Raw genomic sequence first — 70,308 nt, 5'->3', positions numbered from 1 at the left:
TGCCAGCAGCTAGCTAACTTAGCTTAGCACAAAGACTAGAAACAGGAGAAGACTTCTAGGAAACGCCATCACCAATGTAACATTTCTTCTCTTAGTCTCCCCATTATAAAGTGTTTCCTCCTTTCAGCTAAGCTGTGCAGGTCTCCTACCAGCTTACAGTATGTAAGTGTGATTTGCGACTGGTCTACATTATCTGGCAGCAGACTGCAATTTCAGAATCATGTGTTAAAGCGGCTTGGACAGATGTGCTGTATGGATTAGACCACCTTTGATCCAAACATAAGTACACTCAATCATGACAGTACTTTATAAGTTTTCTGGATTATTATCAAACCTATTCTCTTTGTTAGACACTGACAACGACTTCAGATAGGCTTTAACAACTGTAAATTGTATTCCCTGGCTGTCACAACACCTCTACAGAAAACTGCTAATTGGGAAGACTCAGCCTATTCTCAGTAGCCAAGGAAAGGAAAAAGGAAAGAAAAAGAAAAGAAGAAAAGTGCGACGTCCCAGGCTCGACTGTCATAGCATAACGTACAGCTGCTCCTCTGAGATTTGCCTCTGTGAAAAGCAAACACAAAGGCTTGCAGACTCCTCAGTTGAGTTTTATCTGAGGTGTGAGAGAAGAGAGAGAGTTGTCAGAAATGTATTCACAAACCGTATGTAGGTTCAAATTAATCTGTGCGAGTTGTGCTGTGACGTCAATAGAGTATTTACGGAAGCATCAGTATTCAGTGTCAGGGTGATGACACTGATACTTTTTTTACCTGCATGACCTCCTCATTATCTAGAAAGACTGAAATAAGAAACATGTCACAAATGAGGTACAAGCATCTCCCATGGGAGACTATCAGAGTTCAGTAGCTTCTCAGAACATTTTTGATGTGAGAGCATTGGAAATATTGCTGGCATCAAAGCTAAAGATTTTGGGGCAAACTTCCTAATGATAAATTTCAGTGAAAAAGTGTTTCCACAAATTGAATGGTCCATACATTAGACATGGACACTAAATAACACATAAAGATGCATCCATTTCCATCTGGTTGTTAATTCAAAGAATTCTAATCTTTTCTAAAAATCCACCTGGAAGATGGAAGGTCTAAAAGGGGTTACCCTCAGAATGCACCCAGAAATATTCCCATTTTTGGATATGGAGTGAATGTTTTTTAAGATTTTCATGTGAAATAAAATAATTAAAGACATGTCTAAACTCTCCCTTCTGAAAGGAGCTGAAACTTTTATGAGCACCATCCAGTTTTTCGATGCCTGATGTAGGATGCCAAGCCTTCTCTGTGGCACACTTTTCAGACGTTATAAATAAAATATGACGTTCACATGGATGTGCTAAAGCAACAAAAAGAAACGCTGTCTGGGTTGTTCTACAATGATTTCAAAAAGATCTTTTGTGAAGGAAAAAAAAGACACAAATAGTCACAAAGTCATTGCCACTTTTAAAGTATGTCTTTTCACAATCATAGCATCTGTGATTATTTTGCGCAGTATTAAAGAAATTAATCAAAAGTGAGGTTTCTTAAGGTTCTGAACTCATTATTTTTGTGAATTAGAGCCCTAATGATGGTTAATTGCATTGTGATGCAGTCCAAATTGATTTATTTGTTTGCCCATGGTGGCTTTGATAGTCACTTAAAGATGAGTAACCCATTAATAATGCTCATAAAGGTATCAGTCATAGCAGCTGTCACACATTGTAAGTCATGACAGACAATAATGCGGCTAACACAATGTTGATTCAGTGCCGTTTTACAGACCAAATTACAAAGTCAAGGTGAGTTTGCTTTTGTGTGTCACTTCTGCATGGGTAACATTGATAAGACTGCTTCATCTTTATAATTTCCTACATTGCATGTGTTAGTGATTGGTCTGTTAAATTAAAATATAAAAACAACAGGCCATCTCATCCTGCATTGTTAGGGGGATATGTGGTTCCTTTCATGCTAATAGAGTTCAAAATGGAAAATGTATGCATAGATAAAAAACGTCTAAAACACTCTGGCTAGAAATTATTCCTGTACTACTAATTTGCAACAGCAAATATGTTTTTAATGGTAAATGCAACTATATAGCGCTTTATCATTCACACACACAAACACACAAACACACACACACATACATTGGATTGACATTTAATTAGTACACATATTCATGTCCCCCTTAAGGATGAATTGTAATAGCTTTGCTGACCTCTGACCTTTCCTCTAGTGCCATCATCAGGTCAACATTTTAATTTGAAGCATGAGACAGAACAACTTAACTGTTTTAACATTTAACCAAAACCATTGATCTTTGCCTAACATTAACCAAAGTGCTTTTGTTGCCTAAACCTAACCACACACAGGATGTGACCCCAATCTCTGTTGTCAAGGTCCTGCTCATTCTATGCCCCCCATCCACCCAACCCCTTCCCTGGGACTTTCATGGGGTACAAAGTACTTACTTCCTACACTGGAAATATATTGCTTGTGAACATAATCCATGCAGCATTATGTTTCTTACCAAATTCTATTATATGCAAAACAATGTACATTTGGAGACAGTGTGGATTTTTAAATGGAGGCCAACTTTTAGGCTGTGCTGAGTTCATGTAGCCTGTTTACGACTTCACATAGGATGACTATCTCCATTAGGAACAGAACATTGTGTTGGTGATACTTGACTACATTGTGAGAAGTGCACCGTTTTCCTTTTGGCTTATTTCAAGGGATTTTTTCCACCTATTAACCTATAGAGCTGCACAGTGTTTGAGCACCACTGGGGATCCTACTGTATGTGTGTCACTTTTTTAATGCCTCTGAGGACCAACGAGGAGACCTGGCTCATTAAAAATAAATGTATCAGAGGGAAAAAAATCAATGGCTACAACAATGGAATACATTTAGTGTGGACCCTGCAGTGACATCAGGGACATCTCAGTCAGCAGCGATATCATGAACTCATTAAAATGATTGAAGTTGGTCTTCAAAAAGCTGCAGTTCAAATCCCAGGGCAGCTGGCTTACATGAATCACAGCCAAGATACTGAAGTCATGACCTTAATTCTTTCATTTAACTGTGTTGCTCTTTGATAATGACAATGACGACCAAGAGCACCAGGTACAGCACCCAACCCTCAGCTATATTTCATGAACCAAAAGGGCTTTCATTTCCATCTACTGCATTCATTATTGTGAATTATAGGTTAAGATCCCTTCAGGTTTCTATAGAACCTTTTTACACCTTTCCTTTTCCCGGTTTTCACAAAGAATAGTGCAGTATGTACTGTATGCGACTATGTGTGTAAGGTGAGGTCAAGTTAAGGTTTAACTCATTTCTATAAAACCTTCTAGAGTGCATTATGAGTCAATGAAAAGAAAAGGCAGACACACTACACGAAGAGCAGCACGCCAATAACGCCCCAGTGTGTTAAAATAGACCTACAGATGTCGATTAAAAACTATTCACATTGCTGAACAACTAAAAATCTATTTAAAAGATCGTGAATTTTCAGTTTTTCAACTTCAATTTTCAATCATTATTGTTCTGAAGAAAGTTTGGTCTGCAGCCAGGTATTAAAAACATTAGATGATAGAAATGTGCCAATCATCACAAATCAACAATCAATAAAATCCAATCTATAAAATGTAAACATATGCAAATATAAAATGTGACTGAGGAATAGCAAGTGAACCTTGATTATGATGTAAGAGACTAATAAGGTGAGAGGTCAAACATGAGCAAATATATTAACAATTATACATACACCAAGGCAGAGGAATAAAAGAACGGACTGTAATATGTTTTAGATCACTACAAACTTGCAAAAAAAGACGAGCAAAGCTTCCTGCTCTTTGACACAGAGACAGTCAGTTTTTTAAATAAATACATAAATGTTCATTCATAAAGCATCTTTCAAAAACAAGACCTTGGATCTTGAATATATGTAGCAGATTTCATGGCAATCTATGAAATACATGTAGTTATCAAGAAATTTCACTCTGAACCACAAACAAGGTAAAGTCACTGAAATCAGTAGGATTTCTCCTCTCGGGACCATGAATGGCTATACAAAATGTCATGGCAATCTATCTTATAGTTGTTGAGATATTTCAGTCTGGACCAAAGTGGTGGACTGACTAAAGGATATTGCCATCCCTGGGTGGCTTTCCCTAGAAAGGCAACAGCAAACAAAAACGTATTGAGCTTTGATTTAAAAGAACTGCGAGTTGGAACAGACCTCAAGATATGTGAGGATGAATGCTACTAAATACTGAATGCTGCCTCTCCATGTCTGGGGACAGAAAGTGAACCTGCCCCAGACAACCTGAGAGGTCTAGACGGTTAATAACAGCAGTGGATGAGATATGTATTTTGGCCCTAAACCATCCAGTGCTTGAAAAAATCAATAGCAGTATTTTCAAATCAATTTTTTTGACAAACAGAAAGCCAGTGCAAAGTCGCCTTTTGAGGACTCCAGCAGCAGTTATTTAGAGAGAGCTGTTGCCCTTGTACAAGACTACAGTGTATGCTTTTGCATTTGAAAAACTATCAGATGTAGTTTTTATCAACTGCATGAATACTGTACATTGATCAATTGAAGGTAGAATGAACAGCCATACGTATCTGTAGGGATTGTCAGAACTGTCACAATACAGATAAATATCTATGACATTCATGCACACAAGGCCCGACTCTGCTAGCAGTGCATACTGCTGTGACAGGATTTCAGTATATTTTGAAATGCTGAAAAATGATAGCATATAAAAAATCTTATTTTGCTGTTGCTGTTTGTCTATCCTGCGCTACTGTCCCAGGGGGCAGGAAGAGTTTTCTGAAAGATGATTGAGCATTGTCTGATAACGGATCTGACAAATCTATTTACAATGTGGTTTAACTCACGCTTTGTGTTAACTTAAGATACCCCAGAATACATGTTTGTCACTGTAATAATAACCTCATGTCCAATTCTTTATCCTCTATCAAAAACAGTTCTTCAACATTGTGGACAATTCAGATGCATCAACAATTGCTTCGTGAATAATAAAAACCTCTTGTATATTGATATTAAATGGTTTCACACTTCCTTTAACAATCCTTTCAACATAAGAAAAAAAATCATTAAACTATTCTCTCATTTCCTCTTGAGTGTGTGCAGCACTGTGTTGCCAGAGATGAATTGTATCGGGGAATCTTAACTGTCAGCTGTGGCCAAAGTTAAGTGAAGTTTCAACTCAGGAGACTGTTTGCTGCATTCTGCATTGATGGTCCTATTCTCCATCCTAAAAAGTATGTGGCTCCCTCTCTGCTTTCATCTTTAATGTTGCATATGGCAATAGCAGTACAAAAGTCAGACTCAATTCAATTACAGAGCACCTCCTGTACACCAGTGGAGCTCTTGTAGGTCAGAACATAAGAGGGTACAACAGCAACTCATCCTAAAATTACTCACATTTTCGTCTAGTGTTGCAACCAGATATCAGATCACACTCCAATTTGATTGAGGATCCACACAGAAAGTAATCATGACTTAGAAATGTTAACAGCATCTCTGTCAGTCAGTCCAGCAGGTCACAATTTGAGGTTTTTCAGTAAAATATCTAATTTTACAGGCATACAATTTGTACAGACATTCATGGTCCTCAGAGGATGAATCCTAATGACTGTGGTTGACATTTTTGGTTTTTACTCAAATGTCTCAACAAGTATTGTATGGATTAACATGAAATTAGGTCCAGACATTCATGTCCCACTCAGGATAAATTGTAACGGTGTTGGTGATCCCTTAACTTTTCATCTACTGCCATCATCATGTCCAAAGTTGCCCATTTCTTTGGTTTATAGCTAAATACCTGCAAAACTAAAGATAGTGCCATCAGCCTCAGCTTTACTTTGAGTTTAGTGCATATAAGCAGATGTTAGCATGCTAACACACTAATCTAAGTGTGTACTATGAACCTGGTAAATATTATACCTGCTAAAATGTTAGCATTGTCGTTGTAAGTGTGCTGACATTAGCATTTAGGCCAGAGTAGGCCTACCTCTGTGCCTAAGTAGCCTCATGGAGCTGCTAGCATGATTGTAGAATCCTCGTCCTGTTAAATCAGAAACAGAAAGAAGATGTAAAAAACATAAAGTCAGGTCTAAGAGACTTACTATTTTTTTAACGGTTGTCCTTCCTGGACACCGAACAATGAAAAGTTTTGCCATAATCAGGGCTCCTTGAACAAGTACCAGACTGATGAGGGGCAACAAAACACAGCATTGAATTAAGGTTAGAGAAGCCGAATGGTTCTGCTACAGTAACATAATGTCTGCTTGCACAGTGAAAACCCTCAAGATTTCAATGATAATCACATCAAGAGCAACCCAAGCATCACGTTCAGGTGCAAGTTGGACATGTGGCATTGTGGCTGAATTGTCTGAACACTCTCCTCAAGGATCTAGGAGAGAAAAAAAACAGAGGACAAATGTGCTTACAGTATGTTTTTTTGGGAAATTGCCTCCACAGGAACACCTAATCTAAGAAGGGGACACGTTTAATCAAAATGTGGGTGTTGGGAGGACGCTGTGCTGCTGCAAGTCTAAAATATTATTTTTATTTCAGCTGAAACAACGTCGAAAACGATCTCCCAGATATGAATCCAAATGATCAGGTGTGTTATGTGAAAAACTCAGCATGGTATTTCAGATCACAAATACTTTTGTGCCTTTGAAAAAGCCCAAGAAGATCAAACAAATAATTAAGCACTTTGGGGACAATAAAAAGGTAACAAATTGTGCTGTCTGTGAGAAAACCTGCTTCACACATCTGAACATTAAATTCCTTTGTGACATAGTTTTACATTTGAAAGTTCTTGCATCACTCTTACAGCTAACTTATAGAGCATATCAAAATATTAAAGCCCTCAGAGGAGTGATCATCCACATCATCATCTTAGTCATTAAAAGTCAGTGAAAGTAACTTTTAATGACATGTTCCGTTGTTATTCTACTAGAAAATAATTATGTTTTAAAACCCAATGTTAGAAACCATTCACTGACCTAGAAAATATAGAAAGATTCTCAGCATGTGTTAAATATTTATCTCAAACTAGCTCTCTTATTACCTAGGCTAACAAGGTTATGTCTTTGCCTCTTAGTTATTTTGTTCTACCAAATATCTCAAAATGTATGATTGGATTTACATGATATTATCTGGACAGGTAGGCCTTGTGCCAAAGAACAATTGATTTCATTTTGGTAGTGCTCCAGATAGGATTTCCACCATTAGACAGTTATAGTTTTTAATCCATAAGTATGAATTTAAGGCAGATAGATGCTTGATTCCAAATGCTGAGGGTGAGTTTGTAGGGCTGAGGAATCAATTTAACTTACAAATGACACAACAGGAATTATGTCTTTAAATGTAGTTGTTGTGCTGGCAGGTTTTTCCGAAGCTTTGCAGTCTTAAAGTCCCTCTCAGTTTGATACTAAGTCTGATGCCTCTATGAGTCTGGGCTTCGGCCAGGTTTAGAGAATTGCAGGACAAGAAAATGATGATCACAGGAGGGGATATGCTTTTAATGTTTTCATTTGAATGAAGTTTGCTTTCTTTTCTTTACCTGTGCCTCTTGATTCTTTGCCGAAGCAGAAGTAGTAATTGCCTTACATGGATTCTGAGGCAGCAGTGTACTCGGCGAGACGCTGTCTTAGATATCCATCTATGCCTCTGTTCCTAGGGTAATTAAGGTTCGGAGTCACCCAAGGAGATATTGTGGCTCCTTAAACTAGCTGGCTTTAGCAATCTGTGTCGCAGTGTAGAGGGGAATTCAACAACAGACGAAGCCAGAGTAGGAAAAGTGCCTCATGTCCTCCTGAGTGAACCTGTCTAAGTCCATTGGTATTGTTTGGGATGACTTAGATATCATTGTTTAAAGAAAAGGGGCTATTTTTGATTTTATTATGGTGCTGCAGAAGGATATTTCACTATATCTGCAACAGCCATTAGGCTACCCAAGGTCATTTTAGGAGTGAGTCCTCTACTATTCAAACATTAATGCTATAGTGCTGTCTGTTGTCAAGCAAATTATCTGAGGCACACAGCTAATGAATCCTATTATAGAAGTGAATAGTTTTTTTTTTTCAATTTCCCAGATATTGTGAGGCTAAACATAATACACACAGCAAAAAATTATAGAAAATGAAAGCTGAGAATTATACTATCAGTTATAAAAAATATCAATAAAGGACCAAATCTATCTATAATTAAGGCAGCAGTGCATCCCAGTTAGTTTCATCACAACCACAACAACAGTTAATTGCTTTGTGCCCGAGACAGCCTCTTCAAGTACTTGGGAATATGGTCTGACAGCACCCTGTCTTTCTTCCAGCATAAAAGTGTGACCCCAGTTGGGGCTTTGCCTTTTACATCACAGCCATTCCTCTTTCGCTCTGTGACGAGTAGGGCAGGCACAGAGCTCTGGTTAGAGGGTGAAAGGAGCCAAGAGCGGTCCAGCCAGGCAGTGAGGGGAGTCTGATTAACATTTTCATCCTATCTGTATGTCTCCGTCGAAGGAGCCTGCGGTGTAAATGACCATAGCAAACATCACGGCGAGTGCTTAAATGACAAGAGCACAACACAAGAATGGCACGCTGCAAAGACTCTTGAATACAAAGACCATAGCCCTGTAGCCCCAAGGGAGAAGCTTTGATTTATTTACAAAACTGTTGGGCTCTGTGATATGTAACAGCAGCGGAGTCAAACAATGGTGGTGCACGCTCATGTTGTTGCCTACATGAAAGCAGCTCAAGAAAGAACCAGAAGTCTCATCTCCAGCGTGGCTTCTTGACAAGAGGCAGCTCATTTGTCTCAGACTATCTCTGCCACTGCCATCAGATGATCATCCTTCCACAGATAGATTAAGGTGATGCGCTACACATATCAGCCTTTCAAAGGTGTGTGTGATCGGTTACATGTTTTGAGGTGATGCTTAGGTGTGATGCCAGTGCTTTTCACAAGTCAGTCACTAGTACAAACGCCTTCCTCTGTAAAATATCTGCTGAAAAATCTCTTAACCTGTGCCGCTCCTTGATTTCAGTCACGAATACCTCATTGAAACACACGCAATATTCTCCTGTCTTCTGAAGAAGGCAAAATCAGATTTTACTTATTGCTTTGTAGGATTCAGATCTGTGAAATAGACGCACACCTTAACCGGAAATGTATTTAACCAATCTTGATAACTCCTTAAGAAGTTGAGCTTGTCGCTGCTAATTAGTTTCATTCATGCATTTCAAAGTCATTCGCAGAGCTTGCATAACAAGCTGTCATATGAAACCGAGTTATTTTTGCCATTTTTGTCACATCTGTTACATCAACATACCTGACATGTTCCCTCATATGGTGCGTGATGTCCTGCTGTAGCCAATTTTTGTGATCATGTCACCACTTTTTTCTGTGAACGGAAGAAGATCCTACAGAAACCATGTCTATGCTTAAATACTATTCAGTTAAAGGTTGCTGGGGGAAAAAAACTATTTGCTACAAACAAGTTGCTATTAAAACAATTCTTTGGCATTTTGCTGCAAGGAATTACTTCTTTGACCTCTGATATGTATGATTTATTGTCTATATTTGAATAACTACACATAGCAATCTAACAGATTCCTGTCATATTTAAAAAATAGACCATTGCTAGGGATTTCTTGTCATTTCTGGTCTTGTTTTCTCATTAAACTAATAGTTTTCTATTTAAATAACTTAAAATAAAAAATGACACACTTGCAGTTGTAGTTCTACTCTCCCCAGCATATCAACAACACAAAGTATCTGACTGACACTCCTCACAGAAACAAACTGAAGTATTTTTTGCCCAAATCTAAAGCACGGGACATCACAGCCCAAAGCTACCAGCCACAGAGTGACGTTCCCTGCCTCCACTGCCCCGAGTTTCTTATTTTCTTGATTTTCCAGATAACTGGTTCAGCCTGTCCAAAAACCAAATGAGAGAGAGAAAGCACAAGTGTTTGTGACAGGAGGGCACATGGGGAGAAGTGACATCTTTTACTGTCATTATGTTTGCAGAATCCTCACTAGATGGCAGTGTCGTGTAGGAATATCGTTTGACAAGTTTCACCAGACATGGCATACTTTTAGAAACTTTCTTTGAGTGTGTGTGTTGGTATAACAGAAATGCAATAACTGCTCAAAGTTATGGCTGTATGGAGGAAGTGTCTGAGCCTTACCATTTGGATGTTTATTTTAATAATTCTTCATCTGAGTGTGACCTTTGACCTCGCTGGGTGCTCTCTTTGGCAGGGGGCCGTCCTGTGGGTGTGGTTCAGTGGTTGCAGAAAGCTCAGGAAATGAATGTTTTATCAGCCTGTGCAAAGACAACAACAACAGCATAGTGGGGAGGAAAAGAGAAATCTCTAAATTTAACTCATCAGCTGCTGCCAACTCAAATAAAATCATCAGAGGACAGTTTCCTGTTGGTTTCTCTTCCAAAACATCTGGATTTTCATTAGATGGATAATATCCATGTTTATTGAGAACATAAATATTAAAGATGTATCATAGATATCACGGCAGAGCCTTGTTGAGCTGGAATCTGCACAAAAAGTTAACATATTTCACTCTCTTGGTGTTTCTTGATGGGGTTTTAAGTACTAACTGCACCCAGACGGACCTATCATGGGCATGCATCCCACATATACTGTTTGATCATTTATCATCATTGTGCATTTGTTACTATAGTCGAATTTGTAGCTTATTGCCTATAGAATGTATTTCTATATCTCCACAGCAATAGCATGCACTCTTCTCTTCAGATGCCTGATGTATTCAGGAGCTGCAGAAAGAGGGAGAGCAGCACATCCTACTCACTCACTGTTAGAGAGTATGTGGGAGGAGGTGATAGCGGGCAAGCATTCACTGTGTGCAATGTCCTCCTTGACAGCGAAATTTAGAAACATGAAGCATGTTCAATTTGCAGAGGAAAAATACGCCTGACAGGAGACTGCTGCAGTTTTAGATACAGATTTGCAAGTAATTCCTGCTTATTAAAACATGTAGTATTACCTTCAATACTAAGCTTGTCCCTCCCATTTTTTCCCCATCCAGTCCAGTCCCATCTTAAAGCTTAGTATCCAGAACCTCCTCTGACAAGTTTCCTTGCTTTCCTGTGAGAATAGGCAGCCGCCGTCACAGAAGAGCCGAGGGAGTTCAGGAGATCAGAGGCAAAGCAGCAGTTGCCTTTCTTCTGGGAAACCAGATGACCCTCTTCAAAGTGATAATGTAAACAGCTAGTAACTGCTGGAACCGTGGGAGTTTGAAGAAAACCTGAAGAATTATCCTGCAGGATAAAAACTACCAACACCGTAAGTTGTATTCTTTTTACATTTTTACCCATTGTAGCTGGCGTTCGCTGGAGCTAAGAACAAAGCACATTTTGTGATCTGTGGGCTTTGAAGCTTTGGGAGAGTAAGAGGTTATTTTCAATGCGCTGATAGCAGATAAAGGACAGTTTATGTGATACATGTTTTTGTGAAACAATTTACAAAACATCAAGACATGGTGTATATGGTTTCTGTGCGTTAACTTTTTTGCATTAAGATTTGATTACTTTTACAGCATTCTATAGCTTTAACATTGTTGTAGATCTTCATTGCTAAACAGGCCTGTCTGCATCTGCAATGTCAACTCCAGCTGCAGAGGCTTCAAACAGCTGCTTTCAATTAATGTCACCCTGTAGAAACATTACTCTGAACAAGCATTTGTTGACTTTAGATGTGGGGCTGAGGCAGAAACAGGATTTCATAATATGTGTGCCTGGTGATGTGAGTTATAGACAGCCATAAAACTGAAAAGGCAGGTCGTGACCCAAACCCTTTCACCCATGCAATGGATTGTTCCTGTTCACATTTTTACACAGTTTTCATTTTATGAATATTACCTTAGATTAAGTTTTTTATCAGCTTCTTGCCCAGTGAATTTCATAATAAATGGCATTCTGTTACTCCACTAAATATGGGCATTTTTTGGTTTGTAGTAAATGTCAGGTTTTTGCATAAATGTTAGTGGTTTACAGAAATTTTATAGAATTACTAAATTGAAAATCAACCCTTCATTTTCCCAGAGTGTTGGTTGTGACAACATACGAGGGATCTGTTAGCCAGACCGCTACTACAGCCCTGAGTTAAAGTGAGCCACACACTAACCACTAGATCTCCAACATGGAGGCCATCCAAAGACAACCACAGTAGGGACTACAGCCACCTCATCCACTTAGATAAACAAAGTCTGCAATGTGTGGGTGTGTGTGTGTGTGTGTGTGTGTGTGTGTGTGTGTGTGTGTGTGTGTGTGTGTGTGTGTGTGTGTGTGTGTGTGTGTGTGTGTGATTACGTGCATGACGTGTGTGCCGATGCGGTTCTACACCCAAAAGCTGTGAAGGCACCGATCCAACTGTAACAATGTAAATTGTTTCAAGTTAAAAGTGTGCTCTGTTGTTGCCACCCACCCTGCTATGGGAGTGTAGCAGGACCATTTTTAGCAAGTTGTGCAGAGATATATTCTGTGTGAAGTTATGAAGTAACAATGGTATTGTTTTGTAGCAGGAATAAAAAACTCTTCTCTCTCCAAACTTACTCGCAAGGTTGATGCAAGAGCTTTGTGTGCAAGTCTGGCTTAATGCAAATGTGCATTTTAATGTACAGTATTCCAAGAAAACTACTGTAGGGAAGTTCTTGTTTCCAGTCAAAGACATGCATCTACATCCCTTTCAGTAACCTTTGATTGTGATTTGGAAATAGACCATTCCCAGGAGTTTGACTTTATGGACGTTTACATAATGCTCTGATCTGTTATTTAAATCCAAATGTCCATTAAGTTAGACAGTGCCACCAAGAGACAGATATATACACAGGTAGATCAAAAACATTTACTCTCTGTGAGCATTTAGAGAGAATGGTAGGCATGTCAAATGTGGTGTAAAACTCTTTGTGGTCCATGATCCCATTCAGGTATTGAGGGTGGACAATGTGCAGTGTTGGGAAGACATGGTGAAATGATTCAAAATCATTTAAATATTTGGATCTGGAAACAAAATCTAAGCTTCCTAGATCGGTATTATTTTGCTTGCACTCAGGGGAAGGGTCAGATTGAGTTGATAAAAAACGTCCCCAGCAATGGCCAAAGTATAACTACCACAAATGGTTATCAGGAAGATGGGTGGCAAAACTCTGAACGGTTATGGCCAATATTTCAAAGATGTCGGTAGTTGGAAGGGAAACAGTTGTAAATTCAATCTTCTAGGAGATCAATACATAATGGCTTTGGTTAATGAGGGAATACAATGACTCTTTCCCTTGTGCTCTAATTACAAGGAAGAACAATCAGTCAAGGAGGCAGAATAACTAGTGTTATATTTGCTTCTCCTCATTGTATTTCCATGAACTGGTAGAGGGCTCCTTCTTTTTTTTAATGCATTTTGCAGATAACAGCCTCTTGTCTGTAAACCATTCACTCTTCACCTAATTCAGCCTCAGGCAAGAGACAGCATAAGCATCAGTTACCATGGCAACCATGCTGGGAACAGGCCTGAGACAAAGATGTCATTTTTTCCCCCCTCCACATCAATCGTGATAAAAATGTACATCTGCTGCTCTGAATGTTGCTGTACTTTCTGAGTGGTCCCAATAAACCTTGATGATGATTTTGTCTGCCTATTCATATATTATTCCCAATAACAAAGATCCACTGAAAGCAGGCTCTGGTACATTATTCTTGTCCTGCAGTACTTTGGTGTCATCTGTGGTACCTGCTGAGAGTACAATCCGAATTTAGACCATCATCCGTCAGCTTGAAGATGAGACTGCAGATTCCAAAGAAAGAGACAAGCTGTTTCTTTTCATTCCTCAGAATTTAACAGCTGTACAAGATTTAACTGAGCTGTTTGAGTTGATTTGAATAAGTCAATGTAATAATATCCACTGAACCAAACACTGTCACCTAAACTCTGCTTTGATATAGTCCAGTATTAATAATACAAATCATCAGTTATAATGGGTTGGCATTATTATTAATGACCTGAGAATAAAACAGCCCAAAGCTATCAAAGGATCATGGGAAAAAATGAGGCATGAAAAATAATGAAATGCTGTTTGAGTTTTGCATAGAGCTTGCAATGTTTTCTGTGCCAACATCACAATTATTGTGGATCAACTGGTAGATTAAAACAAGTATATAGAAAAGTAAATAAAGTAACACATTTAAAGAGAAAATTCAACAGTTTGACACAAAGATTAGTTTAGTTTGTGAAAACTGAAGGAGCTTTTGTCAAATGAACCCAGATGATATCATTGTGATGCCATCAGGATGATCTCACATTGGGCAGGGAGACGACTAATTTATAACCTCTACAAAGTCAGCTTTTCAAACTGGGGGGAGTTTGAAAGACATGCATGTTTAGTGTCCCCAGGCTGGGAGGGTCTAATTAAACACGCCGTCGAGTTGCATTATGGGAAGTGTAGGATCCAGCATTTTTGGAGCCTAAAAGTCTAAAACCCTAAAAGTCTAAAAGTCAAGGAGCCTGACTGGATCTCTCACAAGTCCACCAACTTTACAGAAGTGCAATACTAAATCACTGGAGTAAAATGTATATTCAATGACACAATTAATGATATTTAAAAATCATATTTTAAAGTTAGTTTTCCACTGTTGAATAATTTCAGAACTTTCTACTTATTTGCCATTTACAATTCACGCACACCCATACATAAATAATGTTACTCTACCAATTTGAAACGTTGCCGACCGTATCTTGAGCCATCAGCTCAGTGGCCTCCTCTACATTCTCCCTATTCTGAACAGTCCATAGGCTATATCATGTATCTGCCAAACGACAAATATCAGAGATTCGGAGAAACTACACACAAGCACAAGCCTCGGTGCCGTTATAAACCTTATCTCAAACCCATGAGCAGTAGAGATGAGACCAATTTATGAGAGAGAATTTGTAGGTCAAATGTGGCTTTATGCATCCCTACTTTCTCAGTACATGCTCTGCCTGCCACAGTGCCAGACTTCTTTCTTAAGCTCAACCAAAGTTCAACCACAACATGGTACTGGTTATTATTCTTTGTACTGATGTCTTTCTCACAGGTTTGGCTGTGGATCCAGGCAACATTTGTGTGTCTGCATGTGGAGGTTATTTGATAAGTTATTTGGGAGGTTATAGTTGGTTTGTGACAAGACAAAGGTGTGCTTTTATCTGTGGACATCATTAACCTGAGCAGTAATCTGTATGAATGAGACGTTGACTAATAACATCTGACATTTGGTCAATGCTTCCAAGATAGACTGCCATCGCTGAAAAGTTCAAATAGTCAGCAAGAATGCGGGGGCTGGCGGGTGGGAGGATGTGGTGTGTGTGTTTAGTGCCTATGTGTGTGCAGACATTTAAGCTTGTATGTGGTTTTGTTGGGAGCTCTGCCAGAAAACAGGGAGGCAGGGTTTCAGGGTTTGAGGGTTCACACAGCTCTGGAGTGAGAAAGTTCTGTTTTTCATTACATCAACCAATATGTCCACATATCTGCTCCGCCTCCCAGACTCCACTCTGTTTCCTGGCATTGTTATGTCAGTCAGTGATCCAATCCTTCTCTCTCTTACTTCTTAAATCTTGATATTTGTGTGGGTGTGTCTGATTGTGTGCGATTAAAGGGGTAATAACTCTGAGAGCTGGTGCTGAGAAAATGAGAGATTCCAGAGTTGCCTTCACTATTTGAATTTTGCTACAATACTCTCTGGAGAGACTGGCCAGCACAGCAGAAAATAGTTGAGAGGTGTAAAGAAGAGAGAAGGGATCCCTGCTCTCTTAGCGGGATAACTCTGCACAGTTTCACATTTGCTTTAATATTATTTCCTGTGCACAGTAAGAGAGCCAAATTAATTCACTTGAAGAAAAGCAGCATGAAAGTATTTTCTCAAACCTAGCATGAGGCTCCATTAGCAGACCTGTGCTATTATCGCTATATTATCATTAGATGATGTGCTATATGACTTCCATGAAAGCATAGACAGCAGATTCAGTGATGATCATTTTACTGTTCTAAGCGACCAAGTGGTGGATAAATATATGTCACCTAGTGAATTAATTCAAATAACAAATATTAATGCATGTGGCACATGAAAGTGATCAGAATACATTAAGGTTGCAGATGTGGGATTGTGAAGTGTAATTTGAATAAAATCATCAGAAATGGTATAGTCTTTCCTCCTAGAGAGAACATATGTGTTCCATTGCTTTCTGAGAGCAAACATCCTATATTTTGGAAAACCTTTTTTTTCTAGTGGAGGCACTCGCTTTTGAGGGAAGCACTTGTTCTGGCTTTGAAGTGCTATGTTTTGTTATGGCTAGGCCATATAGAGCTATGATAAAATCTCTACTCAGGGGCTGTGGTAACACACGAGCCTGTCAGTTATTTATGAAATGAAGTGGTAAGCTACGACTTAATGAATCACACATACAGAGACACAGAAAGACGAAAAATCCCAAACTCTGCTTTAAACTGTAGCAACTTATATTAAGGTTCCTTGTGGGATATTAAGAATACCACAATAGTTAAATAAAGTCGCTAAACTAGAGCGACGGTGTGGTTGTAAAGAAGAGCCTGAAAAGCTGAACTGATCCTGTGTGGCCATCCCTTTGTCCCGCTGCATACATAAGGCCTATAGTGGGTGGATAAGTGAAGTCACATGGTCACTTTTCCTTTTTCCCACACAAACACACCCACATCCTCCTCCATGCAGCCCCACTCTTCACTCTTCTTCATCTCACTACTCACCCGCAGCAGGCAGTCTGCTCCGTCTGGTTACTGTAGCTGCACCAAGTTGCGCTCTTTCCCACAATGTAGCTATCCGAATCGGGAATAACATCCGTCTGGTTTATTCACATTTCTGCAGCCTCTGTCGGAGAAGTTCAACATCACATCGCCCGGAGTCAGTTACTTTACGAACTGAGCACTTTGTTACAGGTAATTTTCAACTTACAGTAACAGTTTTGTCCTCGTGGGTTTGTGTTCGCTTTGTTTTCATTGAGCTTGTACAAGTCTCAAAGTGTAGCTTCGGCTAATATATCCCCCTCCCGCGTTACTTTTCGTAGTATAAATTGTTTAAAGTTGTAATGTGACGCCATGCATCGCGTGCTCTGGATAACAGGCTGCTACTAAACCCGCAGTCAAAGTTTACATTCGGTTTGGTTTAGTGCAACGGTTTAATTTGCAGGCCTAAAGTAATGTAGCCCTGGCTGAATCTCCTGTATCCCTCCACCCCCACATCCAGGTACCACAGCAGCACTAAAGGTGCTAACTGCTATTCAAGATGGCCAATTTACATGAGGCCTACCTTTGTTTACTATTGACAATGCTTTATAGCTGCTGGCTGAACGATAGAAGTGTCTGCTTTCATCTCACTTAATTGGCCTCCATGTGTGTAGAGAAAAAAGAGAGAGAGAGAGAGAGATACAGTGAACTTTTCCGACCCACAAAGTAATAGAAAATAAGTTCTTGTGAGAATAAGAGGTGTTGGGTCTTTGAGTGTAAGACGTTCACATTTATTGTTGTGTTATTGAACTGTACTTCTCTAAAAGTACCTTCATTATGTTCACAGCAGCATCCTTTTTGAACATCAACAGCTTTGTACTCACAAAGCGGCATCCATCATATAACAATGTCCTCATCACTTTTGTCTCCATCTCTGTAATTACATGAGTCACCACAGCACCCATACAGTATCTTTTCTGTTAGAACAACACCCATTGCCTTGACAGCCTGGATGTAAAGTAAGCTGTGATGTTTCATCCTCTCTTACAGATTACAGAGGAAGAGCAGGAGGTTGTTTAGCAAAGACATGAGTCTGGTGGAGCTGAGGCAGACGGCGGGGTCTCTCACCCTGTCCCTGTCCAGCAACGACCCCAAGGAGCGCTACTTCGACCGCGTGGACGAGAGTGACCCAGAGTACCTCCGCGGCAGGAATATGTCGCCAGACCTGAGGCAGGACTTCAACATGATGGAGCAGAAGAAGAGGGTCACCCAGATCCTGCAGAGTCCGGTATGTAGCCCGCAGCAAAAGTGCCCTCCTACACACAAGCATTCAGCGTGTATGAGTAATAAACAGTCCTTTTAATGCTGGAGAGGCATTCCGTACCTTCACTCAAAACTGACTGAAATGCATTGTTTTTTCTTGTTTATGTAAAGATCAATTCATACACTCTGCTTGGCTCAAATATGAGATTAGCTGTGTGTTTATGCTGCAGCTATAATTAAATCTGGTACTGTGGCAGATAAACTTCCATCTGTATGTGTGTTTACATATTGACATATCAGTTTCATCTCGTTGCTGTTTTACCAGTGTTATTACATGTTTACTAACCAATTATTTCTATAGTTAGACTAGGCTGCATATTCTAATACATTTCTTACATACTTAATATAGACAATATCTGTAGTGTAAGCTAGAGCTGATGGTCAGGCAAAACAAGCAATTTAAATGGGCATTTTCACTATTTTCAGACACTTAATAGCTTAAACCATGAACCGTTAATGAAAATATGTTGTTGTAGCAATGTTGTAGCTCGAATTGTAGCATTTCAGTCTTCACCCATATACAGTAGCAGCTATTTTATCAGAAACAGAGCAGTGCAGTCTGGTTCAATGAAGTATAAGGATGCTCCTTGTATCATAGAAGTGCAGAGAAATAAGACGAGCCCACACTCATCTGTGATTGCATAACAAGCCCAACAAGTGGAGCTCATCTCATCACCATGGGAACCGTGGTGGGATGAAGCAGAATGCTGGAGCTTAGCTGCAGCACAGAGGAAAAAAAGTGCTGTTTCAAGACTCACAGATTGATTGTGAGGTTTAATGCGATCCCCCTGCTTCTAGTCGAGGCCTTTTCACAGACATACAAAGAGGTTTCTAGTGGTCTTTGGTGATTTGATTTGTGTACAGAATGTAATAAGCATGCTGTGCTCCCTGGCATCCTGAGGTGTTGGCATAAGGTTAAGGTTAGGTTGTGTATAAAGTGTTGCTAGGTTAATGGAGCTTTACCATAAAAAGTCTTTTTCTATTTTTTTTTGTCTACAGGTGTTTAAAGATGAGTTGGAAGGCCTGATTCATGACCAGATGACAAAGGGCAACAACCCTACAGGTCTCCTGGCTCTGAGACAGATTGCTGACCTGGTCATGGCCAACACCTTGGGAGGGGCTGGCCCCCTGACTTCGCCAATCAGTGAGTAGCAGTGTGTCTCATTGTTGTGTGTGTGTGTGTGTGTGTGTGTGTGTGTGTGTGTGTGTGTGTGTGTGTGTGTGTGAGCGTCTCCATCTATTTCCCTTTGGGCCTGATTATCATTCACTGTGTTTACTCTGTGTGCATTGTGCAGGCTGAATATCTTTATTGTCAGAGGCTGAATTGTCAGACTCTTGTGACACTGAACAACCCTGAAACAGCAGAAAAGGCAGAAAGCTGTTGACAGCATTCTTCATTGTCAGTTTTCTATTAAGTAGCCCTCATGACCAGTCTTGGTCATGAATTACAGCAGTTTGCGATGCTAATTATGTTAGCCTTTCCTCTTGGCTTTAAGTTTCTGTGGAGGTCACAGAAAACCGTAAGTTTGGGAAACATCTATGTCGCTGTAGGAAATGGCTATGAGGTCGCATAGGCAGATCTGCTCTTTTAAAAAGCTAAAGTGGCTGTAAAAGTTAGGGTCCTGTATCATTAAATGCCCTTATATGGCGTTACAGCCCGAAATAAACTTTGGTTGGTCGGAATTCTGAGAAAGGCCTTTTTTAAGCTTCAGCTGTAGAGACTCTCTGGCATGTTTTTACTTTATGTGGAAGCAAACCGTGTAAACAACCTTGTAGATGTTTGAAAAATTGCAAATTTATGTTGTTAATGCATCACCAAGTTACTGATGATGTTATGTCTTGTGGCAGGTGTTGGGATGGTGACTCCAGTCAATGACTTGTATAGCATCGAGTCTCCCTCCTTTGCCAAAGGGGAGAAACAGAGTCGCTGCAGGCTGGCCAGCCTCTACAGGCTTATTGACATCTTCAGCTGGGCTCGTTTTACAAGCTCCTACATTACTGTGAGTACAACTTCACAACTTCTTGCTGCTCCAGTGCACCTCTGTTTATGTATGCTGCACAAGGTTTGTGTATCTTTATGTGTGCCTCATGTTCTTTGGCTACTGAGAGGATTAACGGGGAATACCTCATTATTTTCAGAGCCCGTATATTATTTATGGTTTGGAAAAGTCAGATTTGTGAATATTTGCAGCTCCCCAACAGCAAGAACTCATAGTGAAATATGTGATGAACACCTGCGATGTTGAGATATAAAGCTCAAATTTTCCCCAAAGACAAGGCCTAGAAAGTACTTCTTATCAACCCACACAATGATTTGAGTTTTTCAGAATGACGAGAGTTTTCCTTTGTGGTTCAGAGTTTCCTGTACCCTTGACTCTGTGAAAAGGGTTTCCCTGCTCTGAGTAGCTGTTAACCCCACTTAAAGAGTAGAGATTTGGTTTCCTGTGACACTGACAATAATTAATTTATAGGGAGAAAAATAGCAAACACTGTTTATACACCGTCGTAACATCACAGACAATTCAGAATGTCTGTCTCGTGTTATTGATTACATTGTAACCTAGATAACTGTTGGATTTTAATAACGTGTTAATTTTGTTTCAGGTGCGTGTCAATAAAGAGCAAGATCATGTTCTTATTAGTCCACAAGGTCTGTCTTTCGCTGAGGTGACGGCAGCTAATTTGGTAAGCATAATGGCTTTGTTGCTATTTTTCAATCATGAGTGCAGACTGCTTTGTCATGGAAGTTCATCATGCATTGGGCAAAATTTGGAACACAATTTCCATATTTTGGTGAAATCAAAATGTATGCCATTGACAATTCATTGAATGAATACCCTCCTATTTTAAAATTTAAGGAATATGTAGTGTAAATGCAGTAAGAATTTTTAAAAATGTTTTAATTTGAATGGGAATGGTCAGATCCCTCTGATGGTTAATACTGGATGTGTGTGTTCAACATATTATATGTTACGTCTGCCAGACCAACCACCTGTAGGAACCAGAGTTCCTACAGGTTTCTAGTTGTATCCAACAGTAAACTACAGTGCTCAAATACCATTAGTCTCTCTCTCGATTCAAAATACGTAATAATAGCGTGTGTTGTCATTCGTCTCCAAAAAATAAGTCTTTAGTCCTACCAAAGAAAAAAATAACTTTGTATGGAAGAACAGCATCTGCTCAGATCCCAACTTGACTCTTGCTTTATTAAATGTAAGCACCACTGAAAGGTAAATCAACTTCAGCCTATACAGAATATGGTAATTATACAAAAACGGTGTTAGCAACATCAACTGTAAAACATTTACTTGTATACAGTATGTAGTTTGATTTTGAATTAGGTCATTTACAATGAACTAGAAAGTGATTTATATTTATAAAAAATTTAGGATATTCAAAATTAATTTATGTCTTGATTGTCTTGATATTTGCTGTTTGGAGTATCAGTGTTTGCTGTGTTAACAACTGCATCCACATAGATGCTAGTGCAGTGTCATGTTTATAGAAGGTAGATGACGAAGAAGTAATTTTGCCTTAAATGCACTCTGTGGAGTATTTGACTACTAGTAGTGCTATGGAGCAATGTTTTACGAGTGGATCCCTGCTTTACTAGTATGTCATGCATTCCCACAAGGACACACATGCACACACACAAGCATGTGGATGTCGCGATACACATATACATAGTAATGCACCAGCAAAAGGCCGGGAAGTAGGAGAATGCTAGCTAACTAGCAAACATGGGTGTAAACGATGGAGGTTCCAAAACATGAAAAAATGGCTTTGCAAATGTTTTACAAAAGAAATACATTCAACACTGTTTTAGGCCTCAAGAATAGATACAATGCGTTTTTGTTAGTAATTAATGAATGCACACCAAAGCTTTGTATGTTTACAAGAAAACTCCACCGGGTACCAGCCTTTAATGGTTAAATCATACTGAATGTAATTACCTACATGTTTAGTATTTAAAAATATTATTCTGGCATCTTCTGAAATAACAATGAGTCAAAGATGGTTCTTCTTTTTCTCTGCCACGTGTAGGTGAAAGTGAACATAATTGGTGAGGTGGTGGACCAGGGTTCTACGGACCTGGGCATCGACCACTTTGGGTTTGCTCCTCATTCCGCCATTTACTCAATGCGCCCTGATGTGAGATGTATCATCCACATACATACCCCCGCTACAGCTGCTGTAAGTACGCTCCAGGCCGATATTAAATGAGCTTCATCTTAGTCAAAGCATAAAAGCTGTTGCTAAATACTTATTTTGCACCAGCAAAAAAGACTGAATTCAAAGCAGCCCCCTGCTACTTAATTTAGATGCCTGTAACACGCTTTTACCATTTCCTTTGAAGTGTGGCTTTAAAATGCACAGCACATGCTGAACATCGCTGTGTAAAGTTTTATTTGTGCCTGACAGCAAAAAAAAAAAAGGGCCTCTATTTATATGTTGGTGCGTCACAGTCTTACTTGCTTTTATACCATGTTAACAGGTGTCCTCGATGAAATGTGGAATCCTGCCCATATCCCAGGAGGCTTTGCTTCTGGGAGACGTGAGCTCCTTTGGTTACCATGGAAGCCTGGGTAATAAAGAGGAGAAGGTGGAGTTTCAGAAAGCTCTGGGCCCTACTGCCAAGGTACTGTCAAACCAAGGGACTCCATTAGTGACTCACTCACTTTCTCATGGGTTAGAGCAGGCTTTCAACTACAGGCTAGAAGTCATGAGTTATTACATTATACTGTGTGCACCACTGGTTGTATGTGAGGTTATTTGTACCTTGGTTAGTAAATGTAAATTAATTAACTGAAGTATGTTACACAAATGTACTAAAATGTAAAATGTAACACCTTTTTGTTTTGCTTACCAACTTCAACCAGAAGCATTTTGTCTAAAACTGATCATTTTCTTCAGCGTTTTAGCACTAACAAATGAAGGGAACAGAATATTAGAAACACCTTTTAATAGAATAGTTGAAAATGTATTTAAGCTTATACGCTTTAATTGCTGAAGATTGATCTTATAGCTGTCGTGTTTTTTATATTTAATTTACTTTTATATATATATATATATATATATATATATATATATATCATTTGATTGGTATGTTGTTGTTTTTTTTTACACACTGGAATATTTAATTGTAGGATAATAATTTCCATGACCTGCTGAATGTCTGTGTGTTCACATTAAGAATAGAAAAAAACACCTGTTTAGAACAGTGATATCTGAGCTTCTCTGGAAAAGAAATCTGGATTTCTTTTAAACGCGTTGACCTTTTTCTCAAATGAAGCTTTGGCCATATTCAATATGATCAGCCGACACTGAAACATTTTAGAAAATATGGAAAAGGATAATAGGTCTCCTTTAATGTAATTAATGTACATTAGCACATCTGGATATGCTATTGTATTAGCTCAGCTGGATTTGTTTAGGGTTTCATGGTGATAATGGTGGGCCATCAGGCAGCTCAAATCTTTCCTGTGTTTTTCAGATGATGATCCTCAGGAACCATGGGCTGCTTGCTTTGGGTGAAACAGTAGAAGAGGCTTTTCACTACGTGTACCACTCACAGCAAGCTTGTGAAATCCAGGTATAAAAAGCTCAATTTCTATTCTTGATACTACCACTTCCTGGTAATGACATGTAAATGCACCATTCAGGTCAGAGCAGTTTGTAAGCTTCAGTGAGTATGTTTACATGCACACCAATATTTCACCATTATTCTGAATATGACAATATTCCGAATTTGATTCAGGTCATGTAAACAGCATATTATGAATAAGGCCTTTAGCATTTTTCGATAAAGACATGTGGGATACGCAGGTATTATTTGGGTTTTAGAGGCATTCTTTAGACATATATACAGTGTATTCAGATATGCGTCTCTATCGTGGGTTTTACCGCAGTTTGCAGCCACAGTTTACGGCCTGTTTACAGCCTGTTTACGGCTTACGGTCAGCTCTGTGTGTTGCTATGATTGTTGTACACAAACCAATCGGCCAACAGTTCAATAGTCCAGCTGCAGTAGAGATGCATGCTCAAAAGAAAAGAAACACAGTTACTTTTAAACATTATGAAAGACAAATATCAGCAGGTTTTTAGATATGTGCAAACATCGCAACGCCGACCTTTTCAAGGAGGTTGAAGGAATGAAAGAGGATCGCTGTGCTCCAACAAGTCCACCACCAAACTTTAAAAAAAAATCTTTTTATGTATATAATCTTTCAAGATCTTTTTTTTTTTTTTTTTTGAAAAAAACAAAATTTCTTTCCAAAAAACAAAGTATTACTGCAGTGCCTGAAATGGAAGCACAGCAAATGTCTAAAATACAGAATGTTTGAACAAAGCTAAGTCAAATATGTGCTAGAGAGCACTGTGCACAGTGGAGGCAGTTGGGATTGTTTTTTCATCATCCTGCTGTGTCTGGACTGTATTTGTTTTTCTATTGTTTTTGCCGCATGTTGACAGCCCAGCATATAATCACAATTATTTTGAAATGTACATCCTACTGTATCTTGGAAGAGAAAAAAACTTCAGTCTGAAACTAATGTTCCCTCTCTAAGTACGTTTTGACAGTGCAGCATTTTAATTAATGCATTAGGGAAAACCGTTAGTAAATTTGCACAGAATCAAGATTTGGAGACTCCAAAAGTGGCTCCAAAAGTAAAAATTGTGTATACCAGAATAATTGAGTTGCCTTTGTTTAGGTGAATGCTTTGAGGTGTTCAGGCGGCGTGGACAGCCTCGTGCTGCTGGACAGGGAGAAGTTTAAACCCCTGACCCAGGGAGTGGCCGCGGCCGGGTGGGTGATGGACAACGAGGTTAAGTGGAAAGTGGGCGAGGCCGAGCTCGAGTCCCTAATGAGGATGCTGGACAACCTGGTAAGTGAACCCTGACCTGTGCCTTTTACCCATGATGCTTTGAGTTTCCTGTCTCAGCCGCTTCCTTCGGGAAGTGTCTGATTAGAGAACACAATGAAACTAGACAGGTTTTTTGTTAATCTAATCTGAAAAAAAGATTTGTGTAATTGGATCATAGTGTTTTATGATAGCTGTCAATGTGGGAACATTTGTTCACTACAATTACAGATACTCATGTAATTATTGTCAGACCATGTTTTTTTTTTTTTGGTCTGTAGCTAACATGCTGTCTGCTGGTCTTGTTTCATTTAAACCCCGCTCTTCTAACCACACTGCTAATGACCAGCCCCTGACATGTTCTATCTGTTTGAGTGTCAGTCTCGCCAACAACTGTGGCTGGAGTGGGCTGCAGCTGTGTTAGCTCTGTGTGATCATAGCCCGCCCACCCCTCTCGATCATAGCTTCCAGATGGTGAGGCGTGCTGTGGGCAGTGGCGGCCACACACACCACACAATAGTGTAAGGTCTCCAGTGTACTCAATTTGGAAATCGGATTTGGCGTTTTCTCCAAGACTGTTGAATATGGCGCTGGGGGCAAATGCCAGTACATTCACTGCAGCAACAACAACAACAACAACAGGAGTGCCAACAGAGTGCGGTGAACGCGATGAATATCTCTGTGCATGTTTAACTTGGATTAGTAGTATGTCTTCCCTAACTGAAAGGAGGTAACAGATACAGGTTCTTTCTACTATTGTTCATAACAATGTATATGTTAATCATGCCTATACCTAAAAAAAGTGCTACTAATCATTCCAACATTTGGAAACTGTGCTTTGGGTGGCAGTGAACAATACTGTGAATAAATAATGGTCTGCTCGCACTGTGGTGATCAAAGCTCAAAGCAGGGATCATTTCCAGTGGCAAACTTGCCATATTGCCTACGAGAAAATGCCAGTTTTGATTGTAGTGTTGTACTGCCCGCTTCAGACTGCACTCTGAGTGTTCCCATCGTTTTTTTAGTTGTCTCGTCTTTGATGTATTGTTAACAACATGCTGCTTTAAAGATAAAAGTTTTATCTTTTCCCTCTGAAACTGGGCAGATCTACAAAAACGCTGTTTGTATATACATCGCACTTAAATATTTAGAAGCATTGTGTAAGTGGATCTTGGGTGGCCTGTGCATCCTTTGAATTTTGTATCTTTAGCGGTCTCTTATTTAATGGGTCTGGCAAAATAAAAATAAAAACTGTTCAGTAAGTATGTTAGAATAATGTTTCCTCTTCGTGTGATCTTCTAGGGATACAGAACAGGCTACTCTTATAGGAACCCCATCGTCCGTGAAAAACCCCGCTCTAAGAACGACGTAGAGATCCCTGCCACGGTGTCAGCGGTGCCACCGGAGGACAGTGAGCTGGGTCTGCGTAGCCCCTTCAAGTTTATGGCGCAGAAACAGCAGAGAGAAAGGACTCGGTGGCTCAACTCACCCAACAGCTACTTGAGGGTCAATGTTCCTGAACATTCGCCCAGCGGGGATGTCAGCCCCAGGACCAAGACCATGGTGCGTTGATTTTCATGTCAAACTGTAACAAGAAATGCAATAATCTTGCTCTTACTGTTTTGGCCTCTGAAGGAAATAGTGATGTGGTTAGCTGCCATTCCTTTGTATTAGCCTGCCCTCTTGTGGCCAGTTTGATAAATACAAGTTTTAAATCTTTGAGTTCTTTCCCCAATTTTTTTTACTTTTTCTTTTTCTCAGTGGATGAAGTCTTCACAGCCAGGCAATAGCATCGGCACACCAATAAAGATCGAGGACCCCAACCAGTTTGTCCCACTCAACACTGATCCCACAGAAGTTTTGGATAAGAGGAACCGGGTCAGTTGAAACCAAATTCAGTTGAATTCTCAACACCAAAGACTTAATTTCATTTATTCTTATTGCCTGTATTAAATCATGATTAGAGCTGTTATTTTAAAAACACACCTTTTTTTAAGATCAAATGTACTGTTTAAAGAGACTTGATGCTGACCAATATGTTCTGACAAGTAGGACTACAACTAACATTTTCTTTATGGATTAATCTGCTATTTATTTTCTCGATTAATTGTTTTGCCTCCATTATAATTATATTATATAATTATAATTTTCCACAGCCCGCTGTTGTATTCAACCAAATGTTGAAAACCCCTATATCATTTTGTTTACTGTCATATATGACAAAGAAAAGCAACAAATCCTTAAGTTTGAGGCGCTGGAACCGGCGAATGTTTAGCTTCTAGTTGATTTTCAAAATTGTTGCCAATAATTGTTTTGGCGACCAACTAAACTTGTAATTGCAGGTGTGGTATGGCATTAAGATACTGTATGTAATGTCAAAGATTCGCGAACCAAGTGTAATATGATTTTGTTGGATAAATGTGTTCAGATAAAAGAACAGCACAGAGGTGACCTGATGACTTCTGGACCAAAATCTCAGTTACTAGCAGGCATTGTTGTGGACACCATAAAAGGCCCAGTAAGTATATTTACCATTTGTAAAAGTTATAGTCACAGGTGCAACCACACTGCATGATATAGAATGTGTCACTGTATTTATTTTTCTCAATTGCTTAAGCACATTTTCAAAACACCAGTGGTTGATGTGACAAAGGAGCAAAAACTTCTGTTCACTGAAAAATGCATTACACCAGGTGTCTTTTGTCTTTTAACGTCTTTCTATTCTCTTCTGTCAATCAGGCTTTCATCATTGAGGACGAGGAGCAGACTCGCTCTCTGCCCCCCAACCCTTTCAATGAGCTCACAGAGACGGTGCTTGAGGAATACAAGAGCATGGTAGAAAGAAAGCAACAAGGCCAAGAAGGTAGTCAAACTGTTTCTTTACCATTACAAAGCCTTACAGTGCACCATTGCTCATTAGAGGCACAGAAAACCTCTACTTAATTTAATCCTACTTGGGTTTACACAAGCTCATATCTGACATCATCTCATGTAGATTATAAGTGTATGATGTTTTGAAGTTAATCCTATGCGGTCACAGAGGTCATGAATGAAATTGAGATGGAGAGACAAAGCTAATCTCGCAGTTTAGCAGCAATCTCTGATGTCACCAAGCAAGGCCAACACGAAATAGTTCAAATGAAAAGTTAAGGACCCATTAAATGCAGAGTTCTGAGGAATTATGAAATCAAACTGAACTTGTTTGACTTTGAAATTAAGAAAGACGCATTAGACTTTATTGCATGAATTTGATTACTTGATGTCTTGATGATTATTTGAGTGTGATGCTAATATTGTAGTTATATATGTTGCAACATTTGGCTGTACTCATTTCAGCCACATGAAAGCAGTCTAATTAGTGCTTAGTTCAGGCAGTTAATTAGTCCAGTCAGAGTGCTTGGTTCCTGCCTGGAGGAAATGTTGGAACTACATTCACTGAAATGAGGATATTCCTGCAAAAATGCTTGCAGGAGAAAAATGGCAGTCTATGGCTTCACTCTTCCCTGAGTTGTGAAGTCAGCTCACAGGGATGGTGAGAGATGAGCTGCAAAGACATCGGTCTTGTCACACTACTCATGTCCTGGTTATGACTCCAGACAGGGAAGAAATGTGTGTGCAGGAGGGAAACATATCTACAGCTGCTTTGTAATAGAGTAGCACCTTTATTTTTCTTTGTCTTGGAACACGTCAGTTAATAGAGATTTATAAAATGTAGCAACCTTGTGTAAACCAGCCTAGTGTTCAATGTGCTTTGTTCTAGATCCATACTAGTGGCATGGATCTTACACCTTTTCCCTAGCGCCTCAGCTTCACTTTGTGTTTAGTGCTGATTGGCAAATGTTATAATGCAAACACTAAACTAAGAAGAACATGTTAGCATGCTGAAAAAAATACAATTCTGAGCGATATTAATTTGTTCATCTAGAACGCCTCACTCACATGAACATACCGGCTATAATGAATGACTACCTCCTGATGACTTTAATTATTTCACAGAAGATGATGATGCCACTGATGCAGATGAGATGACAACATTTGATGGCTCTACTATCTCCCTCTCCCTCTCTCCCATAATGACGCCAGCTAAAGGTAATCACCAGCTAGTCAATAGGCATTAAACTGATTATTATTTGAAATTGTTAGCAGTGGCTGCTTGTTTGTTTCTGTTTTATTTCCATCTTGTGTCACATGTAAAAAGCACTGCAATGCATTTCTTATCCACATCCTTCCTCACTGACTTGGTTTCATCTTTTGACAGACAAAATACCCAATGGGAAAGACTACTTGGAAGAGACAGATGAGGATCTGAGCATGGAGGTATCCAAGCTGAGCGTGAGCACTTCGGAAACGGTGGAAATCTCCATTACATCTAAGACGGGGGAGGCTCAGACCCCGGAGAGCCAAACCAAGTCCCCTAAGAAAAAGAAAAAGAAGTTCCGCACACCGTCATTCTTGAGAAAGAGCAAGAAACACAAGGATGAGAAAGTAAAAACAGAAGCCTGAGGGCATTTACTGTAAATAACAATTAGTGTTTTGCGAGGAAAAAACCCATCTGAATTGCCTTTTTAATTTTCGGCTTGTTGAAGGGAGGTGAAATGAGAGAAAAGACTATCTTTTAGTCAGTCTCCCAGGACTGTGTTGTTTTTACACATCTTCCTTCCCTCATTCACAGCTATTATTTCATGTGAAGGTTTTTCCAAGATGTGCCAGAAGATGGTAATATGGATGTTTTTTCCCCCATGAGAATTTGTGATTGACCGCTCCTGAAGGGCTCAGTGAAATGAAATCAAATGAAAAGTAAACGCAAAACTGCATATCCGTGGTTGTTATTACCCATATTGTTAATGGGGTTTAAAAATATCAAAGGTTATGAAAACATCAGATTACAGTTACGTATTTGTGATTTTTTTTCTTCTTTTCTTTTTGCACAAGTTCATTGTTGAATGTATACTGAAAGCTAAGAAAATTGTTTTAACAATTTAAAAATTTCACAATCACACTAGTAGTGTAACAGTGGCTGAACATATTCAGATGATACGACGTTCAGCCTAAGGAGTACGATTTGTATCTGAATGTATTCATAGGGATACTATCTTGTAATATATGTTGGTTCATATTATAGGTATGACAATATAGTGTTTGATAGTTACATAAATGATTTGATAGTCTTTAATATTCAATTTGCATACTAACTCTTATACTAAACATGCTGTGATTGATAATTCAGAAATAATTCATATTGTTTTTACATTTATGTCAGAGGTATTTTTCCCATGGTTGCTGCTTTATTGTAATTGTAACAATGAATTGACTGTGACTAACAGAAAGAGCCCAGCAAAGTGATGGTTCTTCCATATTGATGTTTATGAGTTTGACTTTTACAGAATTGACAGAAAATCACTGCTTGTTTGGACGTCGACAATGAAAGTGCCAAGCCTGAATCACAGAAAGTTTAAAGTGATGGATGTTTTGATTCATTTTGTCAGTTGATGGCAATATGCTGTGGTAAAGCTTGTCTTCATAGCCACTGTTAGAGTTTGATATAAAGTATATTAGAGGATCATATATTTACATCCCAGTCAATAATGTGAATGATTTGTTGTGACCCAAAGGGAGTGAACTCTTTGCCTTTGTAAATAGTCTGTTTTTGTGAAGTTCCTTTGTTACGCTAAACCAAATGTTAAACAATGAAACTTAGAAATGTGACAGTACAATCTAATAACACCATTTTAACACTTCTTTTATCCTATTTTTTATTCACCTTAATTAAGCTCCTTATTTAGTGAACATGCACAGCGCATTGTGTTTACAAATTGTATTACTTATGTAATTTGTGTGCCTAGTGCTTGTATTTCCCCACATTGTTTACATTGGTATTTTGTGTCACCTGTTTCCTTCATGGTGCTTTACATTACAGTCACCTTCCCTCAAAGTCAGTCCTTTTAAAATTGCCTTCCACCTGAAGTAATAAAAGCTTGGACATGTTTCCATAACTGTTTTATTGCTCTCTTGCCTATTGGCTGAAAGGTATGTGACGTTATCATTTCTTATCTTTACTCAAATACTGTTTCAAACATGAAGGGATCTTTATGTTGTTTGATAATTATGCATTTATTTCAGTATGGTGTGGTGTGAAACTCCAGCTAACTACAACACCTCAAGTATGAAATAAGGCTTTCTAGAAAACTTTACACAACCTACCCTTTTAAAAAAAACAGCGTCCCCCTAAAACAATGCACTCTGTTCAGTAATAATTGACCGTGTGGAGCTGTATAATCAGTCTTCAGCCATTATATGAATGGCCGTTGTCATGGTAATCCACTGAGAGGGGGCTGTGGAGACAAAGAGGGGATTTGTTGTCTCCAACAGGTGTTCATGTTGGGGGAGTGACAGGTTCTATACCTACACCACCCCCAACCTACACACACCTCTCCTAGGAGATGACATACAGACAAGAAGATGAGGTCAAAAGCTAGTGCATTTAATTGAACATAAAAAACAACCAAATAAAAAAAAATATATATATATTTTGAAGTGAGACGCTTATGAATCTTATGCTAACAAAAAAAGATTGCTAGTTAATAATAATAAATTGAACTGGAATTAGTTTTATCTAATCAATGGGAATGATGAACAGGCTTTTTCTTGACTTTTGTCTTTTTTCTTACATAAAATGCATGACCACTGCCAGGCTCCAAACTAGTTATCTGAACAATCCCTTACAATGTATGGATGACAAGGCTTAGCACTGAGCTCTTCCGTGTCCTGATAGTGCTGCGGAGAGGACGGAGCAGGTGACACACGTCTGGCTGCTTGAGTGTCCTTCTGCTGTGACCTCAGGGCAAAGTGCACCTATTGTTTTAGAACAACAGGGGACTGCTGCACTGCTGCACAATGCTTCATCTGAGACTATAGACCACCAGCATACAGGATGATGGCATCAGATCGATAAATAGATAGATAGCTCCTGATAAAAGATATATTTTCCCTTTCAACAACATCCCATTTACCTTTTACTCCCTGCTGTGGGAGACCAGTGTTGGATATTTGGCACATTCTTTCATAAACACACATGCACGCACACACACACACACACACGCCACACACACACACACACACACACACACACACACACACACACACACACACACACACACACACCGGTACCGTGTGACTTTGCCTCCTCTGTGACAGCCGAGCCACTGGTGTAATCCTCTGGCTTTTCAGATTACTCCAGTTGGGGTTACATTCTACACCAACCTACAGCCTATCAGTGTGCAGCTCGCACAGTTGGTCAGCCTGCACACAAGCCTAACAGCACAGATGAGCCTTTTCCTGGTGTGAGCCTTTCCATGTCAGTTTTCCACCCCCCTCCCACATTTGCATTGGTGTTATGTGGAATATGCTCTGGTAACAAGACCCTTAATCAAATGGGGAAAAAGCATATAGCAGATAAAGTATTCCTAAAACAGGGCTGTATTTGTTGGGATTTTATAAGAAACCATTTCATCTTTCCACAAATTTAGCCTGTTTTTGCCACTAAAGAGTGCGACTCTGTTTCCGATTAGTGTCAGGCCTTGTCAGGCATGCAGCTGAAATAGACTCCATGGGAGGGTGTACTCTCTCACAGGCGTCCGTTACAGGCACCACATCTGCAGCGGGCCAGCCATCTGCACCCATTGTCTCAGAGGCACAACGCAGCCCTGCACGCATGGCTAGCCTCGTAAAGGCAGGCCCTTTCCCCTCTGTCCTCCTCCATCCCTCACGGTGTGGGGAAAAAATGACTTCTTAATCAGTCAAAAGGGGCAGCAGAAGTGGGGAATCAAACTAGAAGTAAAACAAATTACAAGGTTAGTTTTTCCACTTTCACTATCGTGTAAATTCTGTTGTCCACTGAACTGAAGCAGCCCCTGTTCATTCTGACATTAACTCACTTTATTACTTGCTTGTTATCTCTACGTGAGTTTAGATTGTTTCAGAACTGGAGAACTATACAACACACCCGGAGGAGCTGAGGGGAAAACAAGAGACTTTTGGAAAGGCAAAGATAGGTGAAACAATGGTATTATCGAAGGCAAATAACCTCAAACTACCTCTAAAATCATATGAATATATTGCATTCTTACCCAGGGGAAAACTCCTAATGCTCCTAACAGTGAGGAGTAAGCAAATCCCCTTAAAGTAGCCTACCACATCAGGCACCAACCCTTTCCCTGTCTCTGCTAACCAGGTTGCACTATTGATTAGACCTGCTGTCTACTGATGCTTTTCACTTTTAAAGTCTGTTCACATACAGTCAGAAGAACTGGGTGCACGTGAAAGGCAGCTCTTATTTGTCAAAAATTATAAGTATGTTTCAAGTGAAATAAAGCAGTTGTTATAAATGAAAGCTGGCACTTTTTTGTGTTATGTGTTACTCTCCTGCAGTATTGATAATGAGGATTTATTATGGCACAGTTGACAATGAATGCAATGTGCATGCGTTAGTGGGAGGGATTATCCACCAAGTAGGGCAAGTGGCTGAGGCTAAGGACTGCAATTCCATCGAGCCTAGTTCATTTCAGTCATCCGCTCAGTGCACAGACGGGACAAGGAGCACTTTCAGCGCTGCTTATTTGTCAAAGTCCCCCCCACCCCCCAAAAAAAGTGAAAATGGTAAAGTACATGCGACAGCACAGCGAGCTGAAACCCGAAGAGGTTCTGTCGGAGTCTGATGCTTCAATGGACCAGCAGGATTTCGGAGAATTGTCCGACTATTCTTTCAGCGACGTTTTATACTCCAAATGTTCCGCAATGGACCAAATCGGCACTTTCATGAAGAACGTGCAAGTGCTGCTCGATGCAGCAAATTACCTAGAAAATATCGACAAGAACAACGGAAGTAAGTAAACACGGGCAGTAGGGGATATTAACACGTAATGCGCCGAGCAGACAACAATAGAGGCGAAGGCGACAAAAGACGCGCAGCGGACAGAAGAGCCTGACAGCAGCCAATTATATTTCACCTGCTACTGAAAAACTAGTCGAATCGACCTAACACACAAAATATCATCCATTGAAAAGAAATCGAAAAATTGCCTACATTTTTAATTCAGAACGAAACCGTATTGCCAGAGAGAGATTTTATTGCAACAATAGCCTTCAGCTGAATGATCTTCTGCTCCCATTCTGACCAAAACTGGTCTTTGACAGACCGGGAGATTTCACTGAATACGCACGATTCATTCATTATTTTAAATAGGCTTTGCATATATGCACATTTAGGTTAATTCATGTAGAAATGTATGATGTTTAAGACTCCTAATTTTCGAATTCATCTTTTATCTCAGTTGATCCCAGCTCCTTTCACGCTTATTCCATTAAAATATCTCATGCATCCACTTGAAAATATAGCATTCAAGGACCGTCTTGCACATACAAACTGCGAGTTTGAGTTTATTTTCTCTAAATATTTCCAATTGAAAGCCCACCTATCATTTTCAGAAGCAGCTGCTTCTTCCTTGTATGTGTTGTTCACATGGTTTCCACATGGAACAAATTGTAAAGTTTTCATTGGTCGGCACACATGTTCCCAGCGCGAGTCACTGCAGATTGCCAATCACACGCAGGTTCACGTCTGACGTCCTATGTTACTGGGAAGGAGCGTTCATGGGAACTGTAGGCATTTTTAAACAACTGTAGAATAGAAATGCGTCCTTTAAACATACAGCCTAATGCATGAGTGTATTGATATTTGCATTTGCTGAGAAGGATTGTCTGTCTATTACACTGAGTTTTAATTTTTTTAGTTTAATTCCATGGATGTGTTGCCACCGGCCACATATTTAAATGTAATTTAGAATTCGGGTCAATTAAGGCCACATCCATCATGCAAATCCAAGCCCTCATGAAGCATTTAGCTTGGAACACATTTGTAAAAACTGTACAATCCTCTTTTTAATCCTCTTGATCATTTTCATCACCAGAATGTGAGCATGGTTATGCTTCAACTTACCCTGTGGCCCAGACTGCACATCATCAGAAACAGCGTAAATTCAAGAACAAGAAATTGGACAATATTCACAATAGGTAGGTCCTAAATTAAATGTAGTAGATGTGAATACCATGTTTGTCTTTCTTTATGCATGGATTTGAGAACATATTTTAAAATCTACATGATGCACAATCACTAAAATTATTATGACCATTACATTATCAGTATTGTGGTATAGCATGATTATTTTATCATTGCATAATTTGTTTTGTACATATAATATGTTGCATTTTGCACCATTAAGACTTGTGTAACATTTTTGTTTATATATATATTACATCAACAGGTCCGCACACAATGAACTGGAAAAAAATAGGTGAGTTAAACAAGACTGAAGAGGTCATTTGTATGCATGTTTGTGACAAAGCCAGTACTGAAAGGTTGAGACTACACTGAAGGACATGATGAAGATAGTGAAATGTTGAGACGGTAGGTAGTCATCTTAGAATTCTACTGCCATCTTACTTCAATTGACTTTTGTGCATAACAATTTACAGTTTGTGCAAAATTCAAACAGAAGAGGGAGAGAATAATACAGCATCCACAGCATTTTAACTGCTTTAGCAAATGAGGTACACAGGGAGTCTATCTCAAGAGCCAGCTGTCTCAAAATGGAGCTTCAAGCTGATAAACCACAAGCTTTCTCCATTCTGCCATGTTTGCATATCTTGGTGCATACCATTTCAAAACGAGATGCACTGCAGGCCTATGAATCAGTCTATTATCATCCAAAAAGACATTTTTTTATCAACAACTTGGAAATTCCCCCAATGTTGTATGATGGCAGTGTGCATTTTGCAAGGCAAATAGAAGGGAGGTGCAATGCAGCCTCAGTAGCAGCAGTTCCTAGAGGACATACAGACATTTCCCCAGTCAGCAAATGGGAACCGTCTGTTTCCAGACAACAGGGCTCCTTCCTGAATGTTTCTCAGCTGCAAATGTAACAGCAGCTTGCTTCTATTGCTCCAGGATGAAAGGGCCACCGCTTTGAGCATGGCACAAATGTCAGGACACATTTATCCTAAAATTAAATGCCCAGCTAATCTTCAACTCATGTGTGTGAGAATCTTGGTTTGAGAGATGCACTAAGTGATGAGAAAATGGGCATCTTCACGAGCAAGGCTTATTTCACATCCGGCTATTTTATTTAACAAAATGGTGGCCAATGCAGAGAGAAGAGATGACATCACAACTCGACCTACATTTTTCTCCATTATTTGAAAGGAGAGTGAGTGTCCTTTGCCAGTTTCTGCATTCGTTCAGACCACAGGCCCAGAGGGCTCGGTGGATCAGAAACAGAGTATCGAGCTGACCTCAGCAGCTTTTTAAATGGGGGGGCAGACAGATCCATGTGTAATTGCAAAGGCGTCAGATGGCTTGGCTAACTGGCAAAACTGATAAACAGATAAATCAAGTGCCTGAATACCTTGACTGTTACATTGCTTATCACAGATGGATTAATGCTATCATAATTAGAATTTAACAGGACCAATCAAACAGTGGTTTGCCTTAACTATTACAGAACTAATCAGATTGGATAAGAAGGAAATATTATAATCTGATTTAATCAGCATCAGTGAAGATTACAAGAATACATTAGTCTGGAAATACATTTTTATGTCTGTATAATTGTCGCACGATGCACATTACTCCATGTTTGCTGTCTCAAAAGAGAAATGACCCGTCTTGACTGTGTCTCCTCCCGCAGACGAGCACATCTCCGCCTGTGTTTGGAGAGGTTGAAGTCCCTCATCCCTCTGGGACCCGACTGCAGTCGGCACACCACACTGGGACTGCTCAACAAGGCCAAAGCACATATCAAGGTGTGGTAGTCCCTGTTGTATGGTACCATCATGGGATTAAGGGCTGATTTCTGTCCAATTTTGTGCTCAAAAGTAATGACCCAAACATATCAACATACTATTCTCACTGCTTCTTTTTCCTGACTGGCCACATGCTAATAGTTGGTAATGCTAGTTTGGGAAAGTAGCAGTAGCAACATCACAAGAGTCGTCATGCTGAAATTGTCCTTTTTCACAACAGACTTACTACTGCGACATGTCAATTATTTTTTAGAACATAAGTGTATTTTAGTCTCCTAGCTCTCACCCTTGGTGGCCCACAGCCTCTGGTTTCCTCTCGAGGTACAAGCTGCTGTGATACTTTACTGTCCATCAGGCGTAATCGAAGTGGAGCTCCACTGTCTACATAGGCAGCTCAATATTTAGCCTGAAATCCATTTGACCTTTGGAATTGGACCTGGATTTACTCCCACTTCTTTGAACTTTTTGGCTCAGTTCATTCAATATCTAATATAAAAGGTTAAGGATAGCACACACATGATTTATGGCAAGCTGAGACCAATTTGGTGCTAAACTGTCACTCAATCACCTCACATTAGAAGTGGGTAAATGAGATATTGACTACAACAACAGAAAGTTAGTGGTTTTCCCTGGGCACGTTCATGCAGTCAGTTTCCTCAGAACTGTTAGATGAACTACACTTTAATGTACTTTGGCCTCAGCATTAGGACATTATGGTTGCTGCTTGGTTATTTTTCTTCCCCTTTTAAACAAATCTCCCTGTTGCCAGGGCTGTCCTTTTTCTGATTTTAAGCCTTGTTGAGTCTTTGATTAGGTCTTTTGTCTTTCATACTTTGTTAATGTAAATAGTACACTGTCCTGGTTGTTAGAACTGCACAAATGATTCCGTAGCATCAAAGCATCCAAGACTCAATACTTTGGTTCCCCTGATGGCTACAGTCTAAGCCAGATAAGATATTTTGGGGGAAATACTGGATTTTCTTAAACCCAGTCTGCAGGCTCCAGCAGTGGGAAGCAGTTGAGGGATGATTGAAGCCTGAAATATGAAAGCAATCCTGGAAACAGTCTGTGGGAGTGTGTCTGTGTGATGTCATCTGTTGACTTCAGACTTGCCTGTTTAAAGTCCAGGAAATGTGGGCCCTGAATCCTGCGGTTTTGTATTTTTGGAACCAGAGGTTGTGTGGATGAGTAAAAGGGCGGAGTAGGTGCAAGCAGCAGGAAGCTATGGCAGCAGGAAGCAAAAAGTAGAAAGAAAACACCCTGTATTGTGCAACAGGAAAAGCATGAATAAGTGCTACTCTCACTAGCATCACTGTACCAAACTCCCTCATAAAAACTGGCATTTTACTGCATTTTTGATTGTGGGAAACATGCACGTCTCTTCAAACATCACTCTGTGCCTTCATGTAAAATGGTTCAGGAAATAAACCATGCATGGCAACTGATACAATACAACATGTGTCACTGTGAACTACAGTCAGTTTTTTTTTTCAATATTTGTGTTAGTATATCCAGCTGTACAGATACCACAACAGTTGTTTTTTCCCACCAGCAGTAAATATTGTTCAAAAACTGGCTTGCATACAAAATGTTAGTACTTACATGAATTTGTTTTGTTTTTTAATTAATGGCACGATCAGATGCGATGATTGGTGTGAAGCGATTGGATTAGGGTTAGTTTGGTTATTTGTAAGCTTCTTAGACATACTTTAAGCAAGTGGTTTGTGTGTTGTTTGACGTATACAGGCTTTATTTAAAATAACTATTGAACACCACAATGAACTAAAATCAATGTCCAAGCTGGGGAAGTTAAATAAATTAAAGCTAAGAAGGCAAATAATTAATGTTTCTGCATGCAGGACAAGATGACCTTTATGTTCATTTGTACACCAAAACCTAAGCAATTACACTGCCTTTTGCATCAAGTCATCTTTCACTTATATCCACATCACACAGACAGACAGCTATTCCTAGAATCCAACCATGCTGAATATTTCAGTAGAAGGCACAGGGGGTATCCTATTTGCAGCAGAAACAACTACATATTAACATGCACAAGAGACAAGTTCACCATCATCTCATGTATGTAATATGTTGTCATGATGGTGGGATTTAATGTAAACACCCAATGTGGCGCGCACACACACACGCACGCACGCACACACACACACACACACACACACACACACACACACACACACACACACACACACACACTTGATTACCTGTACATAACAATACAATTAACTCTTCTGCATTTTCCTCTTATTCAGAAACTTGAAGAGATGGATCGGAGGAGTCTGCACCAGCTGGAGACCCTAGAGAGGGAGCAGAGGCACCTGCAGAGGCAGCTATCCCAGCTGCAGACTCACGGAGATAGGGAGAGGGTCCGTACGGACAGCGTGGACTCCCGCATGGACTCTGACCGCTCAGAGTCTGACAAAGGTCAGTGTTCTGAATCAGAGCCTTTATCCAAGGACACACCTTTTAGTATCGTTAGGGTTCGCCAACATTTAAGGCAAGCACAATTTCAAATATTTTAACTTGCATGATGCAGAAAACTAATCTGTATTAATTCCTTTTGTTTTTGTGCAGAGGAGATTGAAGTTGATGTGGAAAGCACTGAGTTCTCCCATGGAGAAATGGACAGTGTAAGCACCAGTGGTGCAAGTGACCTGGATGACCACAGCAGCCGGCAGAGCTCAGCTAGTGATGAAGGCTACTCCACATGCAGTCTAAAACTGGCTTTCTCTGCTTAAAGCACCAGCCTATACTTTCACTTCAGCTGCAGTCTTTTATGGCTTTCACCTTTAAAGTACCAGCCTAAAGCTCCATTCTCCCTTTGCAGTTTAGGTTAACTGTCTTCAGAAGAACCAGCCTCAATCCCACCTTTGACCTGACAAATGAAACGTCTACTCCACCCTGAGAACCAGCCTTAAGTTCAACTCAGCCTAAACCTTTGAAAAGCCAAGGGGCTCCTCTACATCAGTCTGAAACATTTTAGACAACAGCCTCAAATTTAACTTCTCTGGCAATATACAGTTTCCTCATTTTCAGAGTTGACTTAACCAATCACCTAAATGACCTTTAACCCATTACCAGCTTGAATCAACCATACCTGCAATCAATACTGACCCTGTAGAGGACCCATGATCGCACCAGTGTCCAACACTGGAGGGGAAACTACCTTTAGTCAAGTTAATCCTCTGAAACCAGCAAAAACACTAAAACCCCTATACCAGCTACAAGCTCATCATTGGGAACGTTTGCTCCATTTGCCTTGTAAAAACATACCCCCTCTTCTTCGGATAGCATATCCAGACATCACTTCTTGTCAGTGTACAAGCCGGTGACAAGGGCTACAATGTCTGCATTCCAAAATGTTTATTACACTCCTATAACCTCTGCTTTAGGACCCACAACCAACCATCACTGATCCATGTGGCGTCCCTTCTCTTGACTGAAATACAGTCATATCCAAACAGGTGGTGTAGTCCACCCTTGGTATTCTAATTTATTTTGCATTATGATTATAGTATTTATTTTTGGTATATTTAATTTTACTCTAGCTAGATCTTGGTCATGCTTGAACTTTTTTCAAATTTTTTTTTTTTTAACAAGTTTACCAAATTACATGACATTAAATTTAGCCCCACAGAAGCATATGCAGTGCTAAAGGTTTACTCAATGTTTTGTTGAATGAATCACATCTCTTTCATATTGTGCGCAAATGCAATTTTATAAAGACAGTAATAAGCTATCCCACACTTATCCAAGCACAAGGCTGAAAGCAATAAAGCATCTAGTTTTATCATATCCTTAATGTTGGCTGTGTTTAGAACACTATTCTGTCCGTCCAACACCAAATTGCTTTTTGCTAGTTCTCCACTTGCTCCAGTAATGGTATCAGTTTTAATATTGAGCACTAAAACGATTGTAATTGATTTTTTTTTTTTAAAAGCTATGGTGCATGTGTATTGAATGTAGCTTGTCTAATCATGTTGTAATGTGCTTTGGATTGACAAGTCTTAAAAAATGTCTGTAGCATGAACATTAACACTACAGAATACTAATTTTGGTTTATACTTCAGTGTTTAGTACTGTATCTTTTATGTATTGTAGCAACAACAAAAAAAGTTCAAATCTTTGAAATTTGGAGACACCCCATTAATAATTCTATGTATATCTGACACAGAATTGCACTGCTGACCTGTTGGAATCCATGAAACCAAATTTTTCACATTTCAATATGATCATTTATCTGCATTTTCCTGGTCCAAGTCCTAAGGAGATCACCACCAAATTGTGTCTTAACATGGGTATATGACTCTTGCACAAAGTTCCTTGTTACAGGTCTTTTTCCCCCCCAACCTGTTTGGGAAACTATAAAATGCACTATGAAAAAGACTTGTTAAGGAAGTATGTCAAAGCACACCCCCGAATGTTTTCTCTCATGCTTAATCAGCCATCCAAGGTGACTTTGTTGCAAAATATGTGCTGCTGGTCCCCTGCTAGTACTTTGTTACAGTTCCTGAAACTTTCCCTGGAATAAACCTCTACCACGCAGACAATAAGCAATGTCTTTTTTTTTAAGCTTACCATTACATGTCATTTAGCAGACATGTTTATCTAAAGCGACTTACAATTGCTATATATGTCAGAGGTCACACGCTGCTGGAGCAACTAGGGGTTAAGGGTCTTGCTCAGGGATAGTTGATTGGTTGATGTATCGCAGGGGGAATTGAACCCAGGTCTCCCACACCAAAGGCATGGGTCATATCCACTGTGCCATCACCACCCAATTACCATTAATGTTAAATTAATTAAAGTGGATGTCTTGTATCACAGAAAAATCAATCAAATCTGTAGTTTACACTGTGCTGTAAGCCTTCTGAACTACCAATGTCAACATGTCAAACAAAAAACTGATGTGACTTTTGGGAAAATGGGTTGTATTAACAGTTGCAGCATGCTGCACGATTTATTAATAATGGTAAATCCTATAGGACCCAACAGAGCCACAATGTACAATGTAATGTAAAAACAGAATGAAGTGGAAGCAATCATTTAAAAAACTGAAAACAAAACAATGTTTATTTCACTGTTATATACACAGAAATTAAAACGCAAATTCAGCCATGTCAACTCAACACCATTATTGACATTCAGGCTCCCTCACAATGGGTCGGTGTTTATTCCTTTTAAAATCCAGCTTCAAATTTACAAACCAAATCTGTGGGTGTGTATATTTATACTCTGGGGTTAAATTGGGCTCTGTGGTTTCAGGTTTGCTAGCTACCGAAGATTTGAGGCAACCTGCCGCAAACCATCTTAAAAAAAAGATAATAGTATAATTCTGTAAAAGCAAAACATTGTTTAAAAAGGCCCAATGAGTAAGATTTTCCTTAAAAACAATGTATGGACTGATACAAAAATAATCCCCTTCAATCATCACTTGTGACCTTCTGGAAGTGTGTGGCAGTGTCTGTATCTGCAGAGACCCTGCTCTCTGCCTGCCTTTTCTTATTCTGCTGTGTTCGGGACGTTTCTGGGCGTCGACCTCTAAAAACATTGCGACCAGGTGCCAGATCATAAACACACATCCAAATGAAAGCTACGAAAATGGTGGACAAAAAAAATGCAAATATAGTAAGTCAAAACATGAAGTGGACAAAGCCCGTTCCAAAACCAGAGTGAACCTGGGGTTGGCTTTAACCTGCTGGCGAGCAACGCAACCCTTGTTGAGCCAGGAAGGAGGGACTCGTTTTGAATGTTGTGTTTAAGAACTGCAACCGACAAATCCTACTCATTTTGCCCTTAAATAGAATATCAAAGCAATTTACATTCCATTATTAAAGCTGTCAGTTTCTGACTTAAGCGCCCAGAAAAGCGTAGGCCTATGTAGTGGGGCTGAGACCCAATTTAACCCGTTCATACTCTTTTAGCAGGTATTTGGCCTTAGTGAAACCTGGACACAAACTGCAAACTCTACGGCTTTTCTACAACACCACCACTTCCTGTTCTTACATAACAGTTGACCATGTTCCAGTGCAGGGAAAATCCCCTCTATTTGATATTTTTTTTGTTGTACCTACATAATATATAAGAAAACTACATCAATATTTCAAACAATGGTGTGCAAGCAATTCCTTTCAAAGCTTTCTTTAGTTGGGACAAATAAATCATGTATAAACACAATGGAAAACACTGAAACCGCTAGTGTACAGTGGATTATTATATACAGAATAGATCAGGTCACTGAGGCATTAGATGTCTGACATTGTATTTTGACGTGTCATGGTACTGGGTCATTGGCTTGTCTGCAATACCACATGTTCCCACTCCCACCTTTCCATTTACACTTTCTGGCGATGCAAATATGCTCCTCTTTACCTGGAAGAAAAAACAGAAAAGCCATCATTAATGTTTCAAAATACAACAATGGATTATTGGATGACTTTTAAATATACAATACACATGCAAACTTCCCACAGCAATTCATGGACTGTGTGGAACCAGTTTCAAGTTACCTAGCCCTCCAGTCATGTACCACGCTGCAGTATGCAATGCAGTGTGAAGGACAAGGGGTTGTTATGCTAGTGGCTGAAATAGCTCAAATCCACACCATAATGATTTGAAGAGATCCATCTAACTGTGAATTCACACTTCAGTTTTTTTAGCTGAATTTTGACACTAGATAGCAAATGGAAGGAGACGTCTACAGTAAGTTACCATTGTCCAGCGTTTGCTCAATGCCCCATGGGTTTCTACCCATGGGTTACTCTCAAATAAATTCAGGCCTCTAAACAAAGAACACGTACCTGTCCTTTCTTGTTCTTTGAGTAGGCTTTGTTATTGAACTGTTGCCACTTTGACTTTTGTTCCTCCCTCTCTTGCTCCAATTCCTTCATCCTCAGTACCTTCTTCTGTGCTTTCTTCTTCTTATACTCTCTCTGCTCCGCTATCTGCTCTTTCCTAAAGAGACAGACAAGGAAGAGAAACATTTAAATCCTGTCCGTGATGTACAAATACACAAACGTGATATAACAACTATGAAAGAATATCATTGAGTACAACATACAGTATAACTTCAAGGAAAGCTGCATTAACGGAACCATGACCATAAATACAAAATATATTCAGCTAAAGTAATGTATAAACTGTACTATTGTATATTAACTGAATCTCTGCTGAAGCCATCTCCGTTAAAGCGCCCATATTATGCTCATTTTCAGGTTCATAACTGTATTTTAAGGTTGTACCAGAATAGGTTTACATGGTTTAATTTTCAAAAAACACCATATTTTTGTTGTACTGCACAGCTCTCTCTCACTGGTGCAGATCCTCTTTTCACCTGGTTTCTGTTTTAGCTACAGAGTGAGACCTCTTTTCTTCTGTACTATCTTTGATTGCACTCGCACATGCGCAGTAGCCAAGGGGGTAAGCTTCGCTTCAGAACTCGAACCTCCTATGGCGCCATTTTGTTGCTACCTGGCCATCACTTCCCGTTAGCATTCCACTGACTAGCATTCATTTTGGCGCCACTTGACAGCGAATAACTTTACATCTGAAGCGTTTAAAGACTATTTGTCCATTGTTTATTTCTAACAACACGCCTACAATGTATAAAAGGCTTCATGACCTTGTACCTCACGTTATGGCTCCGTAGCAAACGTTTTTGTAAAAATAGGCCAACGATCGTGTCACACAGTAGAGGAATTACCGTATAGTACAGGAGAAGCTTGCAGGCAGTTTCGACTTACATGAGCTGTTTAGGATTAATTACTAATGTTAACTAGCATTTTAGTTAGCAATAATTAGCCTGTGCTTATGTTATCTCCTTACATATACCTACGCTCTCCTTCTCTGTAAGATTGGGAATGATTGAGATTTCTCTTGGCACAGCTACCAGAAGACTTACAACTTTCAGACACGTTGCTCACGTCACATTTACGTTGTCTCTCTCGGTTGGAGGCTGCGCAGTAAAGCTGGCCATCACCGGAAAAGTGCTTCTAATAGCCTTCACTGGTCTCCGTCCCAGAGCAACGGGGTCTGTTGGTCCATTATATACTGTCTATGGCAGTAGCTCAGATGTAGAGCATGTCAGCTAGCTAACTCTAGAGACAGTAAAAGAAAGCCTGTTTCTCCAACTTCAGTCAGTTACAAGGCAGGATTAGCTGGGAGACTTCTAAACGAGGGCGCACATGTAAGTAGTTCTTTTGTAGATTATGGTGAACTTGTGTGTGTTGAGAACGAGGTAGCATGCTAGCGTTAGCATGCTAACGCTACGAGCTAACGGTTGCGGTTAGCCAGCTCGTTTCGGATTGCGACGTCACAATCCGGGCCGATTTTGAACAGCTCACCAGGAGACTGAACGAAGGACACATTCAGAAACCGTATCTCACTCACAACAGCATGGATGGATTTTTTTCAAAGTTTGTATGTGTATGGAAGCACCAGAGCATACCTGTCAAGTATCCCGTTTTGGCTGGGAAAGTCCCGTATTTTACTCTTCTTTCCCGCCGTCCTCCCGTATTAGTATTTTCCCGTAAATCTCCCGTATTTTAATCTGCGTTATTAAAAAATAATAATAACCCTGACCCGAGCGGAGTAAAAAAAAGAAAAAAAACATTCCCAATCTGAGCTCTGTTACTTGCCTCGCGATAACTGCCACGTGCAGTAGCCTACTACAGGTACTGTAGGTGGCTGTTGTCGCGAGGTTAGTGTGTGAGGTCAGATGATGAGTGACAACGCGGGGGAAAAAAAGAAGAAAAAAAAAGAGACGGATGATGGACGCTACGACAGAGACGGTGCGCTGCCAAAACTTATGAAGGCTTTACTATGCATTCCCCATAGCAATGCAAGTTCAGAAAGGATGTTTAGCATGGTACGAAAGATTGTTCCAGAGAATAGGATGACGTTAGACAACAGAACTGTCTGCGCTCTACTCTCATGTAAAATTAACCACTCTGGCCCAGCCCACAAATACACTCCTTCCAAAACAGTCTTGTGCAAAGTCTGCAACAAATTTGTACAATAACTCACTAAAGAAACGTTATGTGAAATTAAAAGAAAAACTGTAAAAGAAAAGCAATATGAAATGAAAAGAATGTGTGGAATGAAAATAAAATGTAAATGTAAAGACAAGCAATGTTATAAATTGTAAATCTTTGTGGCGATTTTAGCTTTCTTGTACACCTGTCTTAAAATGTAATGGGGAGCTTGGTTGGGGTGGTGGGACTGCTCGCGGTGGGCGCCGGAAAATTTCCCTTATTTTCAAATCCAAAACTTGACAGGTATGCACCAGAGACACAAAAGAATACCCCAAATCCAAGAAAGTGTTTTTTCATAATATGGACACTTTAAGTAAATCTGTTAAAAGAGCATACAGTTAGGGGCTTATTCCGTTGACGTAATTTCCAACCAGCAAGGACTTATAAAGCTAGGTCTTGATTTTGAAACTGTATTGCAATATCGTTAACTCAAAGTTTGATCGACAGTTTAAAGAGATGTTCTCCTTTTTAAGGATTAAAACACCAATCAAAAATCTCCATCATTTATTTAATCAACCAAGCCTGGAAATGGTTTGTTTTGATGTCTATATGCCTATCATCTGCCAATCATCTACTGTGCAGCCAACTTGAAATAATAGCCAACTTTTTTAAATTTCACCCATGTCATTACCATGCAATATGAGGATGGCACAGTAGAGTGTTTACTGAATAGTACTCCGCTTACTGGTGCCAATTTCCTAGAATTAGTCATTTTAAAGCCAATTAAAAGGGGAGCTGCTCACAATTATATATACACCATTATATAAACCAAAGATTACGAGACAAAAAATACCATCATACCTTGATTTCGGTTTTAGACTCCCATCCTCGTCAGAACGTTTCCCCTCCTCTCTTGCTCTGAGGTTCTGCAGAGGAATCACTTCAGCATTCCCGTACCCAGCGAAGGTAACGGCTGCGGTTCCGTTCTCCCGGTCTATCTCTTCAATCTCAGCCTCATACACCCTGCCAAAGAATCACGTCTGTAAGCAGGTGAGTATGAGCCAAATACTCAAGCTCTACTTAATTAGCAACGCTTAAACAAATAGAATACTTAATGGTAAATTAATCCGTACAATATGTGACTACAGGATATTATTTGAGCATTTTCTATGACAACAATTTACCTCAAGAATATACATTTTGTTCCCCTTAAAAAGGTCAAACATGCATGAAACTAAAAACACGTTTTGGGGAAATGCATTGAGAAAAAAACAAAACAATACTGGTGATATGAGCAATTAATTCACATTTTAAGATACGTTGTTATCCACTAGTATACAGACTAACACACACCTCATTATTTAACAAAAGGTAAAAACAACCAACCACTCAATTACTACATTTGAATGTGAAATTATAATACCTTTGTTAGAATAAGGTGTTTTAGTGAATAATTTACCACAGAATGGGCTTTTAGAACGATTGACTGACAACTCCTGAATTATCAGCCACTGTGAAATAACACCAAAACCCAAACAAAAATTTTAATGAAATGCTTGCATTGTGGATAATCAGGTTTGGGGAAATTTCTCAGTGGGTAAAATAGTTTTGAATTATGCGAAAATAAGCTGAAAAAACCGGCTTCATCTCGAGGGGAAAAAAAGCACCTATTTATCTTACTACGAATAGTTAGATACTTTTGTCCAAAGTGACATACAAATTACGTACAATCATATGCACCAAAGATAAACTAATAACATGGATGGACAGAACCTAATTCATAAAACCAATACTCTAATTCAGAGAAAGAACTCAAATTGTAGTGCTATAAGGCATGCGCTTGCATGTAATGTTTTCAGAGGGTGGTGATACTCACTGTCCGTCCTGATTCCACACAGCCATACATTTGTCCCCCACTTTCCACCCATGCTTCAGGGGTACCGTTTCCGAGCCATCTGTACTAGAAGTGCTATCAGTGGGCTGTGAGGTCAGGAGGTCTTTTGTCAAATCGATGACTTCCTGTAGAAGAAAACGTGATTACAATTTATATTATTAAATCATATTTGCTTGTAAATGAGGATACATATTCTTACAACGTAAGAATATATTTCACAATAAAAGGTTATACTGCAAATCTATGGAAGCAAAGAAAGGCTATAAGGATTTGATTCTTGTAGGCAAGTGAATACCTAATTGTGATTTTTTTGTAGTTGCAAAATCTGAAATTACATATTACACATTTCAGAGAGAAACTCAAACTATATAAATTCTGATTAATAATTTCCAGAATAAAACATTTAAATGCTAGAAGTTTAGTGGCATTTTCAACACATTCAGTAGTGGTTACATGTTACGATTAAGTATTCAGTTGCTTATAAAACTGAATTATTACAGCCTTTATTTGCTTCTGTAATCCAGCAATGAGAAATACGCTTCTTAAGCGGAGTGCAAATCATTTGAATGCATCACAAGCTAAGTTTCCATCCACTTGTCAATCGAATTATCTGAAGTTCGGTAAAAAAAAAAAACTCATGCGAATAAAGCTGGTGAAAGTGTGTTTCCATCCAACAGCTTTAAAGTGAATAAAAACCTGTGCGTAATGACGTCACATGCTGTTTTGCGATTAAATTGGTATATCGAATTGAGACATTTTATGTTGTTTCCATTCATTTTTGCACTGAATCGCACAATATTCAAGCAAACTTTTGCGAACAAAGTTTTGCTAGACAAAAGTAGTAGTTGTTGTTAATATTAGAAGCCAAGCTAAGCTACGATGGGCCTTTGACCGAGGATCTGATCCACAAGGTGGAAAAAAGGCAAGGTGGAACTTGCCTTTTATTTTCCCTCCGGCACTGCTGCGAGACAACTCTTTTTTGAGCCGTGTATCGCTTTTTGAGCGCCTTCCATTTACTCCGCAGGACGTCCCACGGCTTGTCGTAAGGGACATTCTAAAACGCTTAACGTGGTTTAATGTATCTAAACAACGATCAATCATCACCAGATGTATCATGGTCATATCTTGTCATGAACACTTAAGCCTGTCAAAAAAACATCCAACGATTATAGAAGTTATCTCACGTTAATGTTTTCTTCATCACAGTGTCAGATAACGTCCATAATATTTGGACATTGGGTTAGATTTGACCATTTTAAGTGGTTATGATGAGCAATATAGGAGAGGATTTTTTTTGGTGATGATTGATCGTTGTTTAGGTACATTAAACCACATTAAGCTTTTTCACATTAGGACTTATAAAGCCAATGAGAACCGTGGAGAGTCAACCCCCAGCCACTCCGCTGCCCTGCTGTGAAGCAGAAACGCTTTATGTCAGATAACGTCCATAATAATTGGACTTTGGGTTCGAGTTTTTGACAGTTTTCAGTGGTTATGAGGAGCAATATGAGAGAGAAATTAGGTAATCATTTATCATTGTTTAGGTACATTAAACCAAAAAGCTTTTTCCTCGCCATAGGGCGCAATGATGAAGAAAACATTAACGTGAGATAACTTCTATAATCGTTAGATTTCGATTTAGTTTTTTTGACAGGCTTAAGTGTTTACGACAAGATATGACCATGATAAATCTGCTGATGATTGATCGTTGTTTAGATACATTAAACCACTTTAAGCTTTTTCATGTTAAGCGTTTTAGAATGTATCCTGATAAATGATGGCGTTTCTTAGATTTTTGCTATCTAAAATAGCCGTTACATTTTTCTGGTAAATAAAATTAAATTAAAACAGTATCTTGTCTCCTCGTTTGTCCGCTTACATCTGTTTTTGTTGACACCTGTCATGTGTGCAAACAGAGCGGAAATACTGGGCGGAAATTAACTGAAACTTTTTCTTCTTCGTTTTATTGCGGGTTGCAACCATAAAATGACCTAAAACTTAATCGCAATTCATTATTTATTCGGCAAATAACGTTTCCATCAGCGTTTATCGCATAAGCCGTATATCGATCAAGAGAAAATCCGATGAGACCGAACGTATTTTCTTTGACTCGATATTCATGAAATTCAGTCGGATTTTACGGTTTCCATAAGGCATTTTTCATTCGATATCACTTAATTCGGATAAAAACGTGTGGATGGAAACATAGCTACATCCACACAAACCTGCAAGTCTTTCTGAAGTTTAAGAAGGTCTTCATTTTCTGAGTCGGTCGATAAGGCAACTTCTACTTGCTGTAGCTGGGCTTTGTAGCTGTTCAACTGTTTCACCAAGTCTTCCGACATCTGTGTGTTGACAAAAAAAGAGACCATTTTCTAAAAAAAAAGTTGGCTAACGTTAGCTAGTTGCTAACGGTAAACATCTTAAAATAGCGAGCCATCTTTGATTAGCAATAATGTAATCACACAAATTGCTAGTGTAGTGTGTATTAAATGCGAAATGAGTGAAACCTGTGCTACTCACAATTTAGCAATAAAAGGAAAAACATATGTCACAACATTCACGTTAGCTTAACGCTAAAACGGTTAACATTAGCAATATCCCTCGGCCCTCTTTCTTCGACGTAAATTTGACGTTACAACGGCTAACGTTAATGCTAGCAACGAGCGGCCAAGGGGCAATCACAAAAAGAAAGGATCGGTGTGTAATCTTACCTCGGTATAAATGCTCTTGACTGATAAACACCGAAAGCATTCAAATCTCAAGTCGACGATTTGCCAAACCTAACGTTACTAGCTAGCTACTTAAAAGAACAACAGTACGCGTTATTTCCTCCCGTACACAAATAGCCAACCGGAAGTCGAGGGGGAAAATACCTTCTTCTTCTTTGGGTTTTAACGTCAGCTTGCATCCTTAATGTTGCACTACTGCCATCTTCTGGAGTTAGTTAACTCCTACAGCGTCCAGTATGTCAGCTCTACAAAGCTTCTGGTACTCCACAATGATAAAAATAAATAAATAAACTGTTGCATGAGCCCTTACAATGTGATGTGTGTGCCGTTTAGGTTGCTGTGTCCAATTCTTAGCCTGCTTATTTTAACTTGCTCTTTCTGTTTTGTTCCCCTACTTAACATATACAGTACTCCTTTTTAGATTGAGTGTTAATGTCTCCTTTTTATTGTGTTATCCCATCCCAGTGTTTCCTCTATGTTGATTTTGTAGTGGTGGCCCACCATGGCAAAATTTCTGCCACCACTGTATCAGAAATAGGGCTGTACAAACAATGTACAATGTCGCTGTTGCCTTTTTTGTTCAGACAGACCTGCCCCACTGCAAAAAATCGCATCATCGCTGTTGCTACTGTTGAGTTACTTTTCTCCACACTATGCCTTTTCACTCTGATTTAGATAATTTAATATTGACTTTAACAGTTGGCAAAAGACTTTCTTGACCTTGTGACAAGAAAGATCAGATCAAGTACAAAGAAGAGTGATAGCGTGCCCAGCGGCACTACTCACATTATATCTTCAGTATGCGGATCATGTTCCCATACTGGTATACAGCTATAATAAAGTGCAAGTGTGAGACACTTCTGTGTCTATAGCCATACCATAAGACTAATGGTTGGTGTTGTGTCTGTGATCTGTATCTTAACGTTTTTACATTAAGTCAAAGGCTACTTATGGACCTCAATCCTGATTTCACTATATATATATATATATATATATATATATATATATATATATATATATATATATATATATATATATATATATATATATATATATATATTCAACCTGACTTCTGCACAACACAACTGATGGTCCCAACCCCATTAAAAAACCATTTCAGGTGACTACCTCATGAAGCTCATTGAGAGAACACCAAGGCTTTGCAGCGCTATCAAAAAAGCAAAGGGTGGCTACTTTGAGGAATCTAAAATATAAGACATGTTTTCAGTTATTTCACACTTTTTTGTTAAGTACATAATTCCATATGTGTTCATTCATAGTTTCGATGCCTTCAGTGTAAATAGTCATGAAAATAAAGGAAACACTGAATGAGAAGGTGTGTCCAAACTTTTGGTCTGTACTGTATGTATATATATATATATATATATATATATATACTACACATATATATATATATATATATATATATATATATATATATATATATATATATATATATATACATACATATATATATATATATATATACATATATATATATATATATATATACACATATATATATATACATATATATATATACATATACTATATATATATATATATATACATATATATATATATATATATATATATATATATATACATATATATATATATATATATATATATATATATATACTATATATATATATATATATATATATATATATATATATATATATATATATATATATATATACACACATATATATATATATATATATATATATATATATATATTAGAGGTGCAATCGTCGATTAAAAAAATTAACTAATTAATCGCACAATTTGCTGTAGTTAATGCGATTAATCATCATAATTAATCAGCGATTAATCATCATAAAGAGGACCAGTAAGAAGCTTGTAGTAATGGATATTTAAATGCTAAATCACTTAACTTTGCAAATATGAGAAAACAAACAAGGAAAGGTTCTGCTAAGTTCAAGATGTTTAATATCTTTCAGAACAACAGCAGCAACAATTTGGCTTATTTAGTCCTGCTGAAGGCTGCTGAAACGGCTAGAAACTGTCCGACTTGAGAGCAGATTTTTGTCACCACCCCCAATATTAGCCACATACCTAATATACCATATTCTGAATAATATACAAATGTGTGTGTGTATATATATAATATAAATTACAATCTAGGCAGTAATTAATATCATAAATATTATAATATACATAGTGTTTAATCTGAATGACTAAGCAAAGCACATATATCTAAACACAGAAATGCACATCAATATCAATATCAATATCAATGTTACACATGAAACCAGTAACCCCAAACCACAAAGGTGTATGTTGGCCTAAAGTGAAAACATTGAGTGTAGTTTTAGATAGCGACTCTGTGCACAGCAATCCATTACCAATGTAAAGCGATTGACTACATTTCCCTTCCAGCACCGCAACCAGGAAGTAGCTTGTGTGACAGTGAGACGCACCAATTTCAAACATTTACTGGAATATAGTCACGGATACTATCGAGTCGACAGCGTTAAACATCAGACTGCAAATAAGGTTTTACCAGCATGACCAACGTAACAGTTATCAAGCAAACAAATCGCGCACGTACATATCGGCAGCACAGCAGTAGCGCAACAGACAAATCAAACTTATCTTACTGGTCCATGTTTAAACTCTTGACTGGCCCGTAGGCCTACTTCAATCAGGTAAGTCCCTCCTAGAGTAGCGCCGCCTGCTCTTATGGAGACATATTACGTTTCTCAGCCGCCACATGAAGTAAACAAACACAGCTGCGTTAATTTCGTTAATTTTTTTTAACGAGTTAAATATTAAAAAATTAACGCAAATATTAACGCGTTAATTTTGACAGCCCTAATATATATATATATATATATATATATATATATATGAAGTATCCCAAGGGATCACAAGATGAATCTAAGGGGTCATGAGAACATTACTGGACTAAGTAACCAAGAAGTTTCTATAATAATTTGCATTTTCTTGAAATAATACCAGCCTCTTAAAAATGATTTAGATTAAACAGTTTTACAGGGAGGGGGAAATGATATTGAACTTACAGTATACACACACAAGTAGACATAGTCACCAGTAGACATGGCTTTGTATTACACAATCACAAGCAACAAAGGTTGGGAACCACTGCCATAGATCACTGCTACATAAATAGGTGTGCTTCTCTCTTCAAACAATAGCCTACATATTACGATAATAACAAGCTATGCTCCAACAAAACATACCAGACTTTGTACTTGGATGTCAGATGACTAGGGTGTAGCAAAGAGATGCCACGATGTCATGATTATACTTGTGTATCAAATACACAAAATGTCTTTGTTTTTGATTTATACTACTTTGTTATCGGGAAAGCAAATTTTGTCTAGGTAAACATTTTATTCCTGTAAATGTACTGCTCTTACTATTGCACTACTAGCGACTGATCTCTTCAGTAAGTGTCTCTGATGCTCTCTACAGATTTAGGTATTTCAAGCTTTTTTTTTTTCTTCAGGATATATCTGAACATGTTCATAAGGTAGAATTACTAAACTATAGAGTGTACTCTTAATCCATTCTAGTTTAATAAACTACAGATATTACTTCTATAAATCAAAACATACTGTTAATGTCATAATCAGCCAATGGTTTCAGGGTCTGGGAGCAACACCAAATTGCTTTTAAATCTCCAGCAGCAGATGAACCCCGCCCATTCTGGCTCTCACTGAAGTGGAGCCAGCATCACAGATCCTCAGCGTCAGATCAGGCCAATATAAAAAGACGTACTCTCCACTTCAGCCACAACAGACGACAAGATCTCCCTGAGCCTATCGACAATGTAAGTCTGTTTTATGAAATGTCTTCCAAGGGACTTGACTGCAAGTTTTTTATCCTAAAATGTTGGTGGATGAAGAATTCTTTTTTTAAAGAATAGATCCATTTTTAAAACCATCTAATGTGGGAAACTGGGAATAAATCAAAGTTCCTTTTATTCTTTAATTTTTTTTTTTTAAATCTTTTTAACTTAAAGAAACATTTCTCATGATTTTTTTCGGTTGGTGTCTATTTTCTCACTGACAAAGAGGAAAGAAGCAACACAATCTTTCAGTGAACAAAATGAAAAGACTAAATTCTCTGATGCCGTGTTCTTGAATGGATGATATTAATAGACTGCTGGCAAATCCAACGCTCCTAAAAGAGCACTGTTCAGACAGTCTCATCGACACCACAGCTCATCCTGATGGGTTGTCTTAACTTCACCAGCGGAAATGAGACTTTGCCTGGCAGGCACCCTTATACAGTGCAGACCTCTGTGCCTTTAACGATACTGGTGGGTATCCTCATTCTGCTGACTGTGTTTGGCAATGTCATGGTAGTTATTGCTGTGATCACAAGCCGAGCCCTGAGAGCACCTCAGAACTTGTTTTTAGTCTCTCTGGCATGTGCAGATATTTTGGTTGCCACCTTAGTGATGCCATTCTCTTTAGCAAATGAACTGATGGGTTACTGGTACTTTGGTAAAGTGTGGTGTGAAATCTACCTGGCTTTGGATGTGCTCTTCTGCACCTCATCCATCGTTCACCTGTGTGCAATCAGTTTGGACAGATACTGGTCCGTCTCTCAAGCGATCGAGTACAACCAGAGGAGGACACCGGGCAGGATTAAATGTACAGTCTTTATAGTTTGGGTGCTGGCGGCGATCATTTCATTCCCTCCGCTTATCACAATGAAAAAGGATGAGGGTAAAAAAGACAGCCCTGAATGTAAAATTAATGAGGAGAAATGGTACATCATATTTTCCAGCACTGCCTCTTTTTTTGCACCCTGCCTCATCATGATTATGGTGTATGTTAGAATATACCAAATTGCCAAGAAAAGAACAAGAGCCCTGCCAGGTGAAAGGCAGAAAGAATATGGCAATCCAGAAGGCACCATGTGTGGTTTGGACGCCCTGGGGAGAAAAGACAGAGAAGGGGGTGAGGTGGAAGCGGGGGACGGTAGAGAGATCAACGGGCTAGACGTGGAGGAAGAACCCTCCTCGTCTGATGGGAATGAAACCATCCTATGTTCCCTGAAGAAGAAGAGGGGCATGAGAATAACCAAAGTGGCTCAGGTAAAGCCTAGAGAAACCTTTCCAAAGCCAGAGGTGCAGCCCTGTGGGAGAGCAAGCAAGTGGAAAGGAAGGCAGTACAGAGAGAAGCGCTTCACATTTGTTCTGGCTGTGGTCATGGGAGTGTTTGTTCTCTGCTGGTTCCCCTTTTTCTTCACATACACGCTCACCGCTGTGTGTGACACCTGCTGTGTCCCAGAGATATTGTTCAAAATGTTTTTCTGGTTTGGTTACTGCAATAGCTCACTAAACCCTGTTATATACACTATATTCAACAACGACTTCAGGAGGTCTTTTAAAAAGATCCTTTGTACAAGAGACAGAAGAGGTTTATAAATGAGATTTTTATGCATGCATTTCAAAAACAGCATTTTTGGTCATCTATATTCAGGCTCTTATCTGTGTAAATATTAGATTAAAAATAGATTTATTGAATATTTAAAAAATGTGAAATGTAGCATGTTTTGCTTTTGTGTTTTAACATTTTGTTTATTTCAAATCAGTACATGTTTGTAATATTAAATCATGCAAACATATTTTAATGTGCAATGTTTGTTTGACAGCTAGTATCACACTGTGGCTACCTGAGAGTTTACATTGTACAATTGTGACAACATGAATGATACATTTTCAACATGTATGTGTTGATTTGTAACCGTATTTAAGTCAGTCAACTATAAAATGTCATCTCTCATGGCTTGGGTACTCATGCTTTAAAGGCTGACTGGCAGTGTGCTTTAGACAGAAAAGAGGAAGATTAGTGTTGCACATTAATTCTGAAAGAAAACTGGGACAGTGAAAATAATGTTTGTATTGTAATAAAGCAGACCTCTAGGGCTCACACATCACAGTACATGATGCAAACTTAATTTATCAACTTTTCAAATTGACAGACCATGGTAGCGCAAGAAATGTTTTACTTGTATTTGTTGTGCAATATGCTTCATATACTGCAATCCACTGAAATGTCAATAGTTTGGAAACAAACATGGTCAATAATTTCATTATGACTGAAAACTGAATCATGTGCTCATGACAGCAATTATTCTGCAAGATAATATATAAATGCCAAAATGACGCACATTATTTGGAAAGTATGCCTCTGTCTCCGTCATTGACCATAATCATGAAAGAAGACAGATTTAAAAAAAAGCAGAAAATTGTAAATGCTACAGTATTGCAAAAAAAGAAGAAGCAAAAAAACCTATTCATCTTTGTATCATTGTACAAACAATAGCAAAAGGGACATAAAAGCAAATTGTACCCTAAAATATTTCTCCTCATACCACCAACAATCGCCTTCATTCATAAGAAGCACGAGAACACGACAATTATGTCAAAAGAAAATTACGCCTAGGAGGTACGGGCGGCACTACAATATTGAATGGAGTTTATCATGAATTATAGTCCTTCATATCAGGGTATCATTAAATCATCCCCTGGAGTCAAACAAAAACCATGCAGGGATAGAAATATGAGTGTGCTGCTGTGTGAAGTTAATATCCACACAAGCTTATCAATGTGGTGTAATCCTAGGTCTGATATCAGCACTCCCCCGTCTCTTCTCCTTTTTTAGCACATTGTTAAAAGCAGTATAACTTTTCTTTACATCAACTTTTCTTTAACAACATTTTAGAGTCTGTGAACCTGGAATAAAGTAAACGCACCATCCATAATTGCTTCAACTTAGCAAACATTTCCACCAACCACCTCTCATACATACAGTAAATAACAGAGTGATTCCCATGACTTGCTCTCTGGGACTATGGTGTTTTGAGATTCCTGTGGTACACTTGTTTGGGTTCAACCATGTCTCAGAATCTTAAAATACAACATATTTTACTTACCACAAACGGTAAACTATAGACCAACTATAGTGCTGATAGAGTTCCCACGAACAATCTGACACAAGAAATAAAAACATTGGTACTTGAGGCTTTGTGGCAATGAGAATTTATCAAAGATAAATCTATTTCTGCAAGGTTGTTTAATCATTACGAGGCTTTGTTAGGACTGAGGGTGACAGTTGGTTTCAATATGTTTATTCAGGAAAAAGCCCTGCCATAACAGCAGAAGAGGCATTATTAGCATTATTATAGCCTAGTTGGTAGAATATTTTAACAGAAGTAGCGGTTTATAATACTAATATTTAGCAATCAACATTATGTAACATTTAAAATATTTCTACCTGGCCCTGATCCATGGCACATCAAAGTGTCTTGAAAGATTAAAGTGCAGTCGTTGCAATCTGAAAGCATCTTTTTATTAAAATGATAACTATAATGGAGTTTGTCGCTATGCTTGAGCAGCAGGATACATGCGTTACATTTTTAAAGCAAATACTCTCCAAGTAATAGAGATTAAATGCCAAAATACCCATAAACTTACTTGCCCAAAAAGAATAATGAAACAATGGAAATCATAAAACCTCATCATGAGTTGACTCAGCAATAAAAATTGAATTAATCACGTGTTACTAAAGGTTTTCAAATTTGTAACGTTTCAGTGACATTTTGTTTTCAATCTTCCATGCCTCACTCCACATTACCATCAATTATAGTTGGTTACAAAGTGTAGTCATTCCTCTCGTTATTCACAGCGCGCGCGCGCACGCCGCGGCACGCACGCACGCACGCACGCACGCACGCACACACACACACACACCACACACACACACACACACACACACACACACACACACACACACACACACACACACACACACACACACACACTTTCGCTGTCTGAAGAGAATGATTTATTTCCACTTCTACCACTTCAGAGCATCACGATTTATGCTTGTGACACCACAGCTTATGAACTATGCTTTATAAGCTGCTTCTGGCAGGCGTTCCCACAACTTTCACACAGTTCCCCAGTCAGTCTTCTCCATTTCCTTCTTATGTCTCCCGCCTACAGCTCAATAAGTGCTTTTTAAGGCTGCTAGTCATGTATCTCAAAGAGGCTGGTGAACGTAAAGGCAATTAAAGATCAAACAGAACAGACTGCATCTCAGACAGAGATTGTGCAGTCAGACAGAGGCATCGGGACTAGGGGTGGAACGGTACACAGAAGTCACGGATCGGTTCATACCTCGGTGCAGACATCACGGTTCGGTACAATGGAGGGGAAAATCTAAACAAAAATGCAGAAGGCAATTTTTATAATTTACTGTGCATGTCTCAGGCTGTACCACCTAGTGTCATACAGTCTCTCCCCTGAGCTAGCTGCAACAGCCTGAAGTGTGTAAAGTAAGATGTAAACAGTAAACAATAAGTACCCCACATCATCTCCAGACTCCATCTGTAACTTGTAAACAAAATAAGACAATCAGCTATAAAACTGAAAATACAGCACCTCTGTTCTCTTTAAAGACAAACTAAATTACCTGATTAATGCAACGTTATCACGACGTCTCCCGGCCTTTTTTCACTGCAGAAAGCTGCTCCCTGCCTGGCTAAAGCTAATATAGTTAGCCTGAAGAAACAAGGCGTCTGTCCCAACTAACATTACGGTTCGGAGCCGCGACGCTGGAAACGTAACACTAATCTACAACAGCAGTTTTATCCACCACTCTCTCGCCTGTACTACTGGAACTGATTGGGAAACCAAAGTTTTCCCAAACTTGCGATCTTAAAGACGTCCTCTAACTCTTTAAACTGCATACATAGACGGAGCTGGTGGCGCGCCAGAGCTTCAGAGCTAAGGCAGGGCTACAGGTTAGGTGTCCCTAAAGAACCCACGTATATAACAGTAGTTCCGCATTAGATTCATTAATTTGCACTTGAGTTTTATTTATTTTTATACCGTGTATTCTCTGTGTAAATTCATGCACCGAACAATGACGCCCGTACCGTTTCGGTTCAATACGAATACATGTACCGTTCCACCCCTAATCAGGACCATACTAACAAGTTTAAATCATATCTAGTGATGAATAGAGTGTTTTAATTGAATGTTGGGTCATTCCTTATGAATTGAGCACAATGCATCATGCACACTGGGGCATATACTACTTCCTCCCTCTTTAATTGATAAGGATGTGGGATAATCAAATAACATTGTGGTTTTTAGGTTTAGGAAAAAAAAATTTTTTTTTTTTTTTTTTTTTTTTTTTTTTTTTTTTTTTTCCCCCTCCTTTTTCCTTTTTTTTTTTTTTTTTAAAAAACTTTTTTTTTTTTTTTTTTTTTTTTTTTTTTTTTTTTTACATTATGTTGGGGTGAAAAAATAAGGAAAAAAAAAATTTTTTTAAAAAAAAATATAAAAAAAAAAAAATATTTTTTTTTTCTGAATCAGGGCTCCAGACTAACTTTTTGCACTAGGAGCACAGTGGCCCCCAACTGAGAATTTTAGGGGCACAACCAGAAAATTTAGGGGCACACACCATAAATCAACATGCTAAACAAATATTCACATTTCTACTAATTTCCACTGTATTACTAATAAATACTTTGTACTAAAATATATCAAACGTATCAACAAATGGAAGTTCATTCTTTGGCAAAGCCAATTTACTCTTTACTCATTCATGCTTTCATTTAATCGTATTTACCTCCTCTTTGTTTCTAGATACAACAGAAGTTATCTATTCATTAATAAAACAATAAAAAAAAATAAAAACAATGAAATTTTTTCAACAAGTGCCTTTGGGTGTAAGTGTGTGTGTGACTGTGCGTAAGAGAGAGAGAGAAGAAAAGGGGGGGGGGGCAATGGGGTGAAAAGGTTGAAGGCTGAGCCGTTATAAATAGTCCCAAAATATGGGTTTTACTCATTTGTCTTGAGTGACAATGACCTTAAAAATCTGCCACAATAACTTAAAATTGCTTCTTGCTCATCAACACCAAAAGTCAAAATGCTCTGAAACTCCAAGCACCATCCACAGCAATGCTTTCTATGCTCTGCATTGAATCCTCATTGATACCAAATTAAGCTCTGGCAAATCTCCTGCTCCGGACACAATCATTCTTCCTTAGCCATCTTGTCCTGTCTGTGCTATCGATCGTATCCATTTCCAGTCTGGCCTACTATTCTCCTCATGCACAAGCTTCTGCACAACCCCCTCCCCCACCACATGCTTCTGGATGATGTTAGCTACATACACATTCATATAGAAAGTAAACACCAACTCCTAATAGTATAAAGCTTACTATAATTGTACTTTATCACCAGCTAGCTGTTGTGGATAACAATTCATCCCTCAGTATGCTGTCAGTGAAAACTCACCTACACACAGAAAACGCAAGCTGTACCACAGTATCAACGGGCATGTCTCTATGGTCCTCCGTTTTTCCTTTTCTCCCTAGTCATCTACTGCAAGGGTGTCAACTAGGGCTGAACGATTTTGGAAAATAATCTAATTGCGATTTTTTTTCACCAATATTGCGATTGTGATTTAATATGCGATTATTTTTTAAGCTCTTTGTCTTCTGTATTATTCAACACAGACAAGCAATAAATTATTGTATAGTATGAACACAAGATTAGATAGATTAAACAAACTGTTCTTTTCACACTTAGTAGTATTTAGATTATTATTTACTGTAATAAACATATGTATATATATATATATATATATTATATATATACACACACACACCTCCAGTCAGTAACAGTAACAAATCAAAAAGGAGAGAAATATCTGCCTGTACCTCTTTGAAAATATTTAGGTAACATAGTTCCCAGTATGTATACGGTTAGAAGATGGCTGTGTCATGTGACCTTGTTATTTGAACACGCTGTGACTATACAAATCACAACATTATACATTATTTACAGCGTTATTTTGTCACTTATTGGGAGCAGTAGGCTAGATGGAGCAGGTTACCTCCAGGATCTGTGCTAAGCGAGGCTAGCGGTGGGGGCGTTAGACAGAGTTACAACACGCATGGAGATGAGAAGGGTATGTATGGACTAGGGATGGGCATGATTACTCGGCGATCGATAATCGATTATTAAGAATTTCGTCAATCACGTTAATTTGTTATTGATTAAACTAATGCTGGTTGCGTTGCGTAGTGTGAGTCTTGAAGCAATGAAATGAATTTCACAGTGTGGCAGCAATTAAACACTTTACCACCTGGGGGCAATATTTGACTCCATACTCAGTTACGTCTGCAAGTTTCCGTTTCGATTTCAAAAGTAATCATGAAGAGGACACGGCGAAGTGTGGCGTGGGACCATTTTGATAAAAAAAAAAAAAAAAACACGGAGATGCCGTGTATAACTACAACACGGCCATGACTCAAATGATGTAGCCTACCACTAAACAAAGTGCACCCGACCCTGGTTAATGTCGGTGGCGGCCGCGGTTCACCCTGCTCTCAGTCTCAACCTAGCATAACTCGGCGTTAGCACGGAGGAGCTGCGATGCACAACGAGCAGAGTAAATTACCCAAGGGATCTGCAAGTTAATTGAGATGGATATTGGAACTAGCATATCACATTTCGTCACGACGTACCATCACCAGACTGGTAGAAACTCAATACGAAGAACGGAATAAGGTTCCCCGGGTTGGCCAAGTTAGCGCGGAGGTACCTGTGCATCCCGGCAACGCGGGTGTTTTGGGCGGCTGGACAGACGGTCACCAGGTAGCGGTCGCGTCTGACCCCAGATCATGTCAACATGCTTATCTTTCTCAACAAAAATCAGTAGACTGGTGCAGAAGTTGTATGTGAGTTAGCCTACTGGTTATTTTTTTATTAGGCTTTGTCCGTGCCTTGGATAGTTTTGAGTTACACTTTGACAAAACCTGTCAGATCTAAGTATTATTATGTTTTTGGTTAAGTTATTATTTAACATGATTTTTTTTATTTATTATTTTGGAACAAACGAGGGTCTCTGTTTAAGAACGCCGGCTAGCAGCTGCAGATTCTGCTGCATCAGAGCACCGCAGCGCCTATATCTATAATCTATATCTATAACCTCCAGTTTAACTGCAACAAGTTGTTCTTCTTGTAATTAAGATCTCATCGAGGAAAAACACGCTGTATTTTTGTATTTTCATTGCATTTTTAATTTATAAAAAGTTAAATAACAAATTTTAATATAAAAATATTAATGATTAATTGATAGTCAATCGTTAATTCTCCCGGCGATCGACTAAGAAAATGTAATCGAATGCCATTCCTAGTATGGACTTAACTAACTCTGGGGGATACGGTGAATAAGCTAAAGACCCAATAAGTCGGTGTGTTCCTTTAAACCAAAATAGTCCCACACAAATGACATACTGTTCCTATTTGAGACTAAAGCTTCTATCGAGCATGGGGCCATTGTACAACAGGTCAAGGTACGGCGTAGCGTTAGCGTACCAAGTTGATGCGTTCTCCGCGGAGTGCAGACTGCTTTGCTCCGCGAGTCACGTGACCAAATCCCAGTCTTTGCGATTAGGGAAATAGCGTTTTAACATATTGCGATATTATTGCAAATGCGATTAATCGTTCAGCCTTAGTGTCAACTATTGTGTGTTTTACCTCTTTTTGACAGGGCCTCTGTCGTGGAATCATAAGTCGCAAAATATGATTATTTGAAATGAAAACATGACATGACTACATCATTCAGATTCAAAGTGGAATCAATATCTGAGGTTATTATTTGCAGTAAAAAAAAAGGTGTAAGCAACGGTTTCAAATGGTTTTCTACATATTCGCAGATGAAATACAATTTTCAAGGCAAGACAATATACTGTATGTTTGTAAATAAAAGATTAAAAGCCCAAATGAATTGTGTGTTGCCACATTCCTAAAACTCAAAAAACAAAAATTAATACATGGCAATCTGACCAAGAGTTAATTCTGGCATGATTTTGTTCGTGCTTCAATATTATGCTATTATTAGCATCACTTTTATGGGTATAGTTTCACCTTTAGAGACAGTTTAGTGACGTTTTTAGTGTTTTCAGTTTTGTACAGGTATTAAATAGATATTCCAAGCATAGGACTGGGTGGAAGAGTGGACCTGACCCGAGTAGTGGCTGCAATCCGTATAGTCAAACATTTATATTTTTGACACTTGCATTATCAACGTTACTAACAAAGATACTCTATTCTAAACCGTCTCTGTTACTTATACTGCCATACTTAATGCCATTTGATCTGTGGATTCAGATGAGTGTGTAGTGCAAGTTACCTTTACTGGTCAGCAGTTGGCGCCTCGTGTGAGTATTTTCATTTGACAGATTTCCTTTCTCAAGCGTGGACATGCAGAAAGTGACGTTACAGTGAAGATATTTTCGACTCCTAAAAAGGTAAATCATCATTTTAAAATATATGGCTTGTAGTGCATTTTAAGATGCAACATTAGGGTAACGGCATGCAAGTGGGGTTAGCTAGCTTTTGTATATAATGATTATTTATGAAATTCGTATAACGTTACCAACCCCCTGTAGCACGTTACGTTAGCTTAGCTTAGCTAGCTAGCTAGTTAACGTTTGGATTGCTCGCTGTTGTTTCATTTAGTTGGAAAAACTCCGTAGGTGGTCTGGCAACACTTACCGCTATTATTTTTTTTAACACATTTCCAGATTTTTCAAAGATACCTTTAATCCATTGCAACAAAATATAATCGTTATGCTTCATGTAGCTAGCTAGGATATTAACTGTTAACGTTTACTGCTGGCTATTTCGTTTCCTGCAAAAATGGCAGCCGGAAATGACCCTTCTCCTTACGTTACTACCATTGACATATGAGTGCGACGCAAACAAAATATCATTGCGCGATTTTAGTGTTTGATGGTTTGATCACATTAAATAAAAGTGTAAGTAATACTTAAATGGATAAAGAAACCTAACAAAAAACGTTTGACGGTGCATGCTGGGTGGAAAAGGAACAAGGAGGATCTTTGGCTAACAAAGTTGTCTTCGGTTGAACAACTTTAGAAAATCTAGCTAGGTTCAAACGCTTCTTTCATTCTGTTTGAGATTTGTTCCATTTGGATTAAGGAATCTGGAAAGATCTTCAAAACCGCGGTACATGTTGTCCAACATGCTGGGCTTGTATTCATCATTCAGAAAAAACTCAAATGTAGCTAACGTTATATCAATGCAAAGTGATATAGCTAGGCTACATAAGCACTGCTTAACGTTACTCACTAGGCAACTGATCAACTAGGCGCCATCCCTTTTAAACAAATTAAAGCACTGAATTTGGACTTGATTCGTTTGCATTAAGTTACCATTTATAGGCACTTGGTTGTATGTAATATTGTATCTATAGTCTTGCATTGCCAGACCTATCACAGTGCTGTGGAGTAAGTAGTAATATAGATATTACTACTACTATAATAGATCTATACGCTTATCTATTTATTTATCTTGCACCTCTTTTGTCTTGTACAGCTTATGGTCCATGATCCATATAATCCATGATTACTGACCTCCTGGTCCTAGCACTGGCATCCTTGCTCCCTATGGTACAGATGGTAGATTTTCTTGAACCATTTGGGTTTTATGATTTTTTTCTCTATCTTGCTAATGCAAAACAGGATGTGACTTTCTTCTGCTCTAAGCTGTGACCTCTGATAATGGTAGATCATCTGTGGTGATCGGTGATAGACTTCCAGATGGTAATTTCTGGTTTAATGTAATGGCCTGAAGGGGGAACTTCCTTCCTTCAGGCTTTGGGCAGTATTTTATATTTTGTGAAATAAAATGTTACATATATAATGTTATAATATACAATGTTACATACCATCCTTTTTGTTTTTGATTTGGACAGATACAGTTTCCTTTGAGGTTTTCTTCTAAAACTCTACAGACTACAGATTTTACATCTTGATAATATCACAACATGTGTGAATTCAGTGCTGGCCAGCGCTCATTGCTTGTGTGAGATGAATAACTGTATATCTTTTATCAGATTCCGTGTTGAACTCTACATAAAGATTGTAGTTAAAGCACATTTAATATCAAGTAGCTAGTAATGAACGAAGCAATGGAGAGGTATTATAACACTTTACAATGCATCCATTCTGGTACTATTGCCATCTAGGGAGAGCATTTTTGTAATGAGAGCTGGGATGTGGAGCGGAACACGACATTCATAACACTTAACAAAATTAGAGCCAATATTGCATCCATCATAAATTATGACAGCGCTACATGAAAATCTAAACAACTTACACCGTCATAATATAATATTATTTGAGATATTACCTGTGATAAATTCTTTATCGCTTATGTTTCCATAAATGTTTATTTAGTTGTTATTGAGCTATGTATGCATTGTTGATTGAATCAACATCACTGACATTTTTTAGACTGTATGTTGTACTACATTGATTGAACAGTGCTGAACATAATACCCTCGAGGCTTAGTTATTCAAATATTAGGCTTTGGTTTTAGAATGTAGAAAAATGGGATTTCTAACCTATTTTTTTTTCATTGTGAGAGTTGGCTACTTTTTGGGCTGACATTCAGTAGTTCCAGTTCCCTACACCATGTTATGGCACTGACTTGAATAATGAGACCATTTTGTGTTTACTCATCCTCACAATGCCATTGTCTATTAATATGTCTACTAAATGATCTATTTGTCAGACTAACAAGTGAAATCCCAAGTATATCCATGTGCAGTGTGGCAAAAGGCATATATATTTTCTGGTGGTTCTCCAAGTAAATGATTTCTGTTTTCAAATGATGTAAGCTCCACATATTCCAAGTAAATCATGTACTGCCAGGAAGAACACACCCCAGAATAATAAGCCCCCTCAACTGTAGAAATAATTACATTTTGCAAGAATACTAATCATACTAATCTCCATTATAACAAGCATAATTAAATTAGCCAGCCTTGAATTTGGAGTTGCCTTTTTAAGAAATTATGAACAACAAATGTGTGCGTTTTACCTTGGCAAAGTACAGCACATTGTGAGTCACTTGTGGAATAGTTAAGTCAGTAGAGTAGATTTTTCTTGGTTAAAATCCTTCCGTGCTACTCAGTTCAGGGTGCAAAAAACTCTATACCAGAAAGCATTCATTTAAGCAGGATGGCTAGGGACTCTTTTTAGACATCTCTCAACTCATCTTAGACACCAATCTATACAGGCATAAATACACTGCAACAGAAAGTGCAGATATATTAGATTTATTTTATTTGTAGGGCAAACATTTGCACAATGTGTGCAGCTACATACTTAGAGATGTGTGGCCTTGTTATAACATATTGTGAGAGAGAGAGAGAGAGAGAGAGAGAGAGAGAGAGAGAGTAATGAACAATGACTGCCATCTGCAGACAGTTGTGTTGAACTGCTATAATAATTATTATTCAGGTTCAAACAAAATGTAAAATAAACTGACATGAGCAAAAATCTCTTTAGGTTATTAACACAATGTTTTTAACAAAGCTAACATTAGACTAGTGCCAATCATTGACATATATAAAAGGTGACAATCCTGTTTATTGAGGTTGTTCAATAAGCGTGTCCGGGCATGCGCGCTCTTTTGGGAGGCAGAGGTCTGCGTGCTGAGCGAGCCAATCACAGTTTAGATAAACACAATATTGCGTCACTGTTATTGTCGTAGCTTGAGCTTCAGCTGCTTTGAGATATTTCGCCACCATTTCGCTTATATTTAGGCCTCTATAACTGCGTTAACGAGTAGACCCGCACATTATACCAGTACAATGTCGCTCCAAAAGGACATTTCATCGGACGAGAGTTTGCAAGGTAAAGTATGACGTCAATCAAATAAACAGCTTGTAGCTCACAGTGTTAATGCTAGCGCTAGCAGATAGTTAAGAAAACACGAGGTAACTAACGTTAAAGCCTGACCTGAAAAGTCGAGGTAAAGCTTAACACTACTACATTATTGTATCGATCGATAGATCACATAGCCCAGCACCCAGTTAGTTCATGAGGCTTATCTGCAATGTTGCAAAATCAAAATGCCTTCAAGCCAAGGACATTGTATTTGTTGTTCTACTGAAGCCCTAGCCTGCGTGGCAGTCCCAGCCTAAAAGGCCAATAATACCGCACTGGACACCCATCAGATTTAATGTGTTAAGACTGTTTATTTTATTTAAGGTTCCTGGGTTGAGCTGCATTTTAGTGGTACTGGCTCTCAAAGTACCAGTCACCACGGAAGCCAGGAGCAAATCCCCACGTCTATTCAGGAGGGTGACGTGGAGAAAATGCTACTAGATGCACAGCACGAGTCGGGCAAAAACAGCTCCAAAGGAAGCTCTCAATGCAACAGGTATGTGGGGGAAAGGGAAGCACAGTTTGTGTTTTTTTTTATACGTTGTGCAATACATGTGTCTTAAGTGACCAACGGTTCCCTTATGTGTTGTCTTTTTCACAACAGCCCACTTAGAGCCCAGACCCCCCTTCTTCTGTGGAGAGGCTCAGAGGCAAACAGCTCACAGGTATATTTGTTGTCACCACTGACCTGTATCAAAGTCTAATTAATTACGTGTAGTTTTATTAAACAGTTCATATTATGTTTTACTGCATACTGTTGTTTTTAAATATCAGTGATGGCAAAATGTTGCTTGACTGTGTTTTTAGTCAGATGAAGACTTCCAAGAAAGAAGGCGGGAAGTAGAGAACATGATGAAGAAAAATGCTGACTGGATCTGGGACTGGTCTAGTCGACCTGAGAACAATCCACCAAAGTATGTAGCCATTTCAGTGGCGTTAACTTGGTGTCACTACCTGATGTGAGTCGAGTGCAGATGTGAGTTGCGCATGCGTCACTATACCGACTTCACGCAGATCTGTTTTGCTGTTAGCCACACAATAATGAGATAGGTACATTACATAGCAGTAATTTATTATTTAGCGTAAGGCATCACATTTTCACGGCATGATCCCTGATGTCAGTTCTAGATTAGAGGCTGAAGTAGCCTATAAGAACCTGCCAACAAGAGGCTTCTGTAATGTCAATGCAATAAAAATGGACCTACATAACGAAGTTCATTCACTGCTGGCTACAAGTTAGCAATCAAACACAACAAAGGCTGTCATTTGAATGGCATTTTGAGCTAACGTTAGCAATCAAACAATCATAGATAGCTAAAATGTTTGCCGGATCCCTTGGCGTTATGCCGTAAACCGTTTAAATCTGAGCACGCGCAACTCACATCTGCACTCGACTCACATCGGGTAGTGACACTCAGTTAACATAATTATTATTTATTATTATTTTTTAACCTTTTATTTATTCAGGTAAGTCGATTGAGAACAGATTCTCATTAGCAACGACGACCTGTCGCATTCACACAGTTACACATTCAGACCTGGAAGCTGCCCAGTACAACCACAGTCTGATCTGCTGGCCACTGAGCAGCTCCACTTGAGCGGTTGAGGTAATGAGGGAGGGACAAGCTGCTCTTTCACTTTCCCCACCCAGATTTCATCCTGTCAGTCTGGGGATTGAACCGGCGACCTGCCGGTCACAAGCTCGCTTCTTTAGCCTTTAGGCCACTACTGCGGTTATTCCTAGATTTAAGACCAAAATGTGCTGTTACACAATTATATAGCAAATTGTCTATGACTATGAACCATGTGAATACAGTACAATTTAGATGCACACGTAATCACCACCAACATGAAAAATGGCAGTGATTACAGTGATGACAGAGCTAACAGGAATAGGAAATTGTTAACTCTGTTGGGCTAATCTCTTACACATATAAGCCTAAATATATTTATTTCATGCTGTGATTTGTAATTGTAATTCATAGAATGAAAATAGATGTCTGTGTGAGCAAAGGTGTTGGTATGACATTAGACTGGCGCTCATTGATTTTAATGTATTCAAAACTGAAAAATTAATGTGCTTCTCCATAGGGAGTTCCTGCTGAAGTACCCTAAGCGCTCAACCTCTCTCAGCATTAGGAACACCAGCGTCATGAAGAAGGGTGGTGTTCTCTCTGCTGACTTCCTGAAGCTTTTCCTTCCTTCATTAATCATTTCTCACATACTCGCTGTTGGCATAGGGTAAGCAACATTATTTCATCTCTAACTCTGGCAGTATGTCAAAAACTAAAAAAATTCAATGAGAACCTCTTTGAGGACATTGCAGAGGGGTCCTTAAAATAATGTTTGAAGCCCAGATTTTTGACCACATACAGATGAAAAATGTACTTGGTGTTTTTCAAATAGTGTTTAGAAACATTGCTGTTTAAAACTGTTGATCCACCACCAAAAATCTAAACCCAACACTGGAATCACTCTCAAATTGATTGACAGGCCATTTAATGCAGAGATTAAAAATAGACAACCACTAAATTATTCATGTTGTGTTGATGCAGTTAAAGGTCTGTTTGCTATCTGTGTTGTACTGTGACAACACCTTGATCTTACTTCCATGAACCTCAAACATACAGAATAGAGCAGTATTGCCACAACAAGAAACAGCAGTTCCAAAGCCAAAATGTCCAGTAGCCAGTGGCAACCCATAGGGTTTCCTCATGTTCAGTGTCTCAGATTTTAGTAGGTTAACAGTACAAATAAACTACTAGTGTGCTCAGGGCTTTGCGTCTAACCCTGAGAGTAAACGGGCCACTCTGGTGTGTCCCATATTTTGTCTTCAAAAATGCAGAGCATAAAACTTGCTTTATTTGGAAATTCTGTTTAGTACCAGTAGTGTCCGTCTCTAGAGCACTACTCCAACACAATATTTTGTGTCAATGAGCTGCTTTAAAAATACATATGATGGCACAGATGTATTTTCTAGTGACAAACCTAGATGATGATGTAAATGTATCAAATCCCAGCTTCAGTGTATTTATAGTGATATATATTTCTGCAGAATTAAAAA

At 38.8% G+C, this 70,308-nt stretch overlaps 5 protein-coding genes across 7 annotated transcripts in view; 4 read left to right on the top strand and 1 right to left on the bottom strand.

Annotated features, from left to right (window-relative positions):
- The first annotated feature begins 10,970 nt into the window (after positions 1-10,970).
- On the top strand, positions 10,971-30,970 carry add3b (adducin 3 (gamma) b). Of its 2 annotated transcripts, none has more exons than XM_039784411.1 (15): positions 10,971-11,354; positions 17,845-18,082; positions 19,117-19,261; positions 19,966-20,117; positions 20,722-20,802; positions 22,162-22,311; positions 22,613-22,756; positions 23,612-23,710; positions 24,828-25,001; positions 26,280-26,540; positions 26,739-26,855; positions 27,406-27,495; positions 27,717-27,840; positions 28,974-29,066; positions 29,236-30,970. In XM_039784411.1, the coding sequence occupies exons 2-15, from the start codon at positions 17,882-17,884 to the stop codon at positions 29,478-29,480; spliced, it is 2,076 nt and encodes a 691-aa protein (XP_039640345.1). In that variant the 5' UTR covers positions 10,971-11,354; positions 17,845-17,881; the 3' UTR covers positions 29,481-30,970. The 2 variants fall into 2 exon arrangements, with proteins under 2 accessions (XP_039640345.1, XP_039640344.1); XM_039784410.1 differs by lacking the exon at positions 10,971-11,354 and adding an exon at positions 16,775-17,007.
- A 2,542-nt stretch (positions 30,971-33,512) lies between these two features.
- On the top strand, positions 33,513-41,399 carry LOC120548513 (max-interacting protein 1-like). Its single transcript, XM_039784791.1, has 6 exons — positions 33,513-33,858; positions 34,943-35,045; positions 35,297-35,326; positions 36,719-36,833; positions 39,107-39,278; positions 39,429-41,399. The coding sequence occupies exons 1-6, from the start codon at positions 33,630-33,632 to the stop codon at positions 39,590-39,592; spliced, it is 813 nt and encodes a 270-aa protein (XP_039640725.1). The 5' UTR covers positions 33,513-33,629; the 3' UTR covers positions 39,593-41,399.
- A 500-nt stretch (positions 41,400-41,899) lies between these two features.
- On the bottom strand, positions 41,900-64,172 carry smndc1 (survival motor neuron domain containing 1). 2 transcript variants are annotated; one of them, XM_039783445.1, is made up of 7 exons: positions 64,041-64,172; positions 63,676-63,785; positions 49,946-50,065; positions 47,703-47,845; positions 46,688-46,849; positions 43,655-43,808; positions 41,900-43,226 (listed from the first exon to the last, which is right to left on the bottom strand). In XM_039783445.1, the coding sequence occupies exons 3-7, from the start codon at positions 50,063-50,065 to the stop codon at positions 43,089-43,091; spliced, it is 717 nt and encodes a 238-aa protein (XP_039639379.1). In that variant the 5' UTR covers positions 63,676-63,785; positions 64,041-64,172; the 3' UTR covers positions 41,900-43,088. The 2 variants fall into 2 exon arrangements, with proteins under 2 accessions (XP_039639379.1, XP_039639378.1); XM_039783444.1 differs by lacking the exons at positions 63,676-63,785; positions 64,041-64,172 and adding an exon at positions 50,435-50,595.
- LOC120547777 (alpha-2A adrenergic receptor-like) lies at positions 54,082-57,652 on the top strand. Its single transcript, XM_039783443.1, has one exon. It carries the CDS (start codon positions 54,678-54,680, stop codon positions 55,881-55,883), a length of 1,206 nt encoding a protein of 401 aa, XP_039639377.1. The 5' UTR covers positions 54,082-54,677; the 3' UTR covers positions 55,884-57,652.
- Positions 64,173-67,034: 2,862 nt separating the features above from the next.
- Positions 67,035-70,308, top strand: part of bnip4 (BCL2 interacting protein 4) — a 3,833-nt gene continuing 559 nt past the window's right edge. The window contains exons 1-5 of the mRNA XM_039783446.1: positions 67,035-67,211; positions 67,569-67,740; positions 67,849-67,909; positions 68,052-68,158; positions 69,336-69,485. Coding sequence (XP_039639380.1) covers positions 67,169-67,211; positions 67,569-67,740; positions 67,849-67,909; positions 68,052-68,158; positions 69,336-69,485 — 533 coding nt within the window. The 5' untranslated portion in view covers positions 67,035-67,168. The remainder of the gene's footprint in view (positions 67,212-67,568; positions 67,741-67,848; positions 67,910-68,051; positions 68,159-69,335; positions 69,486-70,308) is intronic.

The sequence above is a fragment of the Perca fluviatilis genome, chromosome 19, assembly GCF_010015445.1.
Source record: "Perca fluviatilis chromosome 19, GENO_Pfluv_1.0, whole genome shotgun sequence".
Classification (NCBI taxonomy): Eukaryota; Metazoa; Chordata; class Actinopteri; order Perciformes; family Percidae; genus Perca; species Perca fluviatilis.
This window is presented reverse-complemented; position numbering and strand designations above follow the sequence as displayed.

Bases quoted from the DNA above. Each gene is read 5' to 3' on its own strand.
- add3b (XM_039784411.1), top strand. From the start codon at position 17,882: ATGAGTCTGGTGGAGCTGAGGCAGACGGCGGGGTCTCTCACCCTGTCC. The intron at 19,262-19,965 runs GTGAGTAGCAGT...GTCTTGTGGCAG, and splicing joins CCCCCTGACTTCGCCAATCA to GTGTTGGGATGGTGACTCCA. The intron at 27,841-28,973 runs GTAGTCAAACTG...ATTATTTCACAG, and splicing joins AAAGCAACAAGGCCAAGAAG to AAGATGATGATGCCACTGAT.
- LOC120548513 (XM_039784791.1), top strand. From the start codon at position 33,630: ATGGTAAAGTACATGCGACAGCACAGCGAGCTGAAACCCGAAGAGGTT. The intron at 36,834-39,106 runs GTGTGGTAGTCC...CCTCTTATTCAG, and splicing joins AGGCCAAAGCACATATCAAG to AAACTTGAAGAGATGGATCG. The intron at 39,279-39,428 runs GTCAGTGTTCTG...GTTTTTGTGCAG, and splicing joins CCGCTCAGAGTCTGACAAAG to AGGAGATTGAAGTTGATGTG.
- smndc1 (XM_039783445.1), bottom strand. From the start codon at position 50,065: ATGTCGGAAGACTTGGTGAAACAGTTGAACAGCTACAAAGCCCAGCTA. The intron at 46,850-47,702 runs GTGAGTATCACC...ATTCTTTGGCAG, and splicing joins GTGTGGAATCAGGACGGACA to GGTGTATGAGGCTGAGATTG. The intron at 43,227-43,654 runs GTACGTGTTCTT...TTTTTCTTCCAG, and splicing joins CAAAGAACAAGAAAGGACAG to GTAAAGAGGAGCATATTTGC.
- LOC120547777 (XM_039783443.1), top strand. From the start codon at position 54,678: ATGGGTTGTCTTAACTTCACCAGCGGAAATGAGACTTTGCCTGGCAGG.